The sequence below is a fragment of the Oncorhynchus clarkii genome, chromosome 4, assembly GCF_045791955.1.
Source record: "Oncorhynchus clarkii lewisi isolate Uvic-CL-2024 chromosome 4, UVic_Ocla_1.0, whole genome shotgun sequence".
Lineage (NCBI taxonomy): Eukaryota > Metazoa > Chordata > Actinopteri > Salmoniformes > Salmonidae > Oncorhynchus > Oncorhynchus clarkii.
Window position 1 is genome coordinate 9618444 of NC_092150.1, and position 70872 is coordinate 9689315.

The 70872-nt window shown below is 43.2% G+C and overlaps 4 protein-coding genes across 6 annotated transcripts; 1 reads left to right on the plus strand and 3 right to left on the minus strand.

Annotated features, from left to right (window-relative positions):
- Positions 1-1075: 1075 nt before the first annotated feature.
- On the minus strand, positions 1076-18800 carry LOC139406382 (apoptosis inhibitor 5). Its single transcript, XM_071148919.1, has 14 exons — positions 18480-18800; positions 17504-17665; positions 17222-17315; positions 12603-12668; positions 11587-11738; positions 10962-11168; positions 10259-10363; positions 10057-10146; positions 8951-9135; positions 4864-4957; positions 4648-4704; positions 4431-4510; positions 3900-4045; positions 1076-2855 (listed from the first exon to the last, which is right to left on the minus strand). The coding sequence occupies exons 1-14, from the start codon at positions 18552-18554 to the stop codon at positions 2785-2787; spliced, it is 1584 nt and encodes a 527-aa protein (XP_071005020.1). The 5' UTR covers positions 18555-18800; the 3' UTR covers positions 1076-2784.
- A 1233-nt stretch (positions 18801-20033) lies between these two features.
- On the minus strand, positions 20034-38990 carry LOC139406383 (sorting and assembly machinery component 50 homolog A). Of its 2 annotated transcripts, XM_071148921.1 has the most exons (17): positions 38814-38988; positions 36719-36829; positions 36501-36602; positions 34286-34373; positions 34014-34120; positions 33419-33549; positions 32706-32793; positions 32385-32513; positions 32063-32134; positions 31846-31932; positions 31138-31208; positions 25183-25250; positions 24934-25080; positions 24431-24572; positions 20999-21571; positions 20513-20815; positions 20034-20350 (listed from the first exon to the last, which is right to left on the minus strand). In XM_071148921.1, exons 1-15 carry the CDS (start codon positions 38832-38834, stop codon positions 21526-21528), a joined length of 1410 nt encoding a protein of 469 aa, XP_071005022.1. In that variant the 5' UTR covers positions 38835-38988; the 3' UTR covers positions 20034-20350; positions 20513-20815; positions 20999-21525. The 2 variants fall into 2 exon arrangements, with proteins under 2 accessions (XP_071005022.1, XP_071005021.1); XM_071148920.1 differs by having other exon boundaries at positions 20034-20815; positions 38814-38990.
- Positions 38991-39873: 883 nt separating this feature from the next.
- LOC139407555 (ubiquinol-cytochrome-c reductase complex assembly factor 6-like) lies at positions 39874-43789 on the minus strand. Its single transcript, XM_071151379.1, has 2 exons — positions 43654-43789; positions 39874-43456 (listed from the first exon to the last, which is right to left on the minus strand). Exons 1-2 carry the CDS (start codon positions 43759-43761, stop codon positions 43391-43393), a joined length of 174 nt encoding a protein of 57 aa, XP_071007480.1. The 5' UTR covers positions 43762-43789; the 3' UTR covers positions 39874-43390.
- Positions 43790-47341: 3552 nt separating this feature from the next.
- On the plus strand, positions 47342-53706 carry LOC139406384 (G/T mismatch-specific thymine DNA glycosylase-like). Of its 2 annotated transcripts, XM_071148922.1 has the most exons (11): positions 47342-47493; positions 47757-47827; positions 48545-48762; positions 49165-49364; positions 50052-50121; positions 50409-50544; positions 50712-50794; positions 51185-51279; positions 52332-52506; positions 52795-52920; positions 53229-53706. In XM_071148922.1, exons 2-11 carry the CDS (start codon positions 47772-47774, stop codon positions 53378-53380), a joined length of 1311 nt encoding a protein of 436 aa, XP_071005023.1. In that variant the 5' UTR covers positions 47342-47493; positions 47757-47771; the 3' UTR covers positions 53381-53706. The 2 variants fall into 2 exon arrangements, with proteins under 2 accessions (XP_071005023.1, XP_071005024.1); XM_071148923.1 differs by lacking the exon at positions 47757-47827 and having other exon boundaries at positions 47348-47493.
- The last annotated feature ends 17166 nt before the right edge of the window (positions 53707-70872 follow it).

The following is a 70872-nucleotide window of genomic DNA, read 5'->3' on the forward strand; positions in this document are numbered from 1 at the left end:
GTGATGCAGGAATGGAGACAGGATATATCCCAAATGGCACCCTATTCCCTGTACAGAACACTACTTCTGACCATTATGTAGGGAACTGGGTGTCATTTGGGAGACAAAAGAGGGGGGAAAAAAGAGCACCAAGCAAACCTGACAGGAGAAGAGGGGGGGGGGGGGGGGGGGACAAGGGAGAGTGAGAAGAGAGGGGGGGGGGGGGGGAGGAAGGGACAGAATAGAGGGAGAGAGAAGAGAAGGGGGACTAGAGAAGAGGGGGGGAGAAGGAAAATATAAAATGTGGATCCCAGATAGCAGGGCCTTAGCTAAAATTAGCTCTCCCTTCCTCCCCTCTCCAGTTGATGAAAGGGTCTGAGCCAGGACTAAACAGAGGGGGAGAGGGAAGGTGAAAAGTGGAGGGGAGGAGTCCAGGACAGACCGAGAGGGAGGGAGTGATGAGAGAAGCATACAGGTGTCTATGCTGCCCTTTTCCACTTGTCCTTCTATCACTTTGGGTTTAAAAAGACCCACATCGCTCTGACTACACACAGAAATGCAAACGATTGTAAGTAATCTATATAGCAGTCATGTTTTCCTGACATAAACACACATAATGACTGGACTGTCTACCATATATTCTGCTAGTCTTTCTGTTGCTGTTCGTTGGAGGCCTCTGCAACAGCTGCCATGTTGTGCTGTTCGCTGGAGGCCTCTCCAACAGCTGCCATGTTGTGCTGTTCGTTGGAGGCCTCTCCAACAGCTGCCATGTGTTCGGTGGAGGCCTCTTCAACAGCCGTTTCATCTCTTCCTCTGTAAAGTTTCCATTTTCACCTTGCTGCTGTCATTCTCTCCAAGCCTGGATAGATTACAGTTGGTCAAATAGACGTCAAAAAGCAGATATTGTTTTTGCTTTGAAGCTAACCCCAACCTTAACCCCAACCATTTAGTTAATTCTCCTAACCTGCTACGAAAAGTAAATTCTGACATACTTTGTATACTATAGTATCTAGTCAAAACCCTGTCCAGGGTGCTGAAGAAAAGGGTTAGGAGGCAGCTTGAGAGGCTTCAGAATCATCAGCAACCTAAGCACAAATGTTTGTCACCTTTAGATAAAAAGGTCACCAGTAATATTTTAGCTAGGAAAATGAAATACATTTAACACACCAATATTATTAAATCTCTATAGAAACCATGTCAAGCCATTCCTTCCTGTGGTGCTGAGGGTGAAAGGGAGTACTTCACTGCTGAATTCCACTGCTGTGGAACTGAGCGGATTGGTTAGGTGGAAGCAATATGTTAATATTTCTACCCAGCAAATCACAAGGCAGGACGAAGCATTCCACCATAACATGAATATATATTAATTCCTCTCAGATCTACAGGAAACAGTGGGATGTAATTTCCTTCAAGATACCTTACTCTTCCTTTGACAGCAAGGTCACTTGGGCTTCAGAAAACACCAGTTCTTTTACAAAAAAAAGTTAAATCAAATCAAATGAACAAATTCCTAGCAAGTGAAGCTCAATACAAGCTAAAACAGGGGGTTGTGTTCAGTTGGTCTTTTTTTGTAGCAACAATTAATAACAGTACATACCAAACATCACATATGTCCCAAATACCACAAGCTTGGAGGTATGTTTGCTCCCGCGTGTGGAGGGGTGCGGCATTCAGAACAGCACCGGTTGCGTTCAAATCAACAGATGCTATGTTTCCTTCAACCTGAATGCACCCCAGGAGTCCGTTTTGTCTTTTGCATTGATTGACTATATAGACGATACACCACCAACTATAAAGCAGAGAACCTACAACACAGGTCAACTTCTGTATACTGCACAGTGAGGAAAAGCTTTGAAGGACCATTTGGTAGAAAAATACTCAGAAATTATTCGATCATGTATGCCAATCAGATTTGATTACCTTTTTTTAATCCAAAAGTTTTTAAATAACACGGGGAGAAATATTTAATAAAAAAATAATAAAAGCATGCAAAACATGAATGGAAAACTCAAAATTGAGACTCTAAACTCATTTAAATTTAGTAGAAAAGTTACTTGGGAGTTAATTAAAATTAAACTTCCAAGTCCTAAATCTGCCTTGGCTGATTCAAAAGACACCCAATGTCCAATAAAACAAATTGACTTTAATAATCATCTATTCGGCGTCACACAGCCTGTTTTGCAGAGGAAATAATCTAGTTTTTCCTACTACCTAAAAATTCAGAATACATTGGTTTTCAATGTAATTGTCTTATTTTAACAAGGTTTTACACAAACAAAAGGGCGTGGTGGTGGAGACATCAATTCAAGTTTGATAAAAAAAATTCAGAGGAAAACATTTCGATTCATACAAAGTAGCGAAGAGAGAAGGCCAATCCAAATCCAAACTCGAAAAAAATTAAAAAGAAATAAAGAGAATGCATTTGTCAACAGTTTATAAAACTTTTTTTTTTCTGACAAAAATATCAAATCAGGTACATCTTGTCAGTCTCTGGTTCCACAAAAATACTAATAAAAAACTAAAACCACAAGGATCTACTTGAACAATCGCTTCACCAGGCAAGAGTGTGAGGGTGGAAATGTCAGGTAGGAAAGTCCAAATCCCAGTCTCCTTGAAGTGGATTTACTCTGAGGGCAGGAAACGACCAAAAAAACAACAACTTCCTTTGCACAGGTGTTTGGAGGCGGAGGAAAAATAACAAGTGGACACAGGTTGAGGAGCGGTGGTCATGGAGACCCCCTTGGTTACGGCAGGGATCCTGATGTGCTGCAGTTCAGTGTGTGTAGTGTGTGTGTGATGGTGGACTCAGTAGATTCGGCCTCGGCCCCTGCCTCCGAATCCTCTTCCCCGGCCGCCCCTGAAGCCTCCGCGCTGCTCTGGAATCACAAGACGGGCACAACAGACAGGGGATCAGTATGAACAATCATCATAAGGGCCAGGAGATTTTCCTGACTGTTAGACCTGGCCAGGAATAACCTCTGGGCCTTATTTTGAAGGGATCCAACAGCCTATAAAAGGAAAAACTAACGGTGTTACTTCATGTGTTTCATAGCTCAAAAGGATCGTAATATGGAGACATTCCCTCCCATTCAGTTGCAGATTTCTCAACTGCTCACATGAAACAGAGGGCTCAGCTTGAAAACAATGCCTGATTTGGGTTAATTAAGCAGTAAGGCACCTCGGGTTTGTGGTATATGGCCAATATACCACGGCTAAGGGCTGTGTCCAGGCACTCCGCATTAAGTACAACCTTAGCCGTGGTATATTGGCCATATACCACACCACCTCGGGCCTTATTGCTTACGGCTAAGGTTGTCCTTCAGCACTACGCATCGCGGAGTGCCTGGACACAGCCCTTAGCCGTGGTATATTGGCCATATAACACAAACCTGAGGTGCCTTATTGCTATTACAAACAGGTTACCAACATAATTAAAGCCGTAAAAATATGTTTTGTCATACCTGTGGTATACGGTCTGTTATACCATGGCTGTCAGTCATTCAGCATTCAAGCCTCGAACAACCCAGTTTATAAAGTCTGATATACCACGGCTGTCAGCCAATCAGGCCTCAAACGACCCAGTTTATAACTATCCTATGAACACGGTACATTCTAGCATCAAATCATTAGCATGTGCACCTCGGTCACTCAAGTAACCAAAAAGGGTGTATGTGGCACAATACACGGTGGAAGTGGAGAGGCTCAGTAGGCCCCCAAAACATGACCACAGTTCAGTCAGTACATCATCTCACCCAGAGTGACTAAGTTACACCAAGAGCATTCTACTTATGTAGAAGAGACAAAATGTCAGACAATATGAGAAGAAAACATGTCTGCGAAACGCCTGTCTTCCACCCGGTGCCCCTAAAACCCAGCTATGGCTCAGTGTGCCACCCTCGCCGCCCCAGCGCCACCCTCACCGTTAGAGAAGTTGCCGATGGTGGCGCTGTACTTGCCACTGGGGGGGTTGTAGATCTGCCGTGCGTCCCTCCGGGGCAGGGGGGGGGACAGCTGCTTCTTCATGGTACTGCCTGCACCCATATCCTCCCCGGACGGGCGCTTCAGACTGTGGTGGGCAAAGAGGGCAAAGGTCACAGTGTTATGACCCCAGGTGACCTGATCTAATGGTGTTTTATATCTGAAGATTTGCCACTAACAAGTTGCTAGTGTCCCTGTATAATGCATTACAAATCCATTCATCAGTCATTGATATGGGCAGGTCCGTTGAGATGAGACTGAATCCCATGAATGAACATTACACTCCAATTTACAAAACAGACAGCCTGGCACTGAACTCCCCCTGACGGACTACTTTCGGAGAACTGAAAACATCTGACCCATTTAGATTTTTGACAGCGTAATGCATCTTTAAGACTGTTAAAGAACACCTCGTCAGAAACCCAATATTCTGGGTCACCAGATTCCCCGTGACAACATTGAAAGAGGCTTACGCTACAGCCTCAGCCTTCTGGACAGGCTTCCAGGACAGCGTGACTGTGCTCTTGTACGACGGCGGGTTGTGGAAGAGATCCTGCAGAGAAAGGGAACAGTAATGAGAATGTCAGCTAGTGTTTCAGGGTCGACCAAGTGCGTTTCAGGGTCGACCAAGAGCGTTTCAGGGTTGACCAAGTGCGTTTCAGGGTCGACCAAGTGTTTCGAACACCTCACCTTGATCAGAACGTTGATGTTGTTGGTGATCTTCAGAGCCACCACTTTGATCTTGTTCTGAGATGGAAAGACAATATAACCATCAGGGAATACTCACAATAGAAAACGGTCTACGGCGCTTCATTGAAATCAGAACAACTGTGAGGCTTGTCAAGAAGAAACAAAACAAGTGACTTATCATTGGAGACCAAAACAACAGCCATGATACATAGCTACCTCTTCGGTCTTCAGTGCGTCTCCAGTCTTGCCTTGCAGGGCCACTCGCAGCTGGCGAATGTACACCTGCAGCCCTCTGGCGAAGTACTGTAATCTGGAGGCAGGAGAGAAAAAACAAACTTGGGTTTATACACCTTTCAAACCAAGACATTTTTCCTCACCATCTTCAGCATCCCACCAACTTTTAGTTATATATTTCCGCCAACCGACCTAGTAATGATCTCTGGAAAGTTCTGCGTACGGCCGAGTATGAACTGTAGAAGTAATGCTGAGGCGGTATTGGCACGCTCTTGGTGGTTGCTAGGCAGCTAACTATTATCATCCTGGCAGTTGTAAACTTTGCGAGGCATGTCACTTCATCCATCTCGTCGCGCTGCCCACCACACACACACACACTGTTGTTTCCTCAACCACAACTGGATGGATCCATAAAGACTTACAGTGGGAATAAATATCACTGAATGACAAAGAAAATATGGAAATAAAATAGGCTAATGCAATTGAAGGCATCAAATTGTTGCTTACTGAAACTCCCAAAGTCGGCAGGGGCGGCAGGGTAGCCTAGTGGTTAGAGCGTTGGACTAGTAACCGGAAGGTTGCAAGTTCAAACCCGCGAGCTGACAAGGTACAAATCTGTCGTTCTGCCCCTGAACAGGCAGTTAACCCACTGTTCCTAGGCCGTCATTGAAAATAAGAATTTGTTCTTAACTGACTTGCCTGGTTAAATAAAGGTAACATTTTTACAAAACAATTTCAATTGTTATAAACTATTCAAAGCATTAACCTAACTGTGTGGAGTCACTATTTCAGCACCGTTTCGCACTGTTTTGAGACAAACGTGAATATTCTTTTCTTTTCACCGAATCGCCGTTTGGATATTGGTTAGGCTGTGGAAATGTTAGCTAAGTTGAGGCGAGTGCTGCTCACGATTATCTTGTCTAGTTGGCTCATTATTTTGCATTGATCAGAACATTTTGCCAGCATGTTATGTAGTTTAACTAACAGATTATTTTGCTCTTCACTCACTGTCGCTTCGTAGCCTAGGCCTACTCCCAACCAACATGTGACTCGCCTTAAAGTGATTTTGTTTCACTGAATCTGTCTGTATATTAGGTTAATTCTAAATAAGTAGAGGTGGGACAGCTCCATCTATCGCTGCTCAGAAACATTTAGCATGCTATAATGTAGCCTAAATCAGGTGATTATCACTGCTCAGAAACATTTAGCATGCTTTTATGTAGCCTAAATCAGGTAAACGTCTATTATTTTTGCTCAATTGCATAAATGCAACTCCAAAAGCCCAACGGAGAATGTGAAATTTGAACACGAGACTCAAATGATTTTGAAACTATAGAACGCTATTATTTTCTACGGGTATAAATAATGAAGATACTCAACGTGAGACCCTACCCCAGCTCCCTAACAAAACAGAGAGGTTAGGAAAGAGCAAAAGAGGATAAAAATTGAATTGAAAAAATCATGGACTTGCCATGGGCTCTTTATTTATATGGACGGCAGTTTCACACGTTGCCATGCAGGAAAAATATATTATTGTGTGTGTCATTTATTCTGTTATATTTCATTATATTCTTAGCCTACTATAAAAATACAATGAGCTCCAATCGGGACAGTGAGGGTATTTTCATCCATATCAGGTGAACCGTTTAGAAATTACAGAACTTTGTGTACATATCATCCCACCCATTTTAAAGGAACAAAAATATTGGGGCCAGTTAACTTGACTACTTTAATACACAAGTTAACTATTTGGTCCCTTATTCAGATTGGAGGTTAACTTTAAAGTAACGCTAGTGGTCAACAACTCAGACGTGGAAGCCAAACAACTCAAATGATTAGAATAATGCTTGATTTGTAACTTAAGTTGATGCCTTGTACGTCTATCCATTCATTTTACAGCGTAATTAAAATACGCTTGTATTTAGAATTCCATTTTTCCGACATTTCTTCATGGTCTATTACTGTAAATCACCTACAGTCTCCTGGAACAATTCTGTTTATCCTCTGGACTCAGATAAAGACAATTCAGATAAAGACAATTCATTTAATTTGAAATCCAAAGTGCTGGAAGTACAGAGCCAAAACAACTAAATGTGTCACTGTCCCAATGCTTTGAGCTCACTGTATGATGTGTGTCGACTGTAGTCAGGGTAGCCCAAGTAGGCCTAGTTTGTTGAATCATCAATAAACACCTATTGATTTCATGTGAACGGCTCAGCCATATAGGCGGCACAGACTAGTAACATCATTCAACTCAAAATATGCCATTCTAATTAGAGGTTGACCGATTAAATCGGAATGGCCGATTAATTAGGGCCGATTTCAAGCTTTCATAATCGGAAATCTGCATTTTTGTTTATTTAATCTTTATTTAACCAGGCAAGTCAGTTAAGAACACATTCTTATTTTCAATGACGGCCTAGGAACGGTGGGTTAACTGCCTTGTTCAGGGGCAGAAAGACAGATTTTCACCTCGTCAGTTCAGGGGACCCAATCTTGCAACCTTACAGTTAACTCATCCAACGCTATAACCACCTGCCTCTCGTTGCACTCCACAAGGAGTCTATTACACAAATGCAGTAAGCCAAGGTAAATTGCTAGCTAGCATTAAACTTATCTTATAAAAACAATCAATCATAATCACTAGTTAACTACACATGGTTGATGATATTACTAGATATTATCTAGCGTGTCCTGAGTTGCATATAATCTGACCGAGCATACAAGCATACAAGTATCTGACTGAGCGGTGGTAGGCAGCAGCAGGCTCGTAAGCATTCAAACAGGACTTTTGTGCGTTTTGCCAGCAGCTCTTCGTTGTACGTCAAGCATTGCGCTGTTTATGACTTCAAGCCTATCAACTCCCGAGATGAGGCTGGTGTAGCCAATGTGAAATGGCTAGCTAGTTAGCGGGGTGAGCGCTAATAGCGTTTCAAACGTCACTCGCTCTGAGATTTGGAGTAGTTGTTCCCCTTGCTCTGCATGGGTAACGCTGATTCGAGGTTGGCTGTTGTCAATGTGTTCCTATGGGCAAGGAGAGGTATGGGCAAGGAGAGGGACGGAAGCTATACTGTTACACTGGCAATACTATAGTGCCTATAAGAACATCCAATAGTCAAAGGTGAATGAAATACAAATCGTATAGAGAGAAATGGTCCTATAATTCCTATAATAACCTACAACCTAAAACTTCTTACCTGGGAATATTGAAGACTCATGTTAAAAGGAACCACCAGCTTTCATATGTTCTCATGTTCTGAGCAAGGAACTTAAACGTTAGCTTTCTTACATAGCACATATTGCACTTTTACTTTCTTCTCCAACACTTTGTTTTTGCATTATTTAAACCAAATTGAACAAGTTTCATTATTTATTTGTATTATATTAAGTTAAAATAAGTGTTCATTCAGTATTGTTGCAATTGTCATTATTACAAATAAATAACATTAAAAAAATTATTCCCCCCCCCAAAATTGCCCGATTAATCAGTATCGGCTTTTTTGGGGTCCTCCAATAATCGGTATCGGCGTCGAAAAATCATAATCGGTCGACCTCTTATTCTAATCTTTTGAAAATACATTATTCGTTTTGTGTTTTAGGACCTACCAAAAACGATCTAATAGTGAATGTTTTTGTGATGGGTGTTATTCCAACGGATTAATTCAAATACGACGCCCACCCACATCTACTCCCACACTGAACGGCCTGTAGAAAAGACTTATCCAGAAAGGAATGTGGTCAAAACAGGACTGTATGAACTAGGTTCTAAAAAACATGGCCAGATAAAAATGACTGGCAACATTCAGTAAAGTCTGTATGCAAAAGGGTACTAGACTGACTTAAAATACATTTTTTTTTAAAAATACAAATAAAACTATGACTCGGTAAACAATCACTAACATTACTGGCATCTACACGCTACAGTAGACTGATAGAAATTAAACAGAAACATTGTCAAAACGCAGATGACTGATGAAAATGGGGACCAAAATAAATGTAAATGCCACAACACTTTTCAAAAAGACAAGCGAACGTTGCCAAAAACATTACGGGGCAAACCCTCCTCTACCTGATCTTGAAGTCTTTGAGGCGCTCTGCATTGATCTTGTCAATGAGGAAATCGGGGAGCTTTTTGCCCAGCTGGTGGAAGCTGAAGAGGAGACACTCCACGTAGCTGAACTGCAGCTTGGGCTCGTCGCTCAGTGTGTTCTCGCCTTTCTCACCCTCCGCCTCTGGAGGCAGCGGCATGAACTCCTAGACACAGGGAGGAAGGGTGGACCAGTTAGCCCTCCTACCGGTCCGGACCAGTTAGCCCTCCTACCGGTCCGGACCAGTTAGCCCTCCTACCGGTCCGGACCAGTTAGCCCTCCTACCGGTCCGGACCAGTTAGCCCTCCTACCGGTCCGGACCAGTTAGCCCTCCTACCGGTCCGGACCAGTTAGCCCTCCTACCGGTCCGGACCAGTTAGCCCTCCTACCGGTCCGGACCAGTTAGCCCTCCTACCGGTCCGGACCAGTTAGCCCTCCTACCGGTCCGGACCAGTTAGCCCTCCTACCGGTCCGGACCAGTTAGCCCTCCTACCGGTCCGGACCAGTTAGCCCTCCTACCGGTCCGGACCAGTTAGCCCTCCTACCGGTCCGGACCAGTTAGCCCTCCTACCGGTCCGGACCAGTTAGCCCTCCTACCGGTCCGGACCAGTTAGCCTTCCACCAGTCCGGACCAGTTAGCCTTCCACCAGTCCGGACCAGTTAGCCTTCCACCAGTCCGGACCAGTTAGCCTTCCACCAGTCCGGACCAGTTAGCCTTCCACCAGTCCGGACCAGTTAGCCTTCCACCAGTCCGGACCAGTTAGCCTTTCACCAGTCCGGACCAGTTAGCCTTCCACCAGTCCGGACCAGTTAGCCTTCCACCAGTCCGGACCAGTTAAGGGCAAAACACGCCATAACCAACATCAGCCTCATACCTTGGCACGGTCTGTTTGGTCCATTGGCCTTTTACCAGTCTGATAAACCAGACCGTTACATAAGCTGGTCCAAAATCAACAACTAGATATAGCGATATGCAGTCTGGTGAAAACTCTCATAACCCCATTAGAAGATATCCAGAGAGATACCAGTATGGTGAAAGCACTCCTAACCTCATGAGAAGGCTGAGCTGCGCTAGGCTGTTACTTACCAGCAGCTTCTCAAACAGCATGGTGAGGTTGGTCTCCACCTTCTCCATGTCTCCACAGAATGGACTCATCTCAGCAAGCAGCTTCAACACCTACACACACACACCACATATCAATGCTATTGTCCCCGGCATGTTGGAGCCAACATGGAGGACTAGTTGCCTGAACTTTGTACTGTTGGTACAGGGGAGGGTGGTAACTGACCTCCAGCTGAATGTCCAGCTCTGCCACGGGACTGGTCAGGGAGCTGAGGTTGGGCAGGACGTGGTCACAGAAGTAAGTGACGAAGCGGGTGGAATGGACATTTTTCTGGAAGTGTAAAAATAATGAGTTTCAAGCTCAAGAAGTTCAAGTTAATTTGTCTCTGAGGAACATTTGTTTTAGGGGGAGGTCAGAAGCTTGAACAAACACGCATAAATAGAAAATAAGTAAAAATGAGACGTAAAGGCAAAAATACTATTAGCATTTTGCAAACAATTACAGTGCGTGTGTGTATATGGTGATAGTAAGCATTGTAAAACAACATTTCCCCCAGTGTGTTTGGTGATACTGTGTGTGTTGTGAGTGGGAGATAAGCAGTTGCTTCAGTTGGTAAGAGTGTGGCACTAGCAAAGCCAAGGTCGCAGGTTCAAGTCCCACAGGGGACACACAAAAATGACTATGAACTCACTGTACTGGAAGACACTAAGTGGAGTATAGTATGTCAGAATGTCTGCGTGTCACTCACAGAGAAGAGGTAGAGTATATTATTATGGCCTGTGTGTGTGTGTGTGTATCACTCACAGAGAAGAGGTGGAGTATATTATTATGGCCTGTGTGTGTGTGTGTGTATCACTCACAGAGAAGAGGTGGAGTATATTATTATGGCCTGTGTGTGTGTGTTATAGTGTGTGTGTGTATCACTCACAGAGAAGAGGGGCAGGGCCTGGCGCGTGCACTGCAGCAGGCGGTCCACAGTGTCAGGGTCAGCGGGGTTCAGGGCCTGCTCCAGAAAGGCCTGCTCCACCACCAGCTCCACCAGCTGCTGCCGTCCACTCATCGTCTGCAGGCCCTTCAGCACCATCAGGATCCGCATCAGCAGCACAAACTCTTCCCCAGTCACGTCCTCCAGCACCTGGGGTTGGAACAGGGTCAACGTGGGACACAGGGTCAACGTGGGACACAGGGCTGGGTCGTGTTCAGTAGGCACAAAACAGAAGAAAACTGACTAAAACTGGGAGGGACTACCAGGACTTGCACAACAAGAAAGTAATTTTTTGCTTTGAAGACATTTTGCTACGATGTGCTCTAATGAAAATGACCCAGGAGTCACCGTGACCCACAGGTCACCAGTTACAAATATATCCTACCTCCAACTAGGTGACAGATCCCTCCTACGGAGCTCTTGTATTCAGTTTGTCAATTAATAGTAATAAAAACACATTCTAATCTATCCAAGCCCTCTCACAAAGAGCTCTACTAACCAGCCCCAAGCAGTGAGTTAGTTCACCACACGGATCGTTGCTACCAGAGCAGAGCGCTATGGAACAGACCTTCTTTGTCTCGGTGAAGATGTAGTCCTCCACCTCCTTGGTCATGGCGTCCTCAGGCATGGTCTTCAGCTTGATGGAGAGGAACTTGATGGCCCTCTCCCTTACTATGTCCTCCCCCTGCAGGATCTGAGAGAACAGACCTCCTAGTGTAGCTGAGACAGAATAGAGAAATGCAGGTTGGTTATCCACAGGACATAGAGGCTATGCAGAAGTCCTGCCTCTGGGAGGGGGAGCTCGAGACAAAGAAAAGGGTATTATATCCATGTTATGCTCACCTCAACTAACTAGGACTACCCACTAACTAGGACTACCCACTAACTAGGACTACCCACTAACTAGGACTACCCACTAACTAGGACTACCCACTAACTAGGACTACCCACTAACTAGGATGGTTAATGTAAGGCCTGCTTCATGTTTACTAACGCGTTGTTTCAGAGTTCTACACAACAGACGGCATGGAATACAGTCAGGTATGAAAACACCTGGAAAAAAACATTTCCTTTGAACTACTCTTTTCTTTTTAGAGCATTGCACGAATACAAGAGCACGAGGCAGGGCGCCCTGCCTGATCACTAGTGTATACAAGAGCACGAGGCAGGGCGCCCTGCCTGATCACTAGTGTATACAAGAGCACGAGGCAGGGCGCCCTGCCTGTTCACTAGTGTATACAAGAGCACGAGGCAGGGCGCCCTGCCTGATCACTAGTGTATACAAGAGCACGAGGCAGGGCGCCCTGCCTGATCACTAGTGTATACAAGAGCACGAGGCAGGGCGCCCTGCCTGATCACTAGTGTATACAAGAGCACGAGGCAGGGCGCCCTGCCTGATCACTAGTGTATACAAGAGCACGAGGCACTGCATCCTGCCTTTTCACTAGTGTATACAAGAGCACGAGGCACTGCATCCTGCCTGTTGACTCGTGAAGTTGTCCGTCATCTCACAATTGAAAACCTACCCATACATGAGAAAAAGTATATATATAATTGAAATGTTTAAAAAAAATGGACACTTACCCTTCGCGTCCATCTTGAAGATGGAGACCAGAGCCGTGTTCACTTGGTTGAATTCGGCCGAATCTTCTGTAAACAACAACGTAGAAGAGAGTATAAATATTGGTCCAACAGCTTCCCATATATCCTATTGACACCGACCCAAACACCATGGTATACATAATGTCCACTCCCAGGAGAGTACAAACATTTCCCCTCAACAGGGCACGTGCTACATAGGTTTGATACAAGGTACGAGTGTTGCTCGGTATACCGGTAACATTCCCATGGTAACTGTACATTACCAAAACATCCCAATACCAACAGTTTTAGAATAACGCAGTAACGTTTCATATGATACTACCGATTATTTTCAGCTCTACCGATCTAAAGAACCTGCTTGCACTTGTTATAAAATGTTAATAAATTCAGTTGAATTCAATAACATCCACCTCACCCGCCTGCTTCTCTCCCTCCGTCCACCCCTCACTCGCCTGCTTCTCTCCCTCCGTCCACCCCTCACTCGCCTGCTTCTCTCCCTCCGTCCACCCCTCACTCGCCTGCTTCTCTCCCTCCACCCCTCACCTGCCTGCTTCTCTCCCTCCGTCCACCCCTCACTCGCCTGCTTCTCGCCCTCCGTCCACCCCTCACTCGCCTGCTTCTCTCCCTCCGTCCACCCCTCACTCGCCTGCTTCTCGCCCTCCGTCCACCCCTCACTCGCCTGCTTCTCGCCCTCCGTCCACCCCTCACTCGCCCGCTTCTCGCCCTCCGTCCACCCCTCACTCGCCCGCTTCTCGCCCTCCGTCCACCCCTCACTCGCCTGCTTCTCGCCCTCCGTCCACCCCTCACTCGCCTGCTTCTCTCTGGGCTTTCCCTGTATATAGTCTTGCAATTGTACTGCTGCTCTTTAATTACTTGTTACTTTCATTTCTTATTCCTATTTTTTCTTAAACTGCATTGTTGGTTAGGGGCTCATAAGTAAGCATTTCACTGAGGTCTACTACACCTGTTGTATTCAGCATTTCACTGTGAGGTCTACTACACCTGTTGTATTCAGCATTTCACTGTGAGGTCTACTACACCTGTTGTATTCAGCACTTCACTGTGAGGTCTACTACACCTGTTGTATTCAGCACTTCACTGTGAGGTCTACTACACCTGTTGTATTCAGCACTTCACTGTAAGGTATACCTGCTGTATTCGGGGCCTGTGACAAATACAATTTGATCTATTCCTCTATTCCTCAGTTTTTAAAATGAAATTTAGCCGTGATGGCAAGTGGGATTTTTTAAATGCATTTAACCAGACGAATCAGGTAAGAACAAATTCCAATTTACAATGACAGTCCACCAAAAGGCCTCCTGCGGAGATGGGGATACATTTTTGTTTAAAAAAAATAACATGACAAAACACACATCACAACACTACATTAAGAGGGACATAAGACAACAACACAGCATGGCAGCAACACATGACAACACAGCAGCAACACATGACAACACAGCATGGCAGCAACACATGACAACATAGCATGCCAGCAACACATGACAACACAGCAGCAACACATGACAACATAGCATGGCAGCAACACATGACAACATAGCATGGCAGCAACACATGACAACACAGCATGGCAGCAACACATGACAACACAGCATGGCAGCAACACATGACAACATAGCATGGCAGCAACACATGACAACATAGCATGGCAGCAACACATGACAACATAGCATGGCAGCAACACATGACAACATAGCATGGCAGCAACACATGACAACATAGCATGGCAGCAACACATGACAACATAGCATGGCAGCAACACATGACAACATAGCATGGCAGCAACACATGACAACATAGCATGGCAGCAACACATGACAACATAGCATGGCAGCAACACATGACAACATAGCATGGCAGCAACACATGACAACATAGCATGGCAGCAACACATGACAACACAGCAGCAACACATGACAACACAGCAGCAACACATGACAACATAGCATGGCAGCAACACATGACAACACAGCAGCAACACATGACAACACAGCAGCAACACATGACAACACAGCATGGCAGCAACACATGACAACATAGCATGGCAGCAACACATGACAACATAGCATGGCAGCAACACATGACAACATAGCATGGCAGCAACACATGACAACATAGCATGGCAGCAACACATGACAACATAGCATGGCAGCAACACATGACAACATAGCATGGCAGCAACACATGACAACATAGCATGCCAGCAACACATGACAACACAGCAGCAACACATGACAACATAGCATGGCAGCAACACATGACAACACAGCAGCAACACATGACAACACAGCATGGCAGCAACACATGACAACATAGCATGGCAGCAACACATGACAACATAGCATGGCAGCAACACATGACAACATAGCATGGCAGCAACACATAACATAGCATGGCAGCAACACATGACAACATAGCATGGCAGCAACACATGACAACATAGCATGGCAGCAACACATGACAACATAGCATGGCAGCAACACATGACAACATAGCATGGCAGCAACACATGACAACATAGCATGGCAGCAACACATGACAACATAGCATGGCAGCAACACATGACAACATAGCATGGCAGCAACACATGACAACATAGCATGCCAGCAACACATGACAACACAGCAGCAACACATGACAACACAGCAGCAACACATGACAACATAGCATGGCAGCAACACATGACAACATAGCATGGCAGCAACACATGACAACACAGCAGCAACACATGACAACACAGCATGGCAGCAACACATGACAACATAGCATGGCAGCAACACATGACAACATAGCATGGCAGCAACACATGACAACATAGCATGGCAGCAACACATGACAACATAGCATGGCAGCAACACATGACAACATAGCATGGCAGCAACACATGACAACATAGCATGGCAGCAACACATGACAACATAGCATGGCAGCAACACATGACAACATAGCATGGCAGCAACACATGACAACATAGCATGGCAGCAACACATGACAACATTGGGCACGGACAACAGCACAAAGGGAAAGAAGGTAGAGACAACAATGCATCACTGCAGTCCTTGAGTTCTCTTATATTTGTTACATCGGAGTAGCTCGGGCAAAGTTGATACATTATATAATTTCATTGCCTGTTATAACTATGGGCACAGGCCAGTCTGAGTAGACTGCAAGTTAGCTGTAACGCAGCCTCCCGTGTCAACTGAGCACAAGCCTAAAACGGGTAAAATTATGACCCATATTACCAGAGACACCTTTTTTTCTTTCTACGAGATTCCTTTGACAGTTTTATCCCCGTATTATAAATGTATTTAAAATTATTTCCTCCTTGCACTGTCTGTTACGCATCTTTTTATTAACTATTTTTTTTAAATCAAGAATATTTGAAGTATTACTTTCTATAATACTTTGTATAATTTCACAAACCATGTCTTAAACTAATCCGGGGTAACCAATTATTGGTTTGATAACAAACAATGTTGTTCAGTCATGTTACCTAGCTAGCTAACAACCCGGTAACTTGACAGTATGTCTAGGCTAATTTGATTGGCCCAGGAATAAAGGAAAAGGGTCTGCTACTCATGACATGTGCTTCTAAAAAAAAAAAGGAAGGATTCATGTAGGTCTAAACTATATTAAAAACCATTCTCCTTCTGGTGTTACTTCAATTCCGTTTGGTGCCTAACATTTTAAAAGTTGGGAGCAGTGTATTTAATATACTTTTTACCCCCTTTTCACCCCAATTTCGTGGTATCCAATTGTTTAGTAGCTACTATCTTGTCTCATCGCTACAACTCCCGTACAGGCTCGGGAGAGACGAAGGTTGAAAGTCACGCGTCCTCCGATACACAACCCAACCAAGCCGCACTGCTTCTTAACACAGCGCGCATCCAACCCGGAAGCCAGCCGCACCAATGTGTCGGAGGAAACACTGTGCACCTGGCGCACTGCGCCCGGCCCGCCACAGGAGTCGCTGGTGCGCGATGAGACAAGTACATCCCTACCGGCCAAACCCTCACGACGCTAGGCCAATTGTGCGTCGCCCCACGGACCTCCCGGGCGCGGCCGGTTACAACAGAGCCTGGGCACGAACCCAGATTCTCTGGTGGCACAGCTGGTGCTGCAGTACAGCGCCCTTAACCACTGCGCCACCCGGGAGGCCGGGAGCAGTGTATTTATGAGAGAGACGGAAACAGAGTGTGATGAAGGGAGGGAGATGTGTGTTTGTGGGAGAGAGAGAGAGTAGTGTGTGTGTTTATGAAGTATTAGATGTGTGTTTATGAAGTATTAGATGTGTGTTTATGAAGTATTAGATGTGTGTTTATGAAGTATTAGATGTGTGTTTATGAAGTATTAGATGTGTGTTTATGAAGTGAAGAATAAAGAAGGTTTCATGCAGTATTTCCCCTTACTGCCAGAATGACACGCAGATCATTATGCATGTATATTCCACTAGGTCACTCCCCCCTCTGTGGTAAAAGCGATATTTGGCCTGGTATCAAAATTAAAATGTTTGTATCACAACAACACTAAGTTAGTTACATGTGAAAATGTCTAGGAGGGTTAGCTTAAGAGTACTGTACCTGTCTGGAGAAGCTGGGTGAGGATATCTGCTACCCTGACGATGTTCTCCCCGGCTGCGAAACGGGGGAGCTCTTTGATGGCCTGCCTCCGAATCTACAGGAGGAAAGACGAAGAACCGACAACCGGTAAGCAACAGAGTAGTAGGACTACTGTAACCAGGCATTAGATATACAGCTACTCATTTAAATTGATTGGTTAAAATCAAACTTTTTTTCTTCTCCACTCGGCACAATGGAATTACCCAAATGGATATGATAGTGCCACAGGGATAAAATCCTTACCGAGACGTCTTCATCCTCACACAGGTCAAGCTGAGCGTTGATTGCTGCATCCGCCAGCTCTGGGAAACTGCTGAAGAATTTGGGAATGAACTGTGCTGCCAAGCGCTTCTCTTTAGGACCCCCTTTCACGCCATCAAGGATCACCTGATAGGCATCTTTGTGCTGGAGGACAGATCCAAACAATTTGATACATTAACACGTTTGTAATATTAGGCCCATCACTGTCAAACATGAATGCAAAAGCTTCCAGTTTAGTGTTGGTCAAAATACTGATTAGACTAGAGATGAGACTTCTGCCCAACAAGCATGCAATACTTTAATCCCTTGGCATTATACTAGCAAGTTGTCAGTAGTAGTAGCTACCTAGCTAACAACACTATAGTAAGAGAGCGCCTTTGATTTTTACATTGTAAATCTAACCAGCATGACAAGTTATAAGTCATGCCATGGCTCAATTACTTTTTATCAGGAGCTGTGCAAGGCAATCAATAACCCATCTTAGACAATTAACGTTAGCTAGCTATCCGCTATTTAGCTAGTGGGATAGGGGTCAGGTCAAATCAATTGGCTAGTATGAAGCTAGCTAGCGGTCTGTGTTCTCTGTTTTGACTTCGCTAAGCCAACTAAAATGTATTATAAAACATCGTCAAGTAAGTAACTAACTAGTTAACTTGCTTGCTATAAATGTAAATTAGTTCCATGAGTTACCTGGAAAGCTACGATACAAACGCCGGGTAAATCAAGTGAAACAGGATTAGCTAACAAATTAGGCCCATTTTAGCTTGCTAGCAAGCTAACGTTAGTTTAACATGAGATGCTAACTAGCTAGTTACTATACTTTACCAATGTGTGTGGTTCGGCCTAACTTTCACCTCTGGCTTCCACTGCTGTAACTTATTTGAAGAATAAAAAAAATGGCGCTATTCTGGAAGATACTTAAATTACTTAGATAAGTAGTTCTCCATCTCCTGCATACCTGGCTCAGATCCTCCGGCTTGGCATCAGCAAGAATCCCATAGTTACGATACAGCTCCTCGATAGTGACCGCCATCAGAGTGCGTCCAACTGCGTGTTGTCGAGATGAGAACACAAACAATATTCCACCGATATGACTTTAAATTCTTCCCTTTGAGTACAGAATTTCTCCAAAAACATAGACAATATTACGCGCTGTGTATTGGACAAGGGGATGGGGAGAGGAAATTTCTAGAACGCTGCGAATGAAACCCCGTCGTCCGTTCCAACAATGTACACGACTAGCCTTGCTACGACAATTAGTATCAGGAAGTACATTAGTGCGCATGCGCTTCCTTCAGGGACGTACACCAACGTTCTGGAACGCGCGGACAAGATTCCTCATCTTCATCTTCCCAACAATACTGTAATTTACACTGTCCGAGTGAAGTTATATATTTGATAACAGTGATGGCAAACGCACATCCTATACATAAAATAAGGAACAAGTTTTTAATGGCACAGATTTCGGACCAACTCGAGCGCATCCAAAAGCTTGTCTAACATCAACTTTATGCAAAAATGTTCAGTGGTGGAAAAAAGTACCCAATTGTTACACTTTTAAATTTATTATTATTAAGACGACTCAAGTAAAATTGAAAAGTCACCGAGTAAAATACCAATTGAGTAAAAGTCTCAAAGTACAGTATTTGGTATTAAATATACTTATAAAAGAAAACTATAATTTTAAATGTCTTATATGAAGCAAACCAGATTGTTTATATATAAATAAATAATGTATGGATAGCCAGGGGCACTCCAACTCTCAGACATCATTTACAAACGAAGCACTTGTGTTTAGTGAGTCCACCAAATCAGAAGCAGTAGTGATGACCCGCACTCTCTTGATAAGTGCATGAATTTGACCATTTTCCTGTTCTGCTAAGCATTTGGGAATGTTACGAGTAAGTCTGAGTGTCAGGGAAAGGGTATGGGAGTAAAGAGTACATATTTTCTTTACGACTGTAGTAGAGTAAAACTAAAAGTTGTCAAATCTAAATAGTAAATTACAGATACAAAAACGACTTAAGTAGTACTTCAAAGTATTTTTGTGTATTTACTTTACACCACTGAAAATAGTTTAATCCATGTTGTTTCAATACACAAACCAGACATCAACCGGAAGGCAAGTGGATGCTATAGAGACTCAGTGTAACTGTAATAACTGTAGATGATAACATGTATTAAATCAGCATAATCATTTAGACCACATTGACATATTTGACTCATGGCTGATGTCTGCCTTTCTTAAGTTTCCACTAGAGGTCTTCACAGATCCACCCGTAACCGAATACCCGAGAGGGTTCGGATCCAGAATTATAAATAATGTCACAGGTCTGGGTCGGATCTGATATGATTGTCACGGGTATGTGTAATTTTAACGACCACATAAACACGCAAACCTGGTTTCAAAAAACAGATAAAGCAACCCGGCACGCCTCTCTCCTATTGGACCTAGATAGTTTGTGTGTATGCATTGATATGTAGGCTACGTGTGCCTTTAAAAAAAAAAATGTATGTAGTTCTGTCTTTGAGCTGTTCTTGTCTATTAATGTTCTGTATTATGTTTCATGTTTTTTTGTGGACCCCAGGAAGAGTAACTGCTGCTTTTGCAACAGCTAATGGGGATCCTAATAAAATACCAAATACCAAAACCGACTTGTCTGAAAGTACCCGTACAGATCTGCTGCAGTACAGAGAGAGAGAAATCATATCATTTAAGCTGCTCCTCGTTTCACAAGAGTGACATGTCTAGCTTGTTGTTGGCCAATCATAAGTCATCAAAGCAGCAATAGGCTAGACCAGTGTTTTCCAAACTCAGTCCCGGGGACCCTAAGCGGTACACGTTTTGTTTGTTTGCCTTAGCACTACACAGCTGATTCAAATAATCAACTCATCATTAAAAACTTTGATTATTTGAATCAGCTGTGTAGTGCTAAGGCAAACAAACAAAACGTGCACCGCTTAGGGTCCCCGGGACTGAGTTTGGAAAACGCTGGGCTATAGTCATAGAGCCTCCATGTGTGGCAAAAGTTAGGAAATATCAATGGAATATTTAATTTAAAATGACGGAAGTTAAAGGAGAGGGATAGGCTACAAAGACCAAGAGCCAACAGGTAGGCTGCTACTTAATATTCTGAATGAAGTTGTTTCTAACTGTGTAGGACGAGAATAACACAGCTAGCTAGGCTGCTATTCACTCTACCGTAGAGCAAGACGGCTTAGTCGGTTGCCGTTTCTCCCTCCCTCTTCCCTGCTCCCAGTGTCACTATCTGACATGTCCTGCTAGAGCTCTACCTCTCCCTCCCTCTTCCCTGCTCCCCGTGTTACTAGCTGACACGTCCTGCTAGAGCTCTACCTCTCCCTCCCTCTTCCCTGCTCCCCGTGTCACTAGCTGACACGTCCTGCTAGAGCTCTACCTCTCCCTCCCTCTTCCCTGCTCCCCGTGTCACTAGCTGACACGTCCTGCTAGAGCTCTACCTCTCCCTCCCTCTTCCCTGCTCCCCGTGTCACTAGCTGACACGTCCTGCTAGAGCTCTACCTCTCCCTCGCTTTATCACCTCCGGTCGCTTAAAAATTGACTTTAATGTGAATTCCCTCACTCGTATCCGGACTGGATCCGACCAGGTCTACGCAGAATGGGTCTAGTTGTCCTTGTGTCCATTCGGAACAGGTCTCTATATTTAACAAAAATGTAGGCATATTGGGTCCGGACGGGAAAGCCCCCAGGTCCATTTCGGAACAGGTACAACTTTTTGAACCCGTGAAGGCCTCTAGTTTTAACATCTTGAGCACTGGAGGCTCTCATCATTCATTAGTACTGGAGGAAAATCCCCATTGATGCCCTGTCCATTTTACTTACAATAGTTTGGTTGTAGTAGACATTTAATTCCCAGCAACCTTCGCTGTGTTGAAAGTGACCCCTATAGATCACCTCCCACTTCCTAAAACCAACAAAACAAACTCCTGTGTTCCACAATTCAATGCAGCAAGACAACAGGACGACATCACAGAAATCGGATTCCAGCTCCAAACTGGACCCCGTCGCATATCCTAAAACAAACAAAGACCAAAGTGTCATTTCTTAACAGTAACCCAATACCCTTTTCACAATACTGAGCCAAACATCTAGCTGTACTGGGCTGGCCTGGTTACACAACCACCACATTTGCTGAAACCATTATGGAAATGACACAGGAAAATAAATGAACCAAGCCAGTACGGTTTGAGTTGGCCCTTTATGGTGAATCAGACATAAGTCTTCTGCTCATCTCCAGTGCATTCGGAAAGTATTCAGACCCCTTTTTGTTACGTTACAGGCCTTATTCTACAATGGATTAAATAGTTCCCCCCCTTGTCCATCTACACACACTACCCCCATAATGAAAAAGCAAAAACAGGTTTTTCAAAATCTTTGCTAATTTATAAGAAAAAAACAAAAATAGATATCACATTTACATCAGAGATCTCAGAAGACATAAGAATTGTTGACTTGCATAAAGCTGAAACGGGTTACAAAAGTATCTCTAAAAGCCTTGATGTTCATCAGTCCACGGTAAGACACATTGTCTATAAATGGAGAAAGTTCAGCACTGTTGCTAGTCTCCCTAGGAGTGGCCGTCCTGCAAAGATGACTGCAAGAGGACAGCGCAGAATGCTAGCTAGTGTCAGCTAAAGACTTACAGAAATCTCTGGAACATGCTAACATCTCTGTTGACGAGTCTACGATACGCAAAACACTAAACAAGAATGGTGTTCATGGCAGGACACCCCGGAAGAAGACACTGCTGTCCAAAAAAAAAACCCATTGCTGCACGTCTGAAGTTCGCAAAAGAGCACCTGAATGTTCCACAGTGCTACTGGCAAAATATTATGTGGACAGATGAAACTACAGTTGAGTTGTTTGGAAGGAACACACAGCACTATGTGTGGAGAAAAAAAGGCACAGCACACCAACATCAAACTCATCCCAATTGTAAAGTATAGTGGAGGGAGCATTGTGGTTTGGGGCTGCTTTGCTGCCTCAGGGCCTGGACAGCTTGCTAACATCGATGGAAAAATGAATTCCCAAGATCATCAAGACATTTTGTAGGAGAATGTAAGGTTATCTGTCTGCCAATTGAAGCTCAACTCAAGTTGGGTGATGCAACAGGACAACGACCCAAAACACAGAAGTAAATCAACAACAGAATGGCTTCTTCAACAAAAGAAAATACACCTTCTGGAATGGCCCAGTCAGAGTCCTGACCTCAACCCAATTGAGATGCTGTGGCATGACCTCAAGCTGTTCACACCAGACATGGCAAGAATATTGCTGAACTGAAACAGTTTTGTAAAGAAGAATGGTCCAAGATTCCTCCTGATTGTTGCACAGGTCTGATCCGCAACTACAGAAAACATTTGGTTGGGGTTATTGCTGCCAAAGGAGGGTCAACCAGTTATTAAATCCAAGGTTTCACATGCTTTTCCCACCCTGCACTGTGAATCTTTACACAATGTTTTCAAGAGACATAAGTGTGATATTAGTTTAAGCAGACTGCGTTTGTCTAGTGTTGTGACTTAGATGAAGATCAGATCAAATGTTATGACCAATTTATGCAGAAATCCAGGTATTTCCAAATGGTTCACATTCTTTTTCTTGTCACTCAGCATTCAGACCCTTTACTCAGTACTTTGTTGAAGCACCCTTGGCAGCGATTACAGCCTCGAGTCTTCTTGGGTATAACGCTACAAGCATGGCACACCTGTATTTGTGGAGTTTCTCCCATTCTTCTCTGCAGATCCTCTCAAGCTTTGTCAGGTTGGATTGGGAGCGTTGCTGCGCAGCTATTTTCAGGTCTCTCCAGAGATGTTCGATCAGGTTCAAGTCCAGGCTCTGGCTGGGCCACTCAAGGACATTGAGACTTGTCCCAAAGCCACACCTGTATTGTCTTGGCTGTGTGCTTAGCGTCTATGCCCTGTTGGAAGGTGAACCGCCACCCCAGTCTGAGGTCCTGAGCGCTCTGGAGCAGGTTTTCAAGGATCTCTCTGTACTTTGCTCCGTTCATCATTCCCTCCATCCTGAATAGTCTCCTAGTCCCTGCTGCTGAAAAACATCCCCACAGCATGATGCTGCCACCACCATGCTTCACCTTAGCGATGGTGCTAGGTTTCCTCCAGACATGACGCTTGGCATTCAGGCGAAATAGTTCAATCTTGGTTTCATCAGACCAGAGAATGTTTCTTATGATCTGAGAGTCCTTTAGGTGCCTTTCTGTCAAGTGCATTTTACTGAGTGTTTCCGTCTGGCCACTCTACCATAAAGGCCTGATTGGTGGAGTGCTGCAGAGATGGTTGTCCTTCTGGAAGATTTCCCCCATCTCCACAGAGGAACTCTGGAGCTCTGTCAGAGGGACCATTGGGTTCTTGGTCACCTCCCTGACCAAGGCCACTACGTTCTTGGGGACCGTCAATGCTGCAGAAATGTTTTGGTACCCTTCCCCAGATCTGTGCCTTGACACAATCCTGTCTCAGATGTGTGTGCCTTTCCAAATCATCTCCAAACAATTTAAATTGACCACAGGTGGACTCCAATCAAGTTGTAGAAACATCAAGGATGATCAATGGAAACAGGATGCACTGGAGCTCAATTTCGAGTCTCATAGCAAAGGGTCTGAATATTTATGTAAATAAGGTTAAAAAAAATTATACATTTGCAAACATTTCTAAAACCCTGTTTTTGCTTCATTATGGGGTATAGTGTGTAAATTGATGGAAAACATTTATTTATTACATTTTTGAATAAGGCTGTAACGTAACAGTGAAGGGGTCTGAATACTTTACGAATACACTATATGAACCATATAGTATAGTTTCTAAGCTATGGACTATCATGTCATGGTTTGATAACAGGAAGGGCAGATAATAGGCTACCTGTCTCCACTCTGGACGCCCATGGGAATGCAGTAGTTGAGCTCCAGCCGGGCGATGTTTCCGAGTCGCAGCACGATTCCCGCTCCATAGGACCAGCGGATACACTCTGCCAGCTTACTCAGGTGTGCTCGAGGCCCGTCACCTGGACCAACACACATACACACCACAGCCTGAGGGGTCATGACACCTCAAAAGCACAAGAAAGCGGATTTCCACACCCACCATGTCAGATTGTTCTGAAATTGTTTTTTTGTTGTTAAAAACGAATAAGATTAGCATTCCCGGAAACATTTTGTTGAAATCTAATTTGGCTCTCTACATATTACTAGGTCATTCCACTCCTCCACATACATACATAATTGTGATGGAGTCCTGTGGATTTCTCATACTGATGAATTTGAACATAGATTCAGCTTGTAAAGATATTACAGCTATCATCACAGAAGAGCTGACACTTCCACATCATAGATCGTGGGGTTCAATTACATCTGTAAAACACACACCATAGTTGAGGTTACACAGGTTCCCAGCATTGAGGAAGAAGTGGGTCCTGAAGAGGTCTCCGAATCCCCCTTTGCCTGGACGGAAGGGCAGTGGAGTATACAGGTGTATGGCTCCAGCCCAATACACCTCACCTCCCAGGTAGTCACCTGGTCATTCAGACAATAAAACCACACGATGTGAGAAAGTTAACCATCTTAAAAATAAAAAAAATAGAACTTCGTTCGAACGGACAGAGGATAACATCTCACCTTCACTCTGTGGGCCGATGCTGTACATACTGAATCCTCTGACGCTAGTAGGACCACCAAGATAGAACCTAAAGAGACATATCGGTAGAAACCATAGAAACAATCCCTAAAAACAAACCATAAAAACAGAATTCCAGCTACATCCCAATCATGCTTCAAGGGAAAGAGGATCATTTTGTACATGTATTAAAACAGAGTTGGGCCAATTCCACTCCCCTTGTTTAGGGGGTCTGTGGTCCGACCTGGGATAATTTTTTTATATAGAAGGACTGAGAAGCTGAGTTCTGGTGACTTGAGTGTATATATAGATATATATTCAAACACCATCTAAAACAATTTCCACCTCCAGAAATGAGCCCCAAAAACATATTGGTAAAAATGTTTAAATTATTTGTACCATATATCCTGTACATGGTATATTGTCAGATGTTCTATTAGTCATAGGCATTATCACCTCTAGCCAACTGATGCTGCATAGCGGCTATAACATGTACATAGGCTGAAGCATGGGGTCTGTCCATCTGCATTTACCCTACTGGACACAACATTCTGAATGTTATTATTTTTAAATATACAGTACCAGTCAAAAGTTTGGACACACCTACTCATTCCAGGGTCTTTACTTTTTTACTATTTTCTACATTGTAGAATAATAGTGAAGACATCAACACTATTAAATAACACATATGGAATCATATAGTAACCCAAAAAATATATTTTATATTTGAGATACTTTGAAGTATCTTAAACAGATTACCGACCATTTTGAATCCCACCGTACCTTCTCCGCTATGCAATCTGGTTTCAGAGCTGGTCATGGGTGCACCTCAGCCACGCTCAAGGTCCTAAACAACATCATAACTACCATCGATAAGAGACATTACTGTGCAGCCGTATTCATCGACCTGGCCAAGGCTTTCGACTCTGTCAATCACCACATTCTTATTGGCAGACTCGACAGCCTTGGTTTCTCAAATGATTGCCTCGACTGGTTTACCAATTACTTCTCTGATCGATTTAACACACTGAACTCTGAGGTCCTGTTGTCCGGACCTCTGGCAGTCTCTATGGGGGTGCCACAGGGTTCAATCCTCGGTCCGACTCTCTTCTCTGTATACATCAATGATGTTGCTCTTGCTGCTGGTGATTCTCTAGTACACCTCTATGCAGACGACACCATTCTATATACTTCTGGCCCCTCTTTGGACACTTGCTAACAAACCTCCAGACGAGCTTCAATGCCATACAACTCTCCTTCCGTGGCCTCCAACTGCTCTTAAACGCAAGTAAAACTAAATGCATGCTATTCAACCGATCACTGCCCGCACCTGCTTGCCAGTCCAGCATCACTACTCTGGACGGCTCTGACTTACATGGACAACTACAAATACGTGGAATACATGGACAACTACAAATACCTAGGTGTCTGGTTAGACTGTAAACTCTCCTTCCAGACCCACATAAAGCATCTCCAATCCAAAATTAAATCTAGAATTGGCTTCCTATATTGCAACAAAGCATCCTTCACTCATGCTGCCAAACATACCCTCGTAAAACTGACCATCCTACCGATCCTCAACTTCGGTGATGTCATCTATAAAATAGCCTCCAACACTCTACTCAACAAATTGGATGCAGTCTATCACAGTGCCATCCATTTTGTCACCAAAGCCCCATACACTACCCAACATTGCGACCTGTATGCTCTCGTTGGTTGGCCCTCGCTTCATACTCGTCGCCAAACCCACTGGCTACAGGTTATCTACAAGTCTCTGCTAGGTAAAGCCCTGCCTTATCTCAGCTCATTGGTCACCATAGCAGCACCCACTCGTAGCACGCGCTCCAGCAGGTATATCTCACTGGTCACCCCCAAAGCCAATTCCTCCTTTGGTTGTCTTTCCTTCCAGTTCTCTGCTGCCAATGACTGGAACGAACTGAAAAAATCTCTGAAGCTGGAGACTCATATCTCCCTCACTAGATCTAAGCACCAGCTGTCAGAGCAGCTCACAGATCACTGCACTTGAACATAGCCCATCTGTAAACAGCCCATCTATCTACCTACCTCATCCCCATACAGTATTTATTTATTTATCTTGCTCCTTTGCACCCCAGTATCTCTACTTGCACATTCATCCTCTGCACATCTACCATTCCAGTGTTTAATTTCTATATTGTAATTACTTCGCCACCATGGCCTATTTCTTGTCTTAACTCCCTTATCTTACCTCATTTGCACTCACTGTATATAGACTTTGTTTTCTTTTGTTCTACTGTATTATTGACTGTTTTGTTTATTCCATGTGTAACTCTGTTGTTGTATGTGTCGAACTGCTTTGCTTTATCTTGGCCAGGTTGCAGTTGTAAATGAGAACTTGTTCTCAACTAGCCTACCTGGTTAAATAAAGGTGAAATAAAAAAATAAAGTAGCCACCCTTTGCCTTGATGACAGCTTTGTACACTCTTGGCATTCTCTTAACCAGCTTCATGAGGTAGTCACCTGGAATGCATTTCAATTAACAGGTGAATGACTAGCTGTGTCCAAACTTTTGACTGGTACTGTATAAATAATGACTAATTATTCACTTGAATTACTATTATATATTTGTTCCATTTAAGACCAATTTCTCCTTTGAGATTTGTTGCCAGGATGCTTGAAACTCTGGTTGTAACCGAATCTGTTAAATGACACCACCTGAAGGAGAAACGGTTGTAACTGAGTCTGTAAAAAGATGCCACTTGAAGGAGTAAAGAAATAAAATGGTAGCAAACTGACGCCGCTCTGGTTTAACAAAGGCCAAAACTGCTTTCAAAAAGGCTTTTCCCACGATGGCATTAATAATTGTAGTGCATTGACAGAGTACATGCTTCCCTCCCTTTCACAACCTGAATGCACCTCGAGAGGAAAACCTTTCATATAGAACGCATAACAACAAGCCGGTCAGAGAAACAGCGTTAGGTTCTAACACACAACAACAACAACAACAACAAGCCGACAACAACAGCGTTAGGTTCTAACACACAACAACAACAAGCCGACAACAACAGCGTTAGGTTCAAACACACAACAACAACAAGCCGGTCAGAGAAACAGCGTTAGGTTCTAACACACAACAACAACAACAACAAGCCGACAACAACAGCGTTAGGTTCAAACACACAACAACAAGCCGACAACAACAGCGTTAGGTTCAAACACACAACAACAAGCCGACCAGGGAAACAGTGTTAGGTTGTAAAACACAACAACAACAAGCCGACAACAACAGTGTTAGGTTCAAACACACAACAACAAGCCGACAACAACAGTGTTAGGTTCAAACACACAACAACAAGCCGACCAGGGAAACAGTGTTAGGTTGTAAAACACAACAACAACAAGCCGACAACAACAGTGTTAGGTTCAAACACACAACAACAAGCCGACCAGGGAAACAGTGTTAGGTTGTAAAACACAACAACAACAACAAGCCGACAACAACAGCGTTAGGTTCAAACACACAACAACAAGCCGACCAGGGAAACGGTGTTAGGTTCTAACACACAACAACAACAAGCCGACCAGGAAAACGGTGTTAGGTTCTAACACACAACAACAAGCCGACCAGGGAAACAGTTAGGTTGTAAAACACAACAACAACAAGCCGACAACAACAGCGTTAGGTTCAAACACACAACAACAAGCCGACCAGGGAAACGGTGTTAGGTTCTAACACACAACAACAAGCCGACCAGGGAAACAGTGTTAGGTTCTAACACACAACAACAAGCCGACCAGGGAAACGGTGTTAGGTTCTAACACACAACAACAAGCCGACCAGGGAAACGGTGTTAGGTTCTAACACACAACAACAAGCCGACAAGGGAAACGGTGTTAGGTTCTAACACACAACAACAACAAGCCGACAAGGGAAACGGTGTTAGGTTCTAACACACAACAACAAGCAGACAAGGGAAACGGTGTTAGGTTCTAACACACAACAACAAGCCGACCAGGGAAACGGTGTTAGGTTCTAACACACAACAACAAGCAGACAAGAGAAACGGTGTTAGGTTCTAACACACAACAACAACAAGCCGACAAGGGAAACGGTGTTAGGTTCTAACACACAACAACAAGCAGACCAGGGAAACGGTGTTAGGTTCTAACACACAACAACAAGCCGACCAGGGAAACGATGTTAGGTTCTAACACACAACAACAAGCCGATCAGGGAAACGGTGTTAGGTTCTAACACACAACAACAACAAGCCGACCAGGGAAACGGTGTTAGGTTCTAACACACAACAACAAGCCGACCAGGGAAACGGTGTTAGGTTCTAACACACAACAACAAGCCGACCAGGGAAACGGTGTTAGGTTCTAACACACAACAACAAGCCGACCAGGGAAACGGTGTTAGGTTCTAACACACAACAACAAGCAGACCAGGGAAACAGTGTTAGGTTCTAACACACAACAACAACAAGCCGACCAGGGAAACAGTGTTAGGTTCTAACACACAACAACAAGCCGACCAAGGAAACGGTGTTAGGTTCTAACACACAACAACAAGCCGACCAGGGAAACGGTGTTAGGTTCTAACACACAACAACAAGCCGACCAGGGAAACGGTGTTAGGTTCTAACACACAACAACAACAAGCCGACCAGGGAAACGGTGTTAGGTTCTAACACACAACAACAAGCCGACCAGGGAAACGGTGTTAGGTTCTAACACACAACAACAAGCCGACCAGGGAAACGGTGTTAGGTTCTAACACACAACAACAAGCCGACCAGGGAAACGGTGTTAGGTTCTAACACACAACAACAAGCAGACCAGGGAAACAGTGTTAGGTTCTAACACACAACAACAACAAGCCGACCAGGGAAACAGTGTTAGGTTCTAACACACAACAACAAGCCGACCAAGGAAACGGTGTTAGGTTCTAACACACAACAACAAGCCGACCAGGGAAACGGTGTTAGGTTCTAACACACAACAACAACAAGCCGACCAGGGAAACGGTGTTAGGTTCTAACACACAACAACAAGCCGACCAGGGAAACGGTGTTAGGTTCTAACACACAACAACAACAAGCCGACCACACACTCACGGGAAGCTTAGTAAAGCTTAAACCAAGTTTATTCATCCACTGGGTCATACAGCTGCATAAGACAAGGAACATATTCATACAAGCACCTGCATTTTGACCCTTTCTCCTATTCTGAGCCCCTTCCTTACACATCTAAACAGCCAATACATCTCTGTTGCTAAGATTATATTCTTCCTCACTTCATTTGACCTCGGCCCCAAATTCCTCACTCCTCCCCACAGGATCCCTGGATGTCCAACAAAAACATATCCTGACAGAATGTAAACGTTATACATTTCCCCCCGTCTCCCTCGGTGACATGAATAAGTATATTTCATATCTAAAAAGTCAGAACCCATCAATAAGTCAACTATTCTACTAGGTTGGTTGTCTGATTTGTGTTAACAACATGACATGGTGAAAAATAGTAGCACTGGAAAGTTGAGGCTTTGAATGACGCTACAGTAGCTACAGTAGACTAGACACCACTGTCTGAGTTGAGCGCCACGGCCCATTATAGACCATTTAATTCCCTTCATCTGAACATCAGTGTCAGCAACAATCATGCATGTCAGTTCAGTGCACACAGCTTAACAGAGAACATTAAATATTTGGGAATATATTTCATAGCCTAACACTGAAGCGTGTATTTTCTATGTCATCTCCAAACCAGAGACTTTTATTTTGGATCTACACAGATCTCAAAAACGACCTCTCCAGAATCCATATGACAGAAATCCATCGAACTTTAACCCCCGACTGACTATACAGTATAAAGACAACATGGCAGGGCCACATTAAACATCGGCTAGCGTGCCATGTTCGACACCCCTGCGTTTCAATTATGGTTTTGTGAAACGGAGAGAAGTATTGTCTTACCTGTCAGCAATGCAAGTTGGCTTATCTCCAATGGGCAGGAGGCATCCGCCCCAGAGAGATGCAGACAGGACCTGGAAGATAGAGGACGAGGTCTCAACAAATGTGCTCTTTTATCCCACATTTTTTCCAACCTGGTCAAAACCCTCCATCAACAAGCTGTTTACATATGCTCAGGCTCTCCCTCTCCTGCTGTCTCAAACTCTGAATGCCCGGCTACGAAAAGCCAACTGACATTTACTCCTGAGGTGCTGACCTGTTGCCCCCTTATACAATCATTGTGATTATTATCTGAACCTGCTGGTCATTTATGAACATTTTAACATCTTGAACAACTATCTGGCCTTAACGACCATGTCATTTTATAATCTCCACCCAGCACAGCTAGAAGAGAACTGGCCACCCCTCAGAGCCTGGTTCCTCTCTAGGTTTCTTTCTAGGGAGTTTTTCCTAGCCACCGTGCATCTACATCTGCATGGCTTGCTGTTTGGGGTTTTAGGCTGGGTTTCGATATAAGCAATGTGACATCTGCTGACGTAAATAGGGTTTTATAAATACATTTGATTGATTGATGGTTATAACTTGTTTACTATAAAGATGGTCCAGAACCAGTTCAATACTCAGATTGAGATCCAACTTGTGATTCATGTGTGTAACTAAAGTTTTTCGCACAAATTTCTTCTCGATAAATAGGACGATTTAGTTTCTCACCGAGTCCCAGAAAAGACGTTTGTTAAATTGGAGCTCAAAGTCCTCTTTCAGAAAACTGGCATCTCCTCCAGTGTAGCCAGCCAACTCCTACAAAATCACAACAACGCATCAGCTGAATGAGTTGTTGGTTCAAAAATGGTCTGGGCAAAATGGTTTTATTAAGGTATTACCATTGAATACAACACTGGGCCAGGTAATGTTCACCTAACCTACACACCTGGTTGATTTTCAGCAAGGCTCCCCTCCTGGGAAGGATTGTGGAGTTTCTGGTGTCGATGACCATGGCATGCTATGAGGGCCAAGGAGAAAAGAGCAAAATGTTGAGGAAAAAGTCAAGTGTCTAAGTGGGGCCGAATCTTAACTCGAGATCCACGTTAGCAAAATTTTTTTTTCTCACAAATTTCCCATTGACATCAATGAAGTGTACAGATCTCAGAACAGGAGTTTGGGCCTCAATGCATTACCACGATGTCTTAATCCCTTGGACTAAAAAAAGGGTAGTTGTGAGGGATTGTGAAGCGAAACTCAAGTCCCGGTACCGAGAGTGATGACTTGAGGGAGTGGCCGCTCTCCTCCCGAACTGCGAACGAGGCGGTACGTGCCAGACATCCCAGCTCTCGCCACACACCCTCCCACTTCAGGGTGTGGTTCGTCTTCCAAAGAGGGAACTGTTTGCAAAACAGAGAGGGAGAAAGAAGAGAGAGGATCAACCACTTGCAAATGCATTACAGTAGGATTACATTTAATTTGAAAATAAAATCGATGAGAAGTTCCAATTCTACTCATCGCAGTTAGCATAACAACAGTAAATGAGAACTCGATAGTAATGATAGATGGATGAATGGAAAAATGTTCTTTACACTGAATTCTGTGGAGACGCCACGATCAGTCTCTCTCAGCGAGCTCCATGGAAACTGGCCTGTGACTTTGTAAAAGTTAACAGCGAAACTGCAACAGCAAGAGCAAGTCAATTAGAAGAAGAACAAAAAGAGCCCAGGGATCTATTGAATGAACAATTTAAAGGTGCTACACATAGAGGAAAACATTCAGAGAAATGCTAAGTGAATTGCAACAGCACAAGGCTCCATTCTAAACAAATCTCCCCCGTATCCACGGCAACAATGGCGGAGACTCGTGCTTGAGCCTCTTACTTTCGGTTTTGTTTCACCAGCTTAATTGATAATATATTTCACAGCAATTTAGATGGTACAATGATTCTCTCCACTATTCCGTGGCCGTTTTCTCAAATAAACTGAAATTGAGCGAACAGGGTAGAATTTTTACAACCAGGAAATGGCACAGTGATTTCTACTTTGGCCGATTGACATGATTTCCACTAGATAACACAGCCACAAAGTAAAAACAGCTTTCCTTCAGATGCCGCGGGATTGGCGGGTTGAGTAATACTGTGAAACACGATCATTCCACTATTACTGCAGATATATTATAAACATTTTCAGAAATTACAAATCAAAAAAAGCATAAAATAAAAATCCAGTGTAGCAACTTAAATGTAAATCTGTGTATTTACAGCACTGCTTATAATATAATTGGCAGGTTTTTGTTCTCATACTTGCGCTCAAAGTGACCAGGTTGAGGCTTGAAGAAAGACAGCCCATAGGAAGTCTCTTTGGTGCCGTAGGAGAACTGGAATGTAAGCTTTTCCGCACGACCGAAAACATTGGGCAGCTTCAGACCAAGAACCTGCAGTAAGAGGGAGGGAAAACTAGTCAAAAACCTGACCACAGCGGAGGATGGTACCTCCTAGAGCATGTGTAATCACCACCATAGCTCTTTATAAATTAATCTGTCCTTGATTTCTAATTTCCTCTCTCCTCGCTTCCTTCTCAAAACACATTGGAGAATTTGGTCCAAGGCAGTGTTTCCCAAACTCCATCCTCGTGACCCCAATGGATGCAGGTTGTTGTTGTTCTTCCCACAAGCACTACACAGCTGATTTTAAATTATTAAAGCTTGATGATTAGTTGAATCGGCTGTGTAGTGCTAGGTTAAAACGTGCAACCCTTGGGGACCCGAGGACCGAGTTTGGGAAACACTGGTCCAAATGGAGGGACATTGGGTCCTTCTCCTCCAATACAATTTAGAAGGAGATAAGGAGATAGGACTCACGACAAGATGACTTGAGATAGAGCCCCAGGAGTTCTCACCATGCTGCCTTCGTTATTTCCAACCATGGTGTTATAGCTACCAGTCATACGTCTCAGCTCAGTCACTTCAAACGTCACATCTAGTCCGTTAGGCAGCGCATCCACCCCTGAAAGGAAGTGTTTTAAAAAAAAATGTATTACATTTTTGTATTTTTTTTGTGTGTTTTAACCACTTTCCCCATTAATTTGTATTATTTTCCCAATGTAATATGCAAAACTTTGGTAGTGATACTGTTCGGATAAAGAACGGATCATCTTTCTAACCACAGTACCTTGTGAGGTATCAATGACAACCTCCACCTGTCTGAAGATACCAAGACGGAGGAGCTTCTGTCTGGCTTCGTGGGCTCTCTTCATGACCTAAAAAAATAATAAAAAATAAATAAATAAACAAAGTAAGTTATACTTTTGCTACAGTCTCCACAGCGTCTCCATACACAGCGTTTCCCCACTAGCTCCGGCTGTCGGCTATACAGCCGAATACAGACAGGTTCTTTTTACTCACTGAAATAAACTAGGCTACTTTTCAATTGGCTAGTCAGAAAAAAAAGGTCTGAAGAACCCTCTCCCGCTACAATGAACGATATGCATCTTCTAGCGATCTATTGACAGGACATGTGCCTGTAAATCACAAAGCGAGCAAAGACAGGGAAACACTGCTGGTTTGACAGTCTGCTGTGTGTCCCGACTCTCGGTACCTGGGTGTGTGCGCTGAGGTTGCAGTCAAATTTCTTTACAGGTATGGAGAGAGCATATGGAAAGCCGTTTACATATATTCATGATTTTTTTTATATCCATAAAATTATTCTAAATCTATTGCATTTTTTAAAATAAATAAAAAGAACATAAGATTTTTTTGGGATAAACATTTAAAATTATTTCATGGAAAAATACAATTATTGATATAAAACAAATCATGAATATATGTTAACATCTTTCATTAGAGAACATGAATTTGCATGTCCCATATAATGTGGGAACGACAAGTCAACATCCACTTAGTCTATTGTTTTCTAGCACATTCCTTTCTTTTCGGCCAGACATTAAAAGGGATACAATTTGTATGTCTCTGTGTCCAGAAAGAAGAAAGTTTGAGGTAGTTTTGCGAGCCAATGCTAACTAGTGTTAGCAGATACCCATGGACTTCTAGTCATTGCGCTAATGCTAGTTAGCAATTGCGCTAGTTAGCAACTTAATTTAAACTGCACGCAAAGATAAATGGAATCCACAAGTTAATCTAGAATGCATTTAAGAACTACACCATGTCCTGGCCAGTGAGGAAAAAATGTAACGTTGGGCCCTGGCACGTTTCTGAAGCAGCCACGGCGTGGTGGCACATAGGCTATTTACTGTGCTTTGACTGATGAACAGCAAGACTGACTAGTTTATAAAAGGTGTCGAACTGACTGAATAAAGTCCATCTCATATATTCTTGCCATTCATACAATGTAGTTATCTGTCCATGGTATCGCATCGGGACAAGTAAACCATGTCTTGTATTTTGATATGAAGTTCATCCATGCTTGCCAGACAGTGACATTTAAAATGAGTGACTCATCAGTAGCCTACCGAATTGCATCGGTAAGAGAGCTGTTAATTTGGCTTATTTGCATACCGGTAGACTTTTTGGCAATTATCAGCAGATAAACTATCAAAAACATTAAATGAAGTTGGTGAATCCTCCTCACTGCAGGAACATAAGATAGGCTAAGTGGAGAAACCCTCACTCTGGTCCAAAATATGATTAAAGAAAACAGATTGAATAGTTTTAAAAGATAATGATTTATATGGTATTTCAAAGATATTGATATAGGTCTATTGATTTAATCAAAGTGTTGACAATAGACTAGTCAACTGCGGCTTTCTGTGTAGCAAAGCCCATGTTTAACACCTGCTTCATTATTCAATGATACCTGTATTGCACAAAGCTGAGAAAATTAGTAAAAGGAAGCCTGAAACCCACGGAAGTCAGCAGACTCTTACAGGATTCTTAAGGCCCAGTGCACTCAATATTTTTTCTCCCTATGTTTTATTTAATATTGTACAACAGCTGATGAAACAACACTGTAAAATATGTAGATCAGTGTTATTTCCTGATAGTTACTGGTTGAAAATACAATCTAGCATTAGAATGAGGCCACCAAAAGAGCTTGTTCTGCAAAAAAAAAAAAACCCTCCCCCAGATCGAGGGAGCCTGGCTGGCTACTGTCTAAACCCCTCCCCAGATCGAGGGAGCCTGGCTGGCTACTGTCTAAACCCCTCCCCAGATCGAGGGAGCCTGGCTGGCTACTGTCTAAACCCCTCCCCAGATCAAGGGAGCCTGGCTGGCTACTGTCTAAACCCCTCCCCCAGCCCAAGGGAGCCTGGCTGGCTACTTTTTCTATTTGGCTGGCTACTCCATGTGCTTGTGGAAAACACTGCATACCGTCTCCACACATTAAATTCGGTGGTCTGTATCCTACTGTACTGATTGATAGATTCACTCACGTCAATCAAGTTCTTTGCTCTGAAGACACCAGCAATCTCGTATGTTAAACAATCCTCCTTGGTTCTTCCCAGACCATCTATGTGAACATGCTGGACTATGACCTATAGGACAAATATACAAAGGAGTTATAATCAAAATTGACAGGCAACAATAAAAAAGGTCACTTTTACATTCAACCACACAGAAAAGATGAACTAAGAAACAACTTGAGCCGTACATCTTTGTTTTCAAGAACCTCTTGTTTTGATTCCTGCTCCATTTCTGGTGTCTCGATGTCATCCGCATGAACCCCCAACTCAGGTCCCTGCATTGGCAGAGGGTCAAGACTCTGCAACACAACAGAGATTGTGATGAATCAATGACTTACCAGGATACTTCTTGTATTGTAAAGCTAGTTATCTGTACAAAACCCAATAGCTAAAATGGCAGTTAGGTGGCTTTAGTGGTTTGGTTATGGTTATTATGATAAAAGGTAGTTGGTAAATATCATATTGAGATGAACTTGTACAAGTCATTCTTCAAAATGTCATTAGTTGAAGTTAGTGGAGATTTCAGAATGTGGTTGTAAGCATCTAAGCAAGTGCATGGCGGCACTGGAGAATGGCACTGAAATGTATAGAGGCCGTTTTGCAGGCTCCTGTCCAATTCTGCTATTTTGTGTTTTTTTTTTTTTTCTTCTCCCTTCTGGACATCAGAAAAGCGATCACTATCCTCGATTTGGATGAAGATTTCTACATCAATGAGTCGAAGGCACAGGACATACTGCTTACCCAGGACCAGGTCCTAATCTCGGACACTGGGAAGAAACTGCCATGGGTGTACACTGATCAGATTGTCTGATTTGATGATGCACCCCCATGCATTAGTTCTGTAGGCAGCATTCTGCCTTCTCCCGACCGTTCTCAGCCATTAGCTTCGACCCACAACTGCCTCGTGAACTACAATCCCGACACCATGTTTTAGCATTTAGGTTAATAATCATTGCTTGGCAATATGGCTTTCGAAACATATAGCCCTTATCTTTCATCAGCGAGAAAGAAGCCTTCAAATTAAACACATATACAACTATGGGTGCCTACATCCAACAAAACTACACTTCTGCTACACTTCCCCAAGTTAAAATTATACATAGGTGTTGGAAGCATGCTAGATCGTTGCCTGGAAACCAGATGTTGAATTGCATTGAATTGCAGTGGTGTAAAGTACTTCAGTAAAAATACAACTTTTACTTCACTACATTCCTATAGAAAATAATGTACTTTTTACTCCATACATTTTCCCCTGACACCCAAAAGTACTTGTTACATTTTGACAGGAAAATTGTCCAATTCACACACTTATCAAGAGAACATCCCTGGTCATCCCTACTGCCTCTGATCTGGCGGACTGACGAAACACAAATGTTTTGTTTATAAATTAATTTCGGAGTGTGCCCCTGGCTATGCATCAAATGTTTTTATTTTTGATGGTGACATCTGGTTTGCTTAATATAAGGAATTTGAAATGGTTTGTACATTTACTTTTGATACTTAAGTATATTTCAAACCAAATACTTTTACTCAAGTAGTATTTTACCGGGTGACTTTCACTTTTACTTGAGTCATTTTCTATTAAGGTATCTTTACTTTTACTCAAGTAGGACCTTTGAGTACTTTTTCCACCACTGATGAATTCAACATCAGGCAGAAATTAGTGTTTGAATCAGTACGTTTACTCTCACGTCCTCTACAAGACAGAATGTTGAATAAAATCATATTTTAACGCGCTTTACCGGTTGCCCGTGCGGTTGGTCCTTTTGACTGTAGGAATGTGAGACAATATATCCACAGGAAAGTATAATTACATCAACTTTTCAAAGCGCTGGTAGTGTGTTCAGAAGCATGCACACAAGATAAATAATACATACAGAAGACGTACGCATATTTGCCGAGCTCATGCACGTGTTTACATGGTTCTGCGCTTCAGGTGATTGACATCTGATATCAGCAAAACTCCTTCCTACAGAAGGCGCCTTCGTCCAATGACTCGTGTCATGATCCAAGGGCTAACCCATATGATCACTACTTAAGATCCGTGAACGTGTTGCACGAGCAACGTTCACCAATGCTGTTGTTGCAACTATGATCATGTTAATTTCCTTTACTGACATCGACAGTTCATGTATCTGAAGTTCAGCTAGTTTCCATAGTTGGCAAGCTGTCCAACTGGGCCCCTTTCGCTGTACGTGACAGCTAGCTATACTAAGCTAGCTATTGGCTACTGCACTCAGAGGTCATGCTGTCACCCTTTGCATTTTGAGCAGTTATCCTTACCCTCGCGTGGACGGTGCCCATGATTAAGGTATTGAATGTGTAGTCCTTCAAATGTTGGTGTTTATTTTACGAAATTAAAGGACATTTAATTCACGCTCGGCTCAATAGAGATGTAGCTTCGTGGACGGGGGAAGCCATGACACCATCCAAACCACACCCCCAACTCATCCTGGGTGTATTCAAGATGTCAACGTTTCACAGCGTATTGCATTTATTTGATTGAACTTTTATTAAGCTAGGCAAGTCAGTTAAGAACAAATTCTTATTTACAATGACGGCCTACACCGGCCAAACCCTAACCCGGATGAAGCTGGGCCAATTGGGAGTCCCGTAGGACGGCGCACAATCACAACTGGATGTGATGCAGCCTGGATCCGAACCAGGGACTGTAGTGACACCTCTTGCACTGAGATGCAGTGACCTTAGATCGCTGCACCACTAGGGAACTAACATTTTTGACAACAGCTGGTTACTGTAAACACAAAACAATAGTGTACACGTAAAACCTATTGAAGGCAGAGAGATTCATATTTTCAAAACTGAAGCTTTGCTTAATTATCATTATATGATAACATGTACTTGGATTTGTGTAGGACTTTTCGAACAAGTGCATGATGGATGGTGGACAAGCCGAGACAACTTGCATTCAAGAATGTGACCATACTGGGTCCAGACAACATAAGTCTGCCTGTAGCACTAACCCAATTTCACTGTTACGTGATGTATTGTTGTCTCTACCTTCTTGTCCTTTGTGTGATTGTCTGTGCCCAATAATGTTTGTAACATGTTTTGTGCTGCTGCCATGTTGCGTTGCTACCATGTTGTTGTTATGTTGTGTTGCTACCATGCTGTGTTGTCATGAGTTGCTGCCTTGCTATGTTGTTGTCTTAGGTCTCTCTTTATGTAGTGTTGTGTTGTCTCTCTTGTCGTGATGTGTGTTTTGTCCTATATTTTTATTTTATTTTTAATCCCAGGCCCCGTCCCCGCAGGAGGCCTTTTGCCTTTTGGTAGTTGTTCTTAACTGATTTGCCTAGTTATAAAAAAAAAGTTACATAAAAAATAAAGAAATTACTTTAATTAATGAAGAGTTCATGTAGCCATCAGACATATCAATCAAAATACCACACACTATTTTGACATAAATGTTGCTGAGCTTCTCTGTAAAAGAATGAGGAAAAATACAGAAAGATAGTCATATCACAGATTATCTCACAATAATAAACATTTAATCCAGTGAATAAGTAACTGGTTTATGTTTGACTGAAAAGAGATCGATTTTACTTCTCTCTCGAAGGTTTCCTGCGATACCTTGCCCTGGGCCACACCTTCAGGATACTCATTAAACTTCATTATCCCCTGAGTGGTTAATGCTGCGGAACAAAATCATGCATAGTATGTTGAGTGAGTGTTTTTCTTTAGGAGTGATGAAATATTGTAAACATTGGGGTGGCTAATCTCAGAAACCCAGAAGTAAAATTTTGCGTAATTGAGTCAGATATGTTACTTGCGTCTCTCAACTAGAGATTATGTATAGACTTTTATATAGGGCCGAATCCTCGGTATGCCCCCCAACTTTTGGATGAATCTCATTGTTCCCACTTGTTTTTGATGCACTTATCTGATACAGTAGGTAGTTGTCCCACTGTCTTTTCCCATACAAATGGTTTCTGGGCCATTGCCATGCAAATGATCAAAGGAACCATTTCCGTGACTCCCCCTCCATGTATTGAACAAAAGTGATGTGCCCTTATTTGGTAGGGTCAAAGATTCCAAAAACGGAATTCAAGTTTGTGTCATTGAACAGGCTTGGGTAATCCAGGGACCGGATTTTGGACATTCTTAACTGTTAAAGATGTGTGATATAACTCTCTTGGTCTCTCTGTAGTAGAAACAACACTGAGGATGGGAAAAGATATGTACACTAACGGTCAAAAGTTTTGGAACACTTACTCATTCAAGGATTTTTCTAAATGTTTTACTATTTTCTACATTGTAGAATAATAGTGAAGACATCAAAACTATGAAATAACAAATTTGGAATCATATAGTAACCAAAAATGTTTTAAAGAAAACAAATCTATATTATATTTGAGATTCTTCAAATGGCCACCCTTTGCCTTGATGACAGCTTTGCACACTCTTGACATTCTCTCAACCAGCTTCATGAGGTAGTCACCTGGAATGCATTTCAATTAACAGGTGTGCCTGATAAAAGTTAATTTGTGGAAATTCTTTCCTTCTTAATGGGTTTGAGCCAATCAGTTGTGTTGTGACAAGGTAGGGGGGGGGGGCATACAGAAGATAGCCCTATTTGGTAAAAGACCAAGTCCATATTATGGCAAGAACAGCTCAAATAAGCAAAGAGAAACGACAGTCCATCATTACTTTAAGACATGGTCAGTTAATGCAGAAAATTTCAAGAACTTTGAAAGTTTCTTCAAGTGCAGTCGCAAAAACCATCAAGCGCTATGATGAAACTGGCTCATGAGGACCGCCACAGGAATGGAGACCCAGAGTTACCTCTGCTACAGAGCATAAGTTCATTAGAGTTACCAGCCTCAGAAATTGCAGCCCAAATAAATGCTTCACAGAGTTCAAGTAACAGACACATCTCAACATCAACTGTTCAGAGGAGACTGCATGAATCAGGCCTTCGTGGTCGAATTGCTGCAAAGAAACCGCTACTACAGAACAACAATAATAAGAGGGGACTTGCTTGGGCCAAGAAACACGAGCAATAGACATTAGACCGGTGGAAATGTGTATTTTGGTCTGGAGTCCAAATTGGAGATCTTGGTTCCAAACGCTGTTGTGAGACGTGGTATGGGTGAACGGATGATCCGGTGTGGGTGAACGGATGGTTTTTCAACAGGATAATGACCCAAGGCACCTCCATCCTGTGTAAGGACAATTTTTTGAAGAATTAGAGTGATGCATCAGATGACCTGGCCTCCACAATCCCCTGACCTCAACCAAATTGTGATGGTTTGGGATGAGTCGGACCGCAAAGTGAAGGAAAAGCAGCCAACAAGTGCTCAGCATATGTGGTAACTCCTTCAAGGCTGTTGGAATAGCATTCCAGGTGAAGCTGGTTGAGAGAATGCCAAGAGTTTGCAAAGCTATCGTCAAGGCAAAGAGTGGCTATTTGAATAATCTCAAATATAAAATATATTTAGATTTGTTTAACACTTCTGGTTACTACATGATTCCATATGTGTTATATAATCATTATTCTACAATGAAGAAAATAGTAAAAATAAATAAACTGTTGAATGAGTAGGTGTTCTAAAAACTTTGGCCCAGTAGTGTATGTCATGTGTCAATATTCCACAAAGTCATACTCGTATGCTTCAACCCTTCTATTCGTCAAACTAGTAGATCCTGGGTGAAAAACAACACGGCAGTATAAGAAGAGTACAAAACACAACAAGGTGAAAGAAAAAACATGATTTGGGGGGGTGAATTCGTTAACTAATGTTGCCAAAGAGGATGCTAGTGTGTTTTGTTTTGAAGTCCCACTCTCCAGCCTTAGTCCGTCAAGCCATCAGTGCAGTTAGCGTTAGCAGCAGCAGGCTAATTTACATTTCTTTGTACTTTTAAACCAGCAAACATGAAAGGAAGAAAATGTTAGAAAATAATTAAAAATAAGTCTAAACTGGTCTGTAAAAGATGTGCATGCTTGTTAAATTATCCACGGGTTCACCTGGATATTGCCATACTTGCTCTCCTGGCATTGCCATACTTGTGTGAAAATAATATTTAGCTAGCTACGTTGATTGCTATGGATACGCCAGGTGGTCACGGACACAGAAATATAATTTATTATATTTCTATCATGTGGGAGCTGCTCTTCTTATGCTCTGATCAGAATGATGATAATTTGTTATGAATAAATAATGAAACTATTTGGTGAAAGACACCCTTTCTCAGAATTCTTACATGTGTGGACCTGATTTATATAATCTATTAAAGCATAAACACAATAAAACGTGTTCACATTCGCTGATAAAAAAAAAACACTGAATATTTACATATGCACCTACAATTTCTGACAAATTCATACTAGTCTGTACAGTATCTATAGCTGACATCATTCTCAGAGCATGTATCAAGGCAGGAGTGGTCTCATCAGAAGACATGGTCAAAACTGAACTAAAGGAGTGCCTACTCTGCAAGTAGTCCTATCCTCAACACATCATAAGTTATTCATGGCTACATTTATACAGGCAGCCCAATTTTGATCCTTTGCCGAATTATTGGCAATAAGTTGACGAATATTAGAATTCAGCTGCCTGTATGGCTCCAAAAACGCAATGAGAGGCTCCTGAGCTCAATGAGAGGCTCCAACCAGCCATGTGAACCCATCAATGCCTGATGCAACTTTGAATAGAATTGGCACAGGTACATTTACACCAAATGTCATATTCCATTACATATGTGATACATACGCACATGCACATCCTATTTTCTAGTCATAATTGTCTCTTTGTTGTGGTTTGAGCATGTACAATATGTACATGGATTGCTCTGGAGTAAGATACTGTATGAAAAAACACCGAAAGGGTCACTGTCTCTGTTCAGCAGCAGCAGCCTCTTCTCTGCCCAGCAGTTCTATCCTCAACTCGCCAGGTTTCTGGAATAGTCTGGCGAAGGGAAATGAAACGCATATGCATTACATTGGAGTCTCAGCAACATTTTCAAGCAATACATTTCCATGTATGATTTTATCAACAAGTATGCAAAACACAAAGACAACATGGACCTTTTCATTTTACAATACATGTGGTCATATAATATAAAAAGCACACGGGATGGATAGGGTGCTTGTTCCCGTGCTTACCAGATCGGGTCTGTAGTACTGATGGATAACATCTGTTCCGGCGAACATGGATAGTACACTGGCACCAAACATCCGCAGGTACCGAGGCCAAGATACACTGGCAGGCATCTTCAAATCAGCCCGAGAGGACCAATCAGTTACCTATACAGGAGAGAGATGGACAGTGATGTAGTCATTATACATTAACACAGGGTGCTCTTTTAATGGAAGCCTCTACAACATAATCCAGGTAGAATCAGGAATTCCCCAGGGCAGCTGCCTCGGTCCTTTACTTTTTTCAATCTTTACTAATGACATGCCACTGGCTTTGAGTAAAGCCAGTGTGTCTATGCATGCAGATGACTCAACACTATACACATCAGCTCCGACAGTGACATAAATGACTGCAACGCTTAACAACGTGCTGCAGTTAGTTTCAGAATGGGTGGCAAGGAATAAGTTTAGTCCTAAATATTTCTAAAAGTATTGAATTTGGGACAAATCTTTCACTAAGCCCTAAACCTCAACTAAATATTGTAATAAATAATGTGGAAATTGAGCAAGTTGAAGTGATTAAACTGCTTGAAATAACCCTGCATTGTAAACTGTCACGGTCAAAAATGATTACAACAGTAGCTAAGATGGGGAGAAGTCTGTCCCTTATAAAGCGCTGCTCTGCCTTCTTAATAACAACACTGTCAACAAGGCAGGTCCTACAGGCCCTAGTTTTGTCGCACCTTGATTACTGTTCAGTCGTGTAGTCAGGTGATACAAAGAGGGACTTAGGAAAATTACAATTGGCTTAGAACAGGGCAGCACGGCTGGCCCATAAATGTTTTTGTTGTTGTTGTTGTTGTTGTTTTTAACCTTTATTTAACTAGACAAGTCAGTTAAAAACAAATTTTTATTTACAATGACAGCCTACCCCAGCCAACCCTGGGCCAATTGTACGCTGCCCTATGGCACTCCCCAATCCCGGCCAAATGTGATGCAGCCTGGATTCAAACCAAGTACTGCACTGAGAAGCAGTTTCTTATTCCACTGCACCACTCTGGAGCCCTAAATGTACACAGAGAGATAACATTAATAATATGCATGTCATGTCAATCTCTCATGGCTTAAAGTGGAGGAGAGACTGACTTCATCATTACTTGTTCTTGTAAGAAGTGTTGACAAGCTGAATGCACCAATGTGTCTGTTTTAAAACATTAGCACACAGCTCAAACACCCATGCATACCCCACAAGACATACCACCAGAGGTCTCTTCACAATCCCCAAGTCCAGAACAGACTATGGGAGGTACTACATAGAGCCATGACTACATGGAACTATATTCCAAATCAGGTAACAATGCAAGCAGTAGAATCCGATTTAAAAAACACCTTATGGAACAGCGGGTGTGAAGAGACACACACACAGGTACAGGCACATGCACTCTACACACGTACATTATAATATTGTTGTATGGTGGTATTATACATTTTGTGTTGTGGATATGTGGGGGTCTGACAGTGTTATACGATGTACTGTTTTCTTTTGTTTTATGTGTAATATAAGTGCCTTAATGTGTTTATACCCCAGGAAGAGTTGCCGCTGCCTTGGTGGGAACTAATGGGGATCCATAATAAACCCCAGGAAGAGTAGCTGCTGCCTTGGCAGGAACGAATGGAGATCCACAAAAACCCCCAGGAAGAGTAGCCGCTGCCTTGGCAGGAACGAATGGGGATCCATAATAAACCCCAGGAAGAGTAGCTGCTGCCTTGGCAGGAACGAATGGAGATCCACAAAAACCCCCAGGAAGAGTAGCCGCTGCCTTGGCAGGAACGCATGGGGATCCATAATAAACCCCAGGAAGAGTAGCTGCTGCCTTGGCAGGAACTAATAGGGATCCCTAATAAATACAAAAAATACAAATACTGCAGAGGGAGCACGCCCCCATCCACATCGACGGGGCCACACATCACTGACAACCTGAATTGTTCCATCCACACAGATGGAGAAGAAGGCGCAACAGCAACTCTTCAACCTCAGGAGGCTGAATAAAGCCAGCTTGGCCCCTAAAACCCTCACAAACTTCTACAGTGGCACCATTGAGAGCATCCTCAATGGAATGGCTGGTAGCCTAGTGGTTAGAGCGTTGGACTAGTTACCGAAAGGTTGCAAGATTGAATCCCCGAGTTGACAAGGTAAAAATATGTATTTCTGCCCCTGAGCAAGGCAGTTAACCCACTGTTCCTAGGCTGTCATTAAAAATAAGAATTTGCCTAGTAAAATAAAAAAAATCCTGTTGGGCTGTATCACCACCTGGTAAGGCATCTTTAACCGCAGGGCTCTCCAGGGGGTGGTGCCTGCCCCCCCACCAGGACATCTACAACACCTGGTATCACAGGAAGATCATCAAGGACCTCAGCCACCCAAGCCACAGCCTGTTCACCCTGCTACTATCTAGAAGGCGGAGACAGTGCAGGTGGGACTTCTCCAGGCCATTGGACTGTTAAAAAGTCACCACTAGTTGGCCTCCGCCCAGTACCCTGCCCTGAACTTTAGTCACTGTTACTAGCCGGTATTCGAGACTGCTGCCCTATGGACATTTATCATTGAATACTCGTCACTTTAATAGTGTTTACATAGCGTTTTACCAACTGTTTTTCTTTTGAAGCCAGAAGGAGGCTAGTATTAGTTACATTTATGCCTTCACTCGAGTATGGGGATATTTTATATATGAATGCTTCCACTCAGTGTTTGAGATCAATTGACACCCTTTACCATGGCACTTTGAGATTTATTTTAGACTGCAAATCCCTTACGCACCACTGCACTTTGTATACCAGGGTTGGCTGGCCTTCTCTAGTCACTCGTAGGCTCAGTCATTGGTATACTTTTATTTACAAAGCCATTTTGGGTTTACTACATTTTTATTTGGGCATTTTTATTGTTCAGAAATGTGGTGGGTACTCTCTTTGTTCGCTGGACTTTATCCTGCTAACTGTTCCAAATGTCTGAACTGAAATTGGTAAAAGGGCTTTTATGTACTCTGCGCCATCGTCTTGGAACGCCTTACAAAATACTTTTAAACTGGAAGAACTTGTCCCGATTGGTATTTTTAAATCACTGATGAATGATCTTGAGACTGATTCCCTGACCTGTCAATGTTTTTAATTTGCTGTTTTTGATTTCGTTATACTCTTGTGAATTCTATGGTTTTTACTAGATTACTTGTAGTTTTTCATGTTGTTTGTCTGTCATTTTTGTAATGACTTGGTGCTGCTGATCTTGGCCAGGACGCTCTTGAAAAAGAGATTTTAAATCTCAATGAGCCCTTCCTGGTTAAATAAAGGTTTAACAATAATAATAATTATAATAATAATAAACTTCATATGTATGTACTGTATTCTAGTCAAGGCTCATCCTATAACTGCTGCTGTACACAATTGTTTTTATTCATATACTGTCCAAAATGTCTATACGCACAATCATATACATATATATTTATAGTCCGGACTCTGACATTGCTCGTTCTAATTTTAATTATTTTATATTTATTTGGGGTATTCGGGTGTATTGTTTGGCATTACTGCACTGTTGAACACAAGTATTTCACTACACCCGCGATAACATCTGCAAAATATGTGTACGCGACCAAAACAATTTGATTTAATTTTGAATGGATTAATGATGTGAGCTCCACACTCCAACCCAGTAGGCGGCGACAACGCAAATACTTTTGTTACGGTAAAGCTAACAATAAACTGAAAAGACGCTTCACCCCAATGTTCCTAAATGGTCTTTGTTTTGGGTCCATTGATCGCCCTCAATCGGTACATTTTGTGAAAAAGGAATTCTAAACATATGTATGACAGGTATGTCGCTACTCAACATCTCTTGTATTAGCACGTTTATATACTCCCCTTGCAATTTCCCAGCAAGCTTGTTTAGTAGCTAGAATGAATGTTAGTTGTCTGTAACCCTTCTTACCACCAAACGTATTTGTGGTGTTGTGATAACAATCAGTTTGCCAAATCTAAAGGCCGATAGTTTTGCCAATACTCCTACTGTGGTAAATTACAGTGTAAAAGGGCATATCATTGTAGCTAACAGCAACATGAATGTTAATTTATTTAAGTAAAACCTCGTAAAGATGGAAGAAAAGCAGTATACGTCACTGACGGTTCCTACGGATTATCTCCAACAGTGGTGAGTTGTCCTCCGAACGCGTTGGTGTTGGGAGGTTTTTGCATAAAATACAAATGTTGTGGAGTGTCAGTGTGGAGGTCTCCATCAACATGTATTAAATAAAGCTAATTTTGCAACAACTGTCAAAAGAGTTCCTATCGCCATGGCCTACAGCAGGCTATGTATTAATGTCATTATTAGACAAAGCATGCCCCCCCCCCCCCCCCCCCCAACAACACTGTACTTTTTAAAATTAAGAAACAATTATGATCCTGTGAAGACAAACCGGCAGGAAGGCAGACATTTCTACATGGTACAATGTACATGATTAAATAATGATTTGCAAAGAAAAAAACGAATTGGAAGTTTATATGCGAAGTTACTCTATGGATGCAGAGTGAGGTGACATGTCATTGATAGCCCATTTACATTTAACTACAGTAATCCTAGACGTTAAAACATATGCATCCTTACAACATGATCACTAATAGCACACGCACCCATGTCAAATCCAAAAGTTGGGCCATGAAATGTTTTCTGACCAGGAAACATGAGACGTCAAACCAATGTGTGTGTGTGTGTGTGTGAAATGTATTCTAGGAGCATGGACAGTTTCTCTATGGACCCTCAGTCATTTCTTTGTCTTCCTGGTTTGTCACCTCTCTGGACAAACCCCCTTTGAAAACAAAAGAAGATGGTGTCACCCCAGTCTGTTTCTTTTGTTTTATGGACCTGTAGGTACCAGTCCACCCAGCAGCACCCCCAAGCTCAACATGTGATGCAGTACCATAACACGGGCCATATGGGTCATTACATGGAGGGATCCAGAGAGGACCGGGTCATGACGGAGCTGTCGGTCCACCAGGACCTCCCTGTCCACCAGGAGCTGGACTTCCATCACGACTTCCATCAAGAGCCAATCGTCCAACACGATCAGCCTGTGGATACATCACAAGGTATGTGATGACCGCCCCCCCCCCCCCCCCTCCCCTTACTTAGCCATGCCGTCTGCCATGTTTGCGTGGTCAATATTTGTACAGCTCTATTTGTTGTGCGCTCTCTCCTCTGCGTACACATTTCCCCAGTCCCCACCACCCTGGTGTTAACATGAACTGATCTATCCTCACCCTAGTGCTGTTCCAGTAATCAATCCAATTATATTTGTCTGGCACCTTCCACAGAATCATTGGGCGTGTCTGAGATTGACTACGATGCAGTCGGACTGCACAGGATCACTGATTTTTTATAAATCCCCTTTGGCTTCCCGCATAATCACTCATTATGTGATCAAGAGTTGCGATTCTGCACCTCGCCTCAAATGGATTCCCTTGCAAACCTGTTCATTTTCTGTCTTTTAGCTCCGACGCCAGGGAAGAGAAAGAGAGGTCGGCCTCCCAAACAGAAGCCGGGGGAGGGCCAACCGCAGGAGGACTACGATCAGGCAGAGGCCCTGAAGAAAGCCAAAAGGACCCTTAACCGTTTCAATGGCATGTCAGTGGACGAGGTTATGGCCAAAACCCTGCCAGATATTATTGACCACAACCTGGACATTTTGATAGTGAGTTTTAACATCATCTAATTTGTGAAATTTTCAGACTGGTGATGTTGAGTAAGGCTGTTTAATGTAAAGTTTGGCCATTTAAAAAAAAATCTGTACCATTAGTAATGATAGGCCATTCTACCCTGATGATAGCCCATGGAATACACCATTCTACCCTAATGATAGCCCCTGGAATACACCTTACTTCCCTAATGATAGCTCATGGAATACACCATTCTACCCTAATAATAGCCCATGGAATACACCATTCTACCCTAATGATAGCTCCTGGAATACACACCATTCTACCCTAATGATAGCTCCTGGAATACACACACCATTCTACCCTAATGATAGCTCCTGGAATACACACACCATTCTACCCTGATGATAGCTCCTGGAATACACACACCATTCTACCCTGATGATAGCTCCTGGAATACACACACCATTCTACCCTGATGATAGCTCCTGGAATACACACACCATTCTACCCTAATGATAGCTCCTGGAATACACACACCATTCTACCCTGATGATAGCTCCTGGAATACACACACCATTCTACCCTGATGATAGCCCATTGGATCAAACACCATTTTTCATTAGATTAAACCCATGTACTACGTATGTGTTGTGAATTTGAATCGAATCAAAAATGACTCTCTAGCATTTTGCAATAATAATTTATGATCCCTTTCTCAGATTGGTATCAATCCAGGACTGTTGTCAGCCTACAAGGGACGACATTACCCAAACCCAGGAAACCATTTTTGTACGTAGCACTCACTTCAATTTCCATACATACATACAGAGTACTGTAATACCACATACTGACTGCCTGATTAGGGTCATGTTCATTAGGGCACAACAAAGCAAAACATTGTGCAGCGGAAGAAAAAAAAAAAAAAGCCATTCTTGTTGGACGAGTTCAAACGGTACCTCCTCTCTTTGACTCGTTTTAGAACGCTTTCTTCCATTTCGTGCCTAGTGAACACAACCCCCGTTATTAGTAACAGTATGATGAAAGTGATTGAGCATTGTTTTTGTTTTGGACCTTAGGGAAATGCCTGTTCCTCTCTGGTCTTACTGATGAGCAGCTCAACCACATGCACGATCTGAGCCTGCCAGAGAAGTATGGCATTGGCTTTACCAACATGGTGGAGAGGACAACGCCAGGAAGCAAAGACCTCTCAAGGTGTCAAACCTATAGTAATAAACCTATAGTAATAAAAAAAGCACAGATGTCATTAAATATCCATGATGCATTTTCTTTCTAGTTACAATTGTCGTCATGGTTATTGGTTCATAGTCGTCATGGTTATTGGTTCATTGTCTAGGCTAACTTTGTTACTATATCTACAGCAAAGAGTTTCGTGAAGGAGGCCGGCAATTGGTGGAGAAGCTGAAGAAATACAAGCCACTAATCGCAGCTTTCAACGGAAAATGTGAGCACATTTTTAAAGAGGATATCAGTAATTACAATTATAGTTTGTTTTGTCCTTTACAGATAAAAACAGAAATACTTGTCATTTCGACAAAAGTTAGACCCACATAATTTAATGATGATATTCATTGCATTACGGTCTGGTTCGATTCCAGGCTGTATCACAGCGGTCTAAGGCACTGCATCTCAGTGCTAGAGGCGTCACTACAGACACCCTGGTTCAAATCCAGGCCGTATCACAACTGGCCGTGATTGGGAGTCCCATAGGGCCGGTGCACAATTGTCCCAGCGTCGTCCGGGTTTGGCCGGTGTAGGTCGTCATTGTAAATAATATTTTTTTCTTAACTGACTTGCCTAGTTGAATTAAGGTTAAATCACTCTTCTTCGGCAGGTATTTACGAAATTTTCAGCAAAGAGATCTTTGGAGTGAAGGCAAAGAAACTCGAGTTTGGCTTACAGCCGTACAAAATCCCAGAAACCGAAACAGTAAGTAGTTTTACCAAAATACACTGAACCAAAATATAAACCCAACATGTAAAGTGTTAGTCCCATGTTTCATGAGCTGAAATAGAAGATCCCAGAAATGTTCCACACACAAGCTTATTTCTCTAAAATGTTGTGCACGAATGTGTTTCCATCCCTGTTAGTGAGCTTTTCTCCTTTGCCAAGATAATCCATCCACCTGACAGGTGGGCGAGCAGTTTGCTGATGTCAACATTGTGAATAGAGTGCCCCATGGTGAGGTTATGGTATGGGCAGGCATAAGCTACTGACAACGAACACAACTAGATTTTATTGATGGCAATTTGAATGCACAGAGATTGTCGTGCCATTCATCCACTGCCATCACCTCATGTTTCAGCATGATAATGCTGTCCATGTCGTAATGATCTGTACACAATTCTTAGAAGCTGAAAATGTTGCAGTTCTTCCATGGTCTGCATACTCGCCAGACATGTCACCCATTGAGCATGTTTGGGATGCTCTGGATCAATGTGTATGACAGCGTGTTCCAGTTCCTGCTAATATCCAGCAACTTCGCACAGCGATTGAAGAGGAGTGGGAAAACATTCCACAATCAACAGCCTGATCAACTCTATTTTGAAGGAGATGTCACGCTGCATGAGGCAAATGGTGGTCACACCAGATACTGACTGGTTTTCTGATCCACGCCCCCTTTTTTTTTTTAAGGTATCTGTGACCAACAGATGCATATCTGTATTCCCAGTCATGTGACATCCATAGATTAGGGCCTAATGAATTTATTTCTATTGACGGATTTCTTTAAAATTGTTGCATGTTGTGTTTTTATATTTTTGTTCAGTATAGTAACTAGTCGCACATGTTTGTATCCATTCTCTCATCGTCTGTTCCTACTGTTGTTTTGGGGTCCGTTCAAGAGGGTACAACTTTATAGATTCAGAAATGTATTGTAGATCAAGTTTAGCGTTATGTCACGTAGAGCTGTGAGCCGTGTCGTCTCCAAACATTTCTACCTGCAACGTTGCGATTGTCTTCACTCATTGCATACATCCTAGGTGTGCTACTTGATGCCTTCGTCAAGCCCCCGCTGTGCCCAGTTCCCCCGCGCTCAGGACAAGGTTCACTTCTACATCAAGCTGAAGGAGCTACGGGACAAGATCAAAGGTGTGGTCTCAGTGGCCCGCGAGGTGCAAGAGACTGAGTACCACTTCGACTTGGGACTTGCCAAAGGTAAAATAATGGTCTTGACGGAGTTAAGAGTTGCCACACTTCAAAGTCTTGTTCACGCTGCTATTTCAGAACGAACATGAGAAACCCGTTAACTGAATCTCTGATATATATACTGAATATAATGCCATTGATAAGGATGCCATCATGCGCTTCATGTTACGCCAATTATATTCAGTCATTTGGTGTACATTCAAATGATAAATGAGGGTGTGCTCTCTAGATTGGCAATTGTGTTGAAGAGCAGTGTTGTTGATCACTAATCTTGTATTTCCTGTACCACTGCTACAGAGGATGCTAAGAGGATGGCCATCAAGGAGGAGCAGGTGGATCCTGAGTACGAGACCTGCGACGGGGAGCGCGAGGAGGCAAGGCAAAGCACAAGCTACTGCAACATTTCCTCCACCAAAGAGACCGGTGAGAGCAAGTTTCTGAAGAGTGTTTTTTTTTGTCTTTCGTTAGTGCATCTCGGCTGATAGGAAAATAGACCCTAAAGATGAATGACTTCATACAGCTGTTGGTTTGTTAAAGGGTTACTTCAGGATTTAGTCAATGAAGCCCTTTACCTTCTAACCCTGAGTCAGATGACCTTAATCTACTGACCCAGAGTCAGATGAAGCCCTTAATCTACTGACCCAGAGTCAGATGAAGCCCTTTATCTAGATGAAGTCGTGGATACCATTTTTACATCTGAATAAATTGTTTGTTTTTTATACTCCTTTTAGCAATGCCCAGTAAGGACCAAGCCCAAGCTACACCATTGAACCACATGCCATACGACCAGTGGATGACACAGTCGTTTGCAGACCAGATACCGGACATTAGCTGTAACAGTAGCAATGTAGCTCAACCTCATTTGGGAGCAGAAACCTTTTGAAGAAGGCCCCCGCAAGAAAGTCATTGGGTCACACCGTTTCTGAGGCATCATAATGCATGCGTCACACTAGAAGGAAGATGGAGGAGAAATGGCCCATCTTGACTGGACTCCTGTTTTTCAAATTCTCTCTTTAAAACACAGCCCATTTTATTCCCCATTAATTTTTATAACTATTTATTGCATTTCATACAGCATGTGTCCAGTGTCTTATTTTTATATTTTTAAAGAATGGGATTTTGTTGTATCCCTCACATGTGGAAGTGTAATTGTGCTCTGGAATTTTTAAGTTTGTTATTACAGAGATATTAAATCAGTTGTACAACTGACATTGACAGTTATTTTGTTGAATCCGGAACTTAATGATGTACATGGTTCATTATGACTTGTAAAGTGATCAAGTTGAATGAAAAAGATAGGTGCCTGACAGTTCCAAGACGAAATGGGCCGTATTCATCAGGGCACACCGTATGAAAACATAATGCAACGGAAAATTTTGTTTTTCTTATTGGACAAATTCAAATAGTACCTCCCCTGTTTGCTTCTGCTTTGTCTAGTGAATTCAACAGTGGAAAGCTTTTAAAGAGAACTGGAATAACAGGGAGGAACTGAAATGCTTAGAGTTTTGTTACAGTGTGTCCTAATGAACACGACCCTATTTTCCGTCTCCTGGCTTCACAGCCACCTTTTCTAGGTCCCAGCAGTTTTCTCCAGGCCATTTTAAAGACAGTTTCAGGTGAAGGTAGCCACAGTTTCCTCCTTATGACTGATGATCATGACGTTATATCATTCATCTGACCTCCGAACCATATATTGATCTTCAGCAGAGCAACAGAGTTTATAATTTACTAAACAAGACGGACATCTTACAATGTCAAACCAGAATATGTCCCTGGACGCAGAATCAAATCACTCCTTTCATTATACAGAAATAACCATGCCTTGTCTTATCATGACAAATGTTTAGAGGACCACCAATGCTAGTCCCTGGATGTTGCATAACGCGTTCAGCCAATCAGGTTTCAAAACGCTACCGTGGACCTACGGGTCATGGAATGGATGCCTCTGCCACAGGAGACTAGATGTGTATTAATTCCGCTGATTCTGTTGCAAAACGTTTATTAAAGGGAAGCAAACAAAACGGAGAAGGACCCATCTGAATTTGTTCAGTAGAAACTCTGGTTTTGCCCTGTTTGCTTCCATTTGGTTCTGAAACGGTAAACGGTTTCCATAGCAAAACAGTGACCGTTTTGGAACTAAAACTAAGTATCTATTGGAGAAATTCAGGTAGGGCCCCCTCCCGGTTCATTTCGTTTGGTTCCTAGTGAATACACCACTGGGCTCGCACCCTGTTTGTCACACCAATACACAGGGAACCCAGCATGGCTAGAAAGTACTACTTCACGTGGGAGTCGTGTTGCTCTCCTCGGTCACGCCTCCGATAAGCTTTTTGCATACACTTTGAAAATGGAAAAGAGACCATGCTAATTTGGTAGTTGGAAAATTAAAACAGACACCCAGTTTCTCTTTGCACCTTGCACTTACCATTTTCTGTTTACCATTTGGGATTTTCATTTAGGAAGTTATGTTCACCATTTACAAATCAACATTTTCAATTTCTTTTGAATTTTATTGTGGCATTAATCATGCACACTGATATGAAAATATAAATTAATTTATCATTTTCACACACCTATTTAGCATTTATTTTCAAAGTGGCACTGATAATCCCTCATAACCACATTCTGTATCCTGATATCCTACCATCAAATTGAAAAGGCTTTCCTCCTGGCAACCCTGGCTGGGTTCCCACTTGATAGGCCAGTTGCAAAGTAAAAAATGGCTATAAAGTAAGAATGTATGTGAAAAAAATGTAGTTTTTTAGGTTAGCAAATGTGATTAGGGTTAGGTTTTAAAGAGATATGAGTTCCTCAGCTAAGGCAAGGCGACGCAACAAACAACAGGCGAACTCTGCTGGTTCACGCTGGGTTCATAACCCCCCGCTCCCCCCCTCCCCAAAAAAGTGACCCAGCGGCAGAGAGGAAGAGGTGAAGTGATGAGGTTTCGCACTGCCCCAAATCTGTCCAGGAAAACATGCCCAAGTGAGGAATTTATGTATGGCGGTCAATGAGAGATTGTCGAATTTGGTCAACAGAACATTTAATTGCACATTTGCTACAAGATGCTTATTTGATTGAATATAAGTTTCGTAACAGTTAGGTTGTTAAGAATGCCCTGATATAAGTGGACGCACGTGGCATTTCAGCAACTAAAAAAAACTACTTTATATTGGAGTTGTGCCTGTTAGACATAGGCCCAGACCGTGAGCAGAGCAACAGGCCCAGGCCTACACCCACCCAAGCCCCATCCTGCGACCTAAGAGGCATATATCAGATGCTCTGCTCACAACTATAAAAAAAATGTTTAAAAAAGTTACCCACTTTAAATTAAACTATACAACATATATTCACATCACCAAATAACGGATTAAAACAAACTGTTTTGCAATGAAGGTCTACAGTAGCCATAAAATGCTAATTAATTACTTAAAAATCATACAATGTGATTTTCTGGATTTTTGTTTTAGATTCCGTCTCTCACAGTTGACGTGCACCTATGATAAAAATTACAGACCTCTACATGCTTTGTAAGTAGGAACACCTGCAAAATCGGCAGTGTATCAAATACTTGTTCTCCCCACTGTATATGTTTTTTACTCAAACACCCGGCTCAAACCGAGAGGGATGCTATGTTAGCTAGCTGGCTATGGCTATCCAACACTGAAACTCTTCCAAGTCAAGGTAAGCTTTTGGTTTTATTAATTTAATGCCACCAGGGCCCGCCGGTGTAACTGCTAAACTGCTTTCTGACTGTACACTGTACTGCATGATTGTAGCGGGTTTAATAACGTGTTAGTTCTAGTAGCTATGTTGACTATAAAGTGACAACGATGTAGGCTGTTTGTAGGGGTTAACGGTCATGGTGTAGAGGTTTGACTTGGAAAGGTTTTTCACCTGGTCACAGACGGATAATGTGTTGTGCACTGAAGTCCACAAAAGAAGGGAAAAGGTGACAGGAGGAGAGCGCATAGATCGCTGCTAGAAGGAATTATATATACAATGATCAAAGTGACCATGCTGTTTTTACGAGGCTGCTATGAAAGTGAACTGATAATAATAATCCTCCCTCGTCTTAAACGACACCAACCACCACTGATACTCAGTGTATATCAATGAATTGGTGAGGGCACTAGAACAGTCTGCAGCACCCGGCCTCACCCTACTGGAATTGGAAATTAAATGTCTACTGTTTGCAGATTATCTGGTGCTCCTATACCCAATCAAGAAGGGCCTACAGCAGCACCTAGATCTTCTGCACAGATTCTGTCAGACTTGGGCCTTGACAGTAAATCTCTGTAAGACAAAAATAATGGTTTTCCAAAAAAGGTCCAGTAGCCAGGACAACAAATGCAAATTCCATCTAGAGACTGTTGCACTAGAGCACACAAAAAACTATACATACCTTGGCCTAAACAAACAACACCACAGGTAACTTCCACAAGGCTGTGAATGATCTAAAAAGACAAGGCAAGAAGGGCTTTCTACTTCATCAAAAGGAACATAAAACTCAACATCCCAATTTGGATCTGGCAAAAAATTATTCAGTTATATAACCCATTGCCCTATATGGTTGTGAGGTCTGGGGTCCACTCACCAACCAATAATTTACAAAATAGGACAAACACCCAATTGAGACGCTGCAAGCAGAATTCTGCAAAATATATACTTTGTGTACAATGCAAACCCCAAACAATGCATGCAGAGCAGAATTTAGGACGATACCCGCTAGTTATCTACACCCCCCAAAAGAGCTGTTCAGCTCTACATCCACCTAACCTATAAAATAGTCCCCTTAGCCAGCTGGTTCTGGGGCTCTGTTCACAAACCCCATAGAGCCCTAAGACAGCTACACAAAGACCTAAGCAAAAAATATAGGTATTTGACACACTGAAAAGAATCAACCACAAAAACAGAGCAAATGTGAATGCTATCTGGCCCTAAACATAAAGTACACAGGGGCACAACACCTGACCACTGTGACTGACTCCAAATTAAGAAAATCCTTGACTCTGTAGAGACTCAGTGAGCATAGCCTTGCTATTGAGAAAGGCCGCCGTAGCCTGTCTTCTCTCGAGAGCCATGTCTGCCTATGTGCACCCTGCCCACAAAATGAGGTGGAAACTGAGATGCACTTCCTAACCTCCTGCCAAATGTATGACCACATTAGAGACACATATTTCCCACAGATAACACAAATCAAACAGTGATAAACTCCCACATTCAGTCCCATACAGGACTGTGCAATCACAGCAGCAATCCCCAGGTCGTTGCTGTAAATGAGAACGTGTTCTCAGTCAACTTACCTGGTAAAATAAGTGTTACATTTAAAAAATAAATAATAATTTAAAAGCAAGATTTGTGGTATGCTGCCATGAGAAAAGGGGAACCAGTGGAGCACAAACAACATTCTAAATACCACCAATATTTATTTGTTTATTTATCTTCCCTTACAATTCATACTACTACTATTTTCACATAGCTGATAATAACAGTTGTCTTTTTTTTTCAAATATTGAGTGCAATGTTGATGTTTTTGTGTCTTCTCACTTTGGTTTACTGTTTATTTCACTTGCTTTGGCAAAGTAAAACACGTTTTCCATGCTAATAAAGCCCCTTTGAATTGAATAAAGAGCCAGTTGTTCCAACCTGATCTCGCATCCTCCAGCTTTTGTGGACAACTGGCAAGTTTGAGCGGATCACTCGAACTTGGTGACCTTCTGTTGGAGAAAGGGGTAACTGCATCTTTGTCCCCTTTCCCCCATGTTGTAGACATGAGACGTGACATTTTGACTTTCTGTCCTCTTTTCCCCCCATGTTGTAGACATGAGACGTGACATTTTGACTTTCGGTCCGCGTTTCCCCCATGTTGTAGACTCACCTCACGAGAAGCAGTGCATGATCAACACCATTCTCAGCAATGAGATCTGCTGGAAGTGATGTACTCTCTCTCACTCTGGGGGTAAGATATAATTTAAACATCACAGATATAAATTCCCACTGTGCCCATATGATAAAATGCAAATGTGAATTGTGTTGAACTACTGAATGAAACTGTGAGGAGATGCACTCAGACCAGCCTTTGTGATTGAACTTTGGTACAGGCAGGGATGACTTGAGCCTCCAGAAAGTAAGACAAGTGGTGAGAAACAATTTGAACATCACAGATATAATAAATTCCCAATATGCCCATGATAAAGTTAAAGTACATTACTTTAGTTGGCTTTGAGCAAAACTTGAATGTAATATAACCTTTTCTGATGTGTGGTGTGTGTGAACTATGTGGAATATTTTGGACCATTTGATTTGCTGGCCCTGACCAAACCGCTAAGTTTCCTCTCACTATAGCTGCATTTCTCCACATGGCCAGACTTCTAGTTAGTGGTCTTCTCCCCTTGTAACGCTCATCCTTGAAAAAATGCCATAAGATCTGAAAGACGACATACTGTACAAAGCAATTATCTAGGCTAAATAAGTATCTACTGCTCTGCTAACTAGCTAGCTAACGTGTAGCTAGCTAAAATGGAGAAAAGGGATGGAAGAATTTCACGGATTGAGCATTTATGTCGTTCCAATATGAATGAGCCTGACAACGGAGATTTGTCTGGAACTCTCCACTTTACTGTAGTACAGTTTGAATACACGTCACGTCACGTCACGTTCAGCTACGGATACCTGTATAGTACATGACATCCCTCTTCATGAAGGAATGGCTCAAGCAAAACTAAAACAAAGAAATAAAACTTCTGACGCTTTTTATTTTATTTTTTCAAATCAGCACTTACATTCAATTACAACACATTTCAGACATTGTCCCTATTCTTTTCACTTATATCAAATCAAATGTATTTATAAAGCCCTTCTTACATCAGCTGATATCTCAAAGTGCTGTACAGAAACCCAGCCTAAAACCCCAAACAGCAAGCAATGCAGGTGTAGAAGCACGATGGCTAGGAAAAACTCCCTAGAAAGGAAGGAACCTAGGAAGAAACCTAAAGAGGAACCAGGCTATGAGGGGTGGCCAGTCCTCTTCTGGCTGTGCCGGGTGGAGATTATAACAGAACATGGCCAAGATGTTCAACTGTTCATAGATGACCAGCAGGGTCAAATAATAATAATCACAGTGGTTGTCGAGTGTGCAACAAGTCAGCACCTCAGGAGTAAATGTCAGTTGGCTTTTCATAGCCAATCATTCAGAGTATCTCTACCACTCCTGCTGTCTCTAGAGAGTTGAAAAAAGCAGGTCTTGGACAGGTAGCATGTCCGGTGAACAGGTCAGGGTTCCATAGTCACAGGCAGAACAGTTGCCACTATAAGGAACATAAACTAAGTAAGTCTGTGCTGTGTGTTTTTTAGTCTGAATCTAGTTGGAACTTTGATCTCTCTACCTGATCTAGTTGTCTGACACGGTTGTAACTGTCTCTGAGGTGTGTCAGGCTCGTACGTACAACACCTGTTCTGGAAGTCACATTTTGTTAAAGATCCCCACATCCCTGTGTCCCTCCTCTTTTCAGTTCACTGCAGCTAGCGACTGGAACGATCTCCAACAAACACTCAAACTGGACAGTTTTATCTCAATCTCTTAATTCAAAGACTCAATCATGAACAGTCTTACTGACAGTTGTGGCTTCTTAGCGTGATCTATTGTTGTCTCTACCTTCTTGCCCTTTGAGCTGTTGTCTGTGCCCAATAATGTTTGTACCATGTTTTGTGATGCTACCATGTTGTTGTTAGGTTGTGTTGCTACCATGCTGTGTTGCTGTCGTGATGTGTGATTTGTCCTATATTTTTATTTTATAATCCTAGGCCCCTGTCCCCGCAGGAGGCCTTTTGCCTTCTGGTAGGCTGTCATTGTAAATAAGAATGTGTTCTTAACAGACTTGCCTCGTTAAATAAAAGTTCAATAAAACAAGCATGTGATCTTGTTAGATTTTGACTGATCATCATCATCATCATCATCCACGAGTGTTTGTGATCCCAGAGTCAGCACCAACCACTGACTCCGTTTGTGAAAATGCTTGTTCGCTCGTATTCAGTATATTCTTCCATCCAGCGTACGACAGCTGGTTGCCACGTCTCCTCTCTGGAGCCTGAGGTATGTCTGGTAATTATCTTGTTTGTCTCTCGTAGTAGCTTTTCTGTTTAAGCTGTCTGTTCTTCAGCTTGTTGTGGATTTGAACGTTCCCTTCAGGAGTCAGTAGGGTGGTAGAGGTTGGCAACTTGGACTTCAGCCGTCTTCCCATTAGTAGATAATGGTGATAACCCTATGCCCTCTAGTGGTGTGTTGCGGTACTCCAGTAGCGCTATGTAGAGGTCACTCTTTGTGCCTTTTTAAGCAGGTTTTTGACAGTTTGCACAGTTTTCTCCAACTGTCCATTTGACTGAGTGTGTCCTGGACTGGAAGTTGTGTGCTCGAACTCCCAGCTTTCAGCAAAACATCTGAACTTGGCGCTTGCATATTGTGGACCATTGTCGGAAACGACAACATCTGCTATGCCATGCCTGACTAATCTAGACTTCATGGCTGTGACGACACCTCTGCTCGTAGTTTCAGTCCGTTTGGTGAGCTCTGGATATTTGGAGTACTAGTCGACACAGAGAAGATACTCTGAGACGTTGTAGTGAAACAGATCAGTGCCGATCTTTGCCCACAGTCTTTCTGGTGGACTACGTGGAAGCAGTGGCTCTCTCGGGTTGCTGCTCTTGTTGGCGTTACAGACAGCGCACTGAGACACAATGTCCTCAATCTGGGTTGACATACCTGTCCTCAATCTGGGTTGACACACCTGTCCTCAATCTGGGTAGACATACCTGTCCTCAATCTGGGTTGACATACCTGTCCTCAATCTGGGTTGACTAACCTGTCCTCAATCTGGGTTGACTAACCTGTCCTCAATCTGGGTTGACTAACCTGTCCTCAATCTGGGTTGACTAACCTGTCCTCAATCTGGGTTGACTAACCTGGCCAATATAAATGTATTTTGTTCTTTCTTTGCGCTTGCCTATTCCCAGGTGTGATTCGGAACCTGTTCAGCATTTTCTTGTCTCAGTTGATTTGGTACAATGAGTTTTGCGGCTTTGAACATCAGTCCTGATGTATAGCTGATTTCCTCCTTGAAAATGTCCAGCATGGATGGATTTCTTTGGGAACCACACTCTTTTCACTGGGCCATCCACTCATCGTTGTTACTCTCAGCAGTTGCATTGTGGGATCTTCTACTGTTGCTTTCCTGAAGGCTTGTAGCTTCTCCTCTGAGATTGGCAGTGGAGGTGTTATCCAGTTTACCTCCAACTCCTCTCCCAGCAGATCTTCGTGTTCGTTGAAGTTGGCTCTACTCAAAGCGTCTGCTATGTGCATTTCTTTGCCTGGCTTGTAGGTGACAGTGAGACTGTATCTTTGAAGTCGGAGCAACATCCTCTGCAGCCTTGAAGGAGTGTGATGCAGCGGCTTCTTGAATATGCTCTCGAGAGGCTAGTGATCACTTTCAACTTGTACCCCTCTGCCACACAGAGCGCATGTTCCCAGTCTTGAGTAAAAAATAAAAAACTGTTCTTATGTTTTTGTTCCTAATGCCATTCAGTGTCACTCTCAAGTAGCTTTCTGAGCAGAGCGTTCACCTCAGACAGGTTGGGAATGAATTTGGCAAGATTGGTGTAGAATGCACATAAATCTCTGCAGTGCTTGTTTGTCTTCGGGTAGAGGCAGCTGCACCACGGCCCACACCTTCTCATCATCTGGTTTCAGACCACTGGCCATTAGCATCTGCACCACGGTCCTCACGTTCTCATCATCTGGTTTCAGACCACTGGCCATTAGCATCTGCACCACGGCCCTCACCTTTTCATCATCTGGTTTCAGACCCCTGGCCATTAGCATCTGCACCACGGCCCTCACCTTCTCATCATCTGGTTTCAGACCACTGGCCATTAGCATCTGCACCACGGTCCTCATCTTCTCATCATCTGGTTTCAGACCCCTGGCCATTAGCATCTGCACCACGGCCCTCACCTTCTCATCATCTGGTTTCAGACCACTGGCCATTAGCATCTGCACCACAGCCCTCATCATCTGGTTTCAGACCACTGGCCATTAGCATCTGCACCACGGCCCTCATCATCTGGATTCAGACCACTGGCCATTAGCATGTGACCAATGTACTTTATCTTTACCATTTTACATTTCTTCCTGTTTAGTTTTAGATTGTACTCGCTCGCTCTGTAGCAGCTTGACCAGTCTGCGGTCATGTTCCTCCTTAGTTTCACCCCAGACCAACAAACGATTGATGACGTCGACGACTCCAACCAGGGCTTTCAATCATCAAGGGTCTCTGGAATACCTAGGACGCAGATGAGACACCAAAAGGGTAAATGCAAAAATCAGATGTTTAATAGTCACATGTACAGGGTTGCAGGTGTGATTGCAGGGTACAGTGCAAATCTTCAGCTTGGAGCTCCAACATGCAGGACTAAAGTGAAATAGAATAATGACAATGGTCCTAAATAGAATTGAACTAGAACTATTGGGCATGTTGAAGTTACAGATCTGGGAACTTCTCGAAGTAAAGTTTAATCTGTCAGAACTCTTGGTTTGCGGCCAATACAGAGAATATCTTAGCGTTTGGCATGTTGGACACAACTTCCTCAACAGTGAGCAGTGGGTAGTGTTCCTGTTTGATCACTTTGTTTATTTAATGTTTTATTTAATTTAAATTGTAGTCTTCTGTCTAATGTATTTTGCGTTTTTTTATATATATATATATATATGTCGGACCACAGTAAGACTAGCGGTCTCCATTGGCTAATGAGGATCCTAATAAATCACGTCAAATCTATACATGTCCGGATCGTGTTAGGTTTGTCCACAGTGACCATACTACTAACCCCGTTTGTCAGTTCTGTTTGCTTAGTGATTCACTTCCATGTGTCCGTTCTGTTTAGTTCCTCAACGATCTTGTCTTTGAGAGGAACTGGAACTTTTCTCTGGGTGTGTTCAACTGGTGGGTCTAACTGTATATGACATGGTCCTGGCATGCACCCTAGACCAGAAAACAGATCTTCAAAGTCTTTCAGTATGTCAATGTCTGACTGTGACATCATGTGTTTAGATCTTCAAAGTCTTTCAGTATGTCAATGTCTGACTGTGACATCATGTGTTCAGATCTTCAAAGTCTTTCAGTATGTCAATGTCTTTGACTGTGACATCATGTGTTCTCTTCACCATGCTTAGTTGTTGACATTGCTGGAGCATCTCTTTCAATAATCTGTAACTCAACCTTGTGTCTATGTACTATGTACACACCGATTCATGATTCCTGACCCAACGGCGACATCTGCTGGCAGTTTTCAGTTTTCAGTTGGACTGCTTCAACTTTTCTCTGTCCAAGCGAGTTGATATTACTTTGCATTCAGCACGTGTCAAGCTTGTAAGTTACATCTTAGTTGTTTATTCTCAGTCCATTTATTTTTGTCACTGTCCATATCTACTGACACCTTGGTTCGAATCTTGGCTGTATCACAACCAGACGTAATTGGGAGTCCCATAGGGTGGCGCACAATTGGCACCAGCGCCGTTCGGGTTTTGCCGGTGTATGCCTTCATTGCAAAAAAATGATTTGTTCTTAACTGTCTTGCCTAGTGTTAATGAATTAATTATAGGAGAGACAAGAACAAGATGAGACTCTGGACAAGGCGGATACGGTATATTTGAGGCCTTTTAATCTAGCATAGTGATAGCTGGCAAACGTGCAGCACGGCTCTCATCGTCCACTCTTAGGGAGGTTTCGGAAAAAAGAGAGCGTAACACATATTTGGGCAGTACATTTATACATTGAAATGACGTAGGTAGATTCTAGTAGTCCTGGCTCCTGGTTGGTTGTTCGTAGGTGATAGACAGTCCTCTCCAGCCTGTTGTCGGTATCTCATTAGTTCTGGACAGAGTTCTTTGTCTTTGTAGCCCATCCCAAAGGGTTTGGAGCAGTGTATATTCATGGGTTATCCGTGTGTTTAACAACAGTCCGTGGATGCGTCATTACATGTTTTAATATGTTATTACAACACCCCCTCTTCACGTCTACTAGACGTGACAAAACTAAATGTAAGAAAAATAGAATAGGACATTTTAGGAAATTTGTAGTCCCCCTCTTCACGTCTCCAAAGAGACGTGAAAATTACTCATATGTGCATGTTTCAAACTCCACCAGAGGATCCTCCTGTTGTATGAGGGGGAACATCAGTGCAGGGTCATTATTTGGTGCAATAGCAGAAGTAATGACTCGAGAAAGCAGGGAGCGGGCACATGGGATGCAACAACAGCCACAGAGGGTTAGTATTGCAACAAACACAGAGATAGAGACCAGAATAGAAGAGACCAGGACCTTATATTTACCAAATGCATCCATCCAGGAGTCCCACGTGCTGGTATCAACCCCAGAGTGGGATTTCATTTTACCATTCAGGGTACGTAGTCCTTCTAACGCAACAGTGAGACTGCCATCAGAGGCTGTATTATTGGGGATAAATGTGCAACATTGCTCCCCAAACATAAAACATATACCACCCTTCTCAGCCAGCAACATGTCAACGGCAATGCGATTTTGAAAAGCCATAAGGGAGGTAGCCGCCAGTTGACCATGTACGGCCTCAAAACCTTGTTGAGTCCAGTTCCCTAATTTTTGGACATTGAAATGTATATAGTTAATGCGGTCAACATTTTTATTCACAGTGCACCACCAGCAGAGAGATGATTCAAAACCTGCGGCGACCTGGTCCACCAGCTTGTACTCATCAGGGACCCCCCTAGGAACACCTATAGCATCAATATATGTGGGATCCCCAACAGTCAGGGCTGCTTCCCGCCTGGTTCTGGTAGGCAGAAACTGTGGGTCCACAGCCTGTATCCGGGTCACCAAATCACCCACACCTATAGGGTAAACAGAGATAGGCAGTAGAAGTGTTACAAGCGCACAAGTACCCGTAGCCTTATTGGGAGGTCTGTCAAAAAGCCGAGGTCCCCCACACCACCACCAGATGTCAGCCCTGATCACTGGCTTAAAAACTCCAACTACTACGATAGTATTTGTACACCAACCAACAGGGAGCAAACCTAACTGTAGTATACCCCCTGTCATGTTAATACAGGAGAATTCGGCCCTGGCAACATCAGAGGAAAATACTGGTGCCTTGTCCGTAGCGGAGACAACAGGGTAAACTGCATCCCACAAGAAACAATTACCAGTCGGATTGTCTTGGTCCATAAGGGGCATTAAACATCCGATCTCGACAGTAGCCGGGACAATGCGGAGCAATGGTCGGGCACCCATGCAAACTACACAACTAGTGGGGGTAGTATTGGCTGCTTGTTCGGTCAATAATAGCCAATTGTTAGACAAACCTGAGATACCTGTAGCAACCCGAATGTTCTCATCCGGGGTAGGGGTGGTGACCACTAAAACAGCAGAACCCCCCCCATCCCTGTGCTGGGGCAGGGTATGTGGCTTTGCCATATCGTCACGCACCGTCACAGAAGTAGGCTGTGGTTCTGGCGTAACACAGATATATAGTGTGAAATGGACTTCAGCCCTCTCGGTATCTACATATGGGGCCAACGTAAAAACCTGACACCCCATAGTGGTCCCAGGTCGTACAATCAGCTTTAGTTGAAAACCAGTGCGTGAAAATGTAAGCCGTTTGCGCCAGGCAAGAACAACCCGTCCCTCGGAATAGCTGGACCAGTCATGCCCCATTTCTGCCACCAAGTTTTTCCAAGACCACTCACCATATCCCCCTTTGGTTATATACCAGTTAAAACTGGAATAGGTCCAGGCAGGTAGCCCCAAACTATTTTGCGCATGACCCAAAAGGCCCCAAGGCAGGTAAATGGTGGTGGTGGCATTGAAAGGCAAACACAAGGTGGTGCTCTTCAACTCCTGGGGGGTGCACTTAGTGACTCCCACCTCACGCCTAGAAACGGTATGGTCTTGTGGTAGATAAGAGGGAAAAGAGAGAGAGTTAGTTTCACCTGGCAGAGTAGAATTCAGTGTGTGAGTCTGTAGTGGGTGCATCTGTAGTGGGTGCATCTGTTGGTTTATAAGCCATGTGAGTGTACATACAGTGACTCCTCCCATGAGAAGAAAAATAACAAACAGTGGTCCGGAGATCCCCAACCGTTCCCAAGGAGTACGGTGTGACTTAGTCAGTGAATATGGGGTTGAACCTCCCATTTTCCCTGACTAAGGAGGTGCAAGATTTGGGGCCGAATGTAGACCACTTAGGTCGGTTCTGACTTCCGTCAGTGTGCGGGAAGGGGTTGGAGCTGGTGTACAATGTGTGAGGTGGTGCCAAGGTGCGCCCAATTTACCTTTGACCTGGACTGAGTGTGAAGTAACCTCCTTCACTTCGTACAGACCAGTCCACCTGGGTTCCAGCCACTTTCTCTTGTGGACCTTTCCCCTTACCCAGTCTCCAAGTTTTACCTTCAGTGGTGGCGTGTCCCCCGGCAGCTCCCCCTCCGGTACCTTGTGAACCTGGGTAGAGAGTGCTGCAGAGAGAACCGTCAGTTTTTTCACATAATTAGACATTACAATTTATTGCACATCAAGGGCGGGCATATGACCTCCCTCCCTTGGTGGGCCAGGCATGACTCTACCAGTCATTATCTCATGAGGAGAGAGATGGGTGCCTGATCCTGGTGAGGCTCTCATGGCCATCAACGCCAGGGGCAGGGCTTCGACCCATTTCAACTTCGACCCGGCACATACGTTTGACTTGCGCGTTCCATGAGATCTTGGGATTGTGGCCTATAACTGACTTCGCATCCTCCCCCGCCGCTGGAATTGCCTCTACCCATTTGGAAAACCTATCCACCATCACTAATAGGTATTGTTTCCCATTAACCACCTTATCCGCCCCCATGTCTGTGTATTCTATGCTAATAACCTGAAATCATGCATTAGGTAATGGGTATGAGCCCATTGGTGTTCGATATGGTTTCTTTGGGTTGTGTCTGTCACAAACATTGCATTCGTCACAAAATAAATCATAAAATAAATAAGTCAGTCATTTTTTATGTGAGGGTCTTTTGGAGGGTCTTTAGTTTGCCTTCGTGTGTGTGTGGGCCATGTGCTTCTCATAAAAGTTCTGGGTCCATCAGTGTGGACTGCTTCATGGGCATGGGCTGAGTCTGTATAGATATTCAGTCTTTCCTTTTCCTCTGATGAGGACCTGCGTCAATCCGATGATTTCAGCTAATTTGGCCGATGCTGGTTGAGGGATGATGGCTGATTGAAGGGTGACATCACGAGGTGAGCTGTTTTTTCAATAGCTTTTGCTACTGCAGCAACGTATCTGGAGCATGTTGTCTGTTCTACCTCAATGTGGTCAAGTTTGGAAGAGTAGTGCATCAAGACCCGTCTCTCCCCCTCTTGTTTCTGGAATAGGACGGATGAGGTGAATCCTTCCCTTTCAGAAACATCCAAATGGAACTTGTTCTTGTAGTCAGGTGCAGTCAGAGCTGCTGCCGCTGATAGATCTGTTTTCAGGAGTGCTATGGCTGTTGATGCTTCAGCCGTCCAGGCCAGGGGTGCATGGAGGTTCCTTGATCGTAGGATGGCCGGTGCTGCCACCCCCTCTGGGCCACACACAATGGTACAACACCTGATAGGAGGGGTCAGGTGCATCCTGTCTTCGTCCCAGTCTGCAGTGTAGAGGCAGTCATCGGTTTCTGTTGCATTGAGTGTGCAATGGATCTCAGCTTGGGGAGTCTTATATGGGTGCAGTGTAGATTTGAGCTTTCAGTTGGTTGAACTTAAACTGGATGTGAGGGGTGGCAGGCCCTGTGGGTAGGCATTTTGGCCAGTACACTTCTGGGGTTTCAGACAGTGTGGGCATCTTTTATGGCCAGGGCATGGTGTTCCCTGCCATACCTTGAAACTGTGGTTGGTTGTAATCTTGCTGTTGCTGCTGCATGTGGCTGGGCCCTGGGTGGTTGTATTGTAGAGGAGGGGGTCCTCTTCCTCCTCCTCCTCATCCTGTGTTCGTGGCTTTGGGTAGTAGTATTTTCATTGCAGTTAGTGTATCCATGTAGAGGCTCCTCCATGTAGGCTGGGCATCTGTCCCATCAAGGCGGTCTTCCCAGGCTGGTACTCAACGAAGCATGGATCAACTGCTGGGCGTAGGGGAAGTTGGTAGGCCCCTTCCTGCTCCTTTCAGTGCTTGTGTCAAGCCTATGATTTCAGCTAATTGTCTGTGTTTGGAGTATAGGAGAACTGAATAAGATCGTGGCCTTCTCTCTTTAGGAGGCCCGGTTGAGATCCACCTTCCCTTCCTTGTGGGTAGTTCAGCAGGGACCCACCTGGGCCTTGTAGTGCTGTGGGGCTTGAGCAATCGGGCCTTTCTTCACAGACGAGGTGGCCTTCTTGAATCCCCACAGTCATGTTCCCTCTTAGCTGTCCTCCCTGCACCATGAAGACCGGGGCCTGTATGGCTGCTGGTGTGGTGTGGGTTTTTAAATGGGTTGTGTGGGAGGTATGCGAATGGATTTTGTGAATAGGGAGGTGGCACTTCAGTCTTCTCTTCCTGTGGCAGTGGCGGGTATGGAGAGAGCGGGGCCGATGGGGTGGTCACGGTGGGTGGTGGTGTGTTGTGGTTGTTGTTTGTGCCTTCTCTGACGTCACCTGAGGCCCCAGCAAGCACCCCCATCATATCAGGTTTCTTTTGTGGGCATGTCCTTTTTGTCTCCTCTATTGCCCATGTCCCTATTCTCAGCTCCGCCTCCGCTCTCTCTCTCTCCTTCGTTCCTTCCTTCTTGAAAAAAAATGGCTGCTATTATTTTCTGCCTCACTCTCTCTCCCGTGCCTGACTGCCTCCTCTAATTCTCTTTCCATAGTGCTGAGTTGTTCCCTGGATGGGGCAACTCCACTAATGTAACCTGCCTGGGTCCATCTCAGCCTAATTTCCCCCCATATCTTCTTTATTGTTTTATATTCCTGTTTTCCTCCTGCCCTTTCCTGTATTCTCTGATCTAAATATTCATTGAATTTGAGTTTGGGAACGGTAATTGAGGCCATATTGACGATTCACTATGTCTGGGTCCGATAAAAAATTATGTAAAACAATTAAAAACAACTAAATGTTGCACATTGCACTATGGCCCTCCGCAACTATGTGCACTTAGCCCGTCACTTGGTCGAAACCAGCGATGTATCCCTGGTGCCCACACAGACTTATCTCTCGTGTCTCACCCTCGTGCACACAGAGTTTTGTAGAATTGCTGTACTATAATATCGCAAAGGGATATTCACGAGATAATTATGCGTCTAGGGTATTTTACTGGAATAATTTTACAGGTTCACACATTTCTACTGCCTGGCGAAATGTTAGTGTCCCAAACGCCTACTTTTGGGTCAATGTCAATGCATTCAGATGCCTTCTATAATATTTGTCAAATTAATTCTAGGCAACGCCAACAGCACAAAGAGAACAGAAATCAATTCGTTACACGGCACGGCGGCCGCACAGCCCCGCCCAAACTTTTGACTCGGCGGTCAAATTTAGAGCCGGTGGTCAGTATCCCTCGGTCTCATGGAACGGTGAATCAGTGACATTAATCTGGAGAGATCAGGTTTAATTCCTTCACTCCTAGTCCAATTATTTAGCTTGTTAACTGTTGCTCCTAGTGGGATGCTACTCCACTAGTTACAGTCTTAAATATACGTCTCGATCAATTAACAAAACATTTCATCATATTTCATTTCACTGAGTTATCGAATCCCTCACCGTAACACCTAAACGATTGCCAAATCGAAAATTGCCAGCCTATTTGGACCCGATTAAAACAGTGCATCACATTCCATCAAATTCTGTTATCAAATCCTTCACCGTAACACCTAACGTTGATTTACATATCAACTACTGCCAGCCTATTTGGATTAAATTTTAAACAATATATCACATCATATCACATTCTGTCCTCCAATTCCTCACCACGACACCCAGTAATTTTATTACTGTTGCAGGACTATTTGAATCAGATTTGAACAATATATTTACACAGATATCATTATGCAAATGCCTTTGGTTATCGGAACAATTTTCATAAATTTTAACGGCAATTCATACTCACGCACTCAGTACTTCTGACCATAATTTGGATATTGATTATACTATAATATGCAGAATTCGATTAAACCGGTTCTGCGTACCTTTATAATGTCGAGCTCTTTGGTCAGTTTCCTGAGGCGAGTTGAATCCCCGATGGCTCCTGTAGACAGGTCGCCCGTCCTTCTAGAATCTGTCGTCAACTTGTCTTTTCTCTCATCAAATCTATGGACCGAATTCATGGATTTCAACCATCCTCTGCTACCAATTTGTTAATGAATTAAT

Bases quoted from the DNA above. Each gene is read 5' to 3' on its own strand.
- LOC139406383 (XM_071148920.1), bottom strand. From the start codon at position 38,834: ATGGGCACCGTCCACGCGAGG. The intron at 34,374-36,500 runs GTGAGTGAATCT...TTATTTTTTTAG, and splicing joins GAGCAAAGAACTTGATTGAC to GTCATGAAGAGAGCCCACGA. The intron at 31,933-32,062 runs GTGTGTAGGTTA...GTGATTTTGTAG, and splicing joins CCTTGCTGAAAATCAACCAG to GAGTTGGCTGGCTACACTGG.
- LOC139406384 (XM_071148922.1), top strand. From the start codon at position 47,772: ATGGAAGAAAAGCAGTATACGTCACTGACGGTTCCTACGGATTATCTC. The intron at 49,365-50,051 runs GTGAGTTTTAAC...TCCCTTTCTCAG, and splicing joins ACAACCTGGACATTTTGATA to ATTGGTATCAATCCAGGACT. The intron at 52,921-53,228 runs GTGAGAGCAAGT...TACTCCTTTTAG, and splicing joins TTCCTCCACCAAAGAGACCG to CAATGCCCAGTAAGGACCAA.
- LOC139407555 (XM_071151379.1), bottom strand. From the start codon at position 43,761: ATGCCTGCCAGTGTATCTTGGCCTCGGTACCTGCGGATGTTTGGTGCC. The intron at 43,457-43,653 runs GTAAGCACGGGA...TCCCTTCGCCAG, and splicing joins AGTACTACAGACCCGATCTG to ACTATTCCAGAAACCTGGCG.
- LOC139406382 (XM_071148919.1), bottom strand. From the start codon at position 18,554: ATGGCGGTCACTATCGAGGAGCTGTATCGTAACTATGGGATTCTTGCT. The intron at 10,147-10,258 runs GTCAGTTACCAC...GTGTGTGTGTAG, and splicing joins AGCTGGACATTCAGCTGGAG to GTGTTGAAGCTGCTTGCTGA. The intron at 2,856-3,899 runs GTGAGGGTGGCG...TTGTGATTCCAG, and splicing joins CATCGGCAACTTCTCTAACG to AGCAGCGCGGAGGCTTCAGG.